The sequence below is a fragment of the Ylistrum balloti genome, unplaced genomic scaffold, assembly GCF_031769215.1.
Source record: "Ylistrum balloti isolate Yb309-2 unplaced genomic scaffold, AGI_CSIRO_Ybal_v1 Utg371942, whole genome shotgun sequence".
NCBI classification, from domain to species: Eukaryota; Metazoa; Mollusca; class Bivalvia; order Pectinida; family Pectinidae; genus Ylistrum; species Ylistrum balloti.
The window spans coordinates 1-72,089 of NW_026782952.1; the positions used below are offsets into that span (position 1 = coordinate 1).

The 72,089-nt window shown below is 34.9% G+C and overlaps 3 protein-coding genes across 3 annotated transcripts; all 3 read left to right on the forward strand.

Annotated features, from left to right (window-relative positions):
• Positions 1 to 1,457: 1,457 nt before the first annotated feature.
• On the forward strand, positions 1,458 to 4,847 carry LOC132563964 (tetranectin-like; the record flags this gene model as incomplete). The annotated part of the gene is made up of 3 exons (XM_060228719.1): positions 1,458 to 1,715; positions 2,269 to 2,436; positions 4,600 to 4,847. Coding segments are annotated over 3 exons (674 nt in total), but the record flags the coding sequence as incomplete, so codon positions are not given.
• Positions 4,848 to 5,374: 527 nt separating this feature from the next.
• On the forward strand, positions 5,375 to 38,529 carry LOC132563965 (C-type lectin galactose-binding isoform-like). The gene is made up of 5 exons (XM_060228720.1): positions 5,375 to 5,447; positions 6,056 to 6,193; positions 35,918 to 36,091; positions 36,581 to 36,748; positions 38,282 to 38,529. Exons 1-5 carry the CDS (start codon positions 5,375 to 5,377, stop codon positions 38,527 to 38,529), a joined length of 801 nt encoding a protein of 266 aa, XP_060084703.1.
• Positions 38,530 to 43,200: 4,671 nt separating this feature from the next.
• On the forward strand, positions 43,201 to 44,358 carry LOC132563966 (uncharacterized). Its single transcript, XM_060228721.1, has one exon. It carries the CDS (start codon positions 43,201 to 43,203, stop codon positions 44,356 to 44,358), a length of 1,158 nt encoding a protein of 385 aa, XP_060084704.1.
• The last annotated feature ends 27,731 nt before the right edge of the window (positions 44,359 to 72,089 follow it).

Consider the following 72,089-nt stretch of genomic DNA (forward strand, 5'->3'; position numbering starts at 1 on the left):
TTTTAAAATATAATTGGTTATTTTTTGTTTTGCTTACGAATATGTTGCTGTGGCGACGATATGAAAGTGACAGATATTTTCTATTCGTAAAATGGCATACATATTACCTTCCGATTCAATTCAGAATACAGTTGATCATACTTTCCATTTTAACATCAACAAGAATTGAATAAAGATAATTTTCATTCGCGTAAATTCTTTCAGAAGAATTAAGTTATATGGATTAGCATATTACCAAAACTGAATAACCTAACGCACGTAAATGCATATTTGTAGCCGAATAAACTGGAAGTTTGGAAAACTGAACGTTTTCTGGAAGTTCCTTTAGGTATTGATTCAAAGTAACATAAGTAAAGTAAGATAAACATCCAGCAACAACAGAAATTTGCTCACGTTAGTCACTGGCAACCGTCCTCAGCGATTTCCAAAGTGAGAGAGTACAACAAGTATACTTTCAGTTCTGGTTAAATAAACAAAAGTGTGCTAATTTATTGGTAAATATGGAACGAAATTTCCATAGAGCTGCAACGATTTTTTTTGATATTCCGAGATCTAAAATTAACTAAAAGCTTGAATTTTATACTTAGCTTAGAAAGGTGGTGTAGAAGTATGTAAAACATTTAGAGTTTTTGGCTGTGGTATCAGACAGGTTCAAACAAACGGCTGTTCCTCGAAGGCAGTTTTGAATTCCACAAGCTAAATGTTTTCCTTATTTTTGTGTATATAAACTTTGGAAAGGATCAAAACAAAGCTACATGTTAATAAAGAAGAAAAACTATAAAGGGTAGGATTAACTTTCTAATTCGTTATGGTTTTCGGGGGATCACTACAATAGTACTGTTGTTATTCAATACACACGAGTTCAGTTGTAGTTACCATATCATAACCTATAATACTTGTGTAATTTGTAGTATAGTCTCTTGAAAACCGATTAACTTTCATTTTCTGTCACTAAGAATACAAACAGACAAACCAATCAACATTCACGCACACAAACGTAAATCTGTCGGAAAGCATTGCATTCAGTAGCGTAATCGTTGACGTCATATAATATGACGTTGAGTGGACATCAAACTATAAGCAATTTGAACACACAATTCAACGAAAATTTCTACCATTTTCTGTAGCTATCACTATGGAATTGCTTAACAAAGGTTATCAAAGGTGAATTTGAAATATGTATGTGTGTGTGAAGTAAAAAACAATCTCATTTGAGTTTCGCTTTGTTTGCATCTAAATTCAGATTCCAGTGCAGCAAATACGACATGCGGTTCTGATTGGTCAGTACAAAGTTTACATCACTACTGTATAAGCAGTTAGTGTACTGTTGTACAAGTAATGAATTATTATATTTTTTTTTTCAATGAATAATTGCTTATTTTTTTCTAGGAAAATATCCATACAAATATACATAAACTATTATAGAAATATTAATTCAAATATTTTCCTTGTCTCAGGTTTGTGTGATGGAACGAGCCTTTCCGGGTACTGGAGCAGAAACTGGAATAACCATTGGTACAACACAAGTGGTGACGTTGTATACACCACCACTGCCTGCAAAGTGTTTGACTGTACTTCTATCTGTCTGGAGGATACCGATTGTCTGATGTTTGGCTATAGTAATGTCACTGGTACCTGTCATGGATTCCGGTTCCTAGAATACAGCACGGTGTCCATTCTCGACGAGTCAGAGGTCATTTACAAACACATAGAAAGTAAGATACACAGAAACATTGTTTGGACGACTTTGACTGTACAAAACACAACATATAGCCGTGTTGATATATATTTATCACAACACCACGATACGATAATGAAATGATGTCACATGCAGTCCATATTACATTGTGACATCTTGAGGAATTTTCATGTAAAATAAGCTTTCGGCAATGTTTGACAAATAATTGATCACCTGATCAAATTTTTTATATTGATTGCCATTTAATAAGTGATATATCACTATCGTTAAAATGAAAACATCTAAGAATCCCGTAGGAGAAGTGTACCTTGTGCTAGATCCTGTGTATGTCGTTGAACAATATAGAGTGTTAAATAAATATCAAATTGCACAATGTTAAATACAAAAAGTAAACAGTACATTTTTAGTGGACAGTACCGTATAGAAAGACACATATACCCAAACAATGCTTCTTTGTAGCATTCAATGTATCAAGTATAGCCACAAGACAAGGACAGGATTATAGTAAAGAACTTGCGACTCAAGATTTGATCGTCTTTAATTCGACTTCGCTCCTTTGTTTACTATAGGTTGTATTCGGGCGGGTTACGTTCTACTAAAGGATAGAGCACTTTGTTTGAAAAAACATGACAGCTCTCTGACGTGGGACGAAGCGCAGGAGCAATGTGAAAATGAATATGGCCGACTTCCCGTTATTGACAGTCTTCAAAAATATGAGGCGTTTGTCAATTACATAGGTACGTTTCAATCAAACAACGTTTTAATAAATGTCCGTTTTTCTTCGAAAATATCAAAACGTGCTCGTTATCTAAAACATTTTAATTTATAATAAATCGATATATCTATTTATATGTTATAATTTTACACAACGTTCTACCAAAAATAAAAACCGTGTTAAAGTAAATCTAGGCCTGTATAAACTCTTTCATGCCTTCGTTGTAAGCAATGTAAACCGTTAAAGCTGGGCCTGTATTACTCTTAGCATCACATAAAAGGCCTACCATCTTCACACGTAAGATGCTATACTGAACAAAATAAGTTAAGGATCATAAACTTGAAACAGTGCAGTTTTACATACAAATAATAATATGATTATATTTTAAATTTTAATGACAGAACATTCATTTTAGTCTTTAATTACACAAAACAAATTCATTTGTGGTAATTGCTACCAAGAGCAGATAACCCTGAGTAACAGCACCCTTGAAATCAAAGTGTAAGAGGAAGTAGAGCAAGTTAATCATGTAGACAAGAAAAACTCATTAAACTGCAATTGGCAGTTTAATAGGCAGTATGACCTCCGTTGACATCAATAACTGCCCTGCAACGTCTGCACATGCTCCTTATTAGTCGTCGGTGGCTGATCTGTGGGATGCGCTGCCATTCCTCTTGCAGAGCAATCATAAGCTGTTGGCGGTTCTGTGGCGGATTAGGTCGAGCTGAAACCCGGCGTTGCAAGGTGTCCCAAGCATGCTCGATAGGGTTCAGATCAGGAGAACGACTTGGCCAGTCCATGCGAACGATTGCTTCACGTTGAAGATAGTCGTTGACCACACGAGCACGGTGAGGACGAGCATTATCATCCATCAGAATAAAATCATGGCCAACAACTCCTGCAATGGGCCTTACTATAGGGTGTAGAATCTCGTCCCTGTATCGAACAGCTGTTAAAGATCCATTGTCTATGATGTAGAGGTCTGTATGGAAGTCAACACTGATGCCTGCCCAAACCATCACTGACCCACCACCAAAGCGATCATGCTGGACAACACAGCAGTCTGCATAGCGCTCTCCTAGGGTTCTCCATACCCTCCTCCTACCGTCATGGAAGTCAACACAAAACCTAGACTCATCTGTGAACATAACATTTCTCCAATGACGTAATTGCCAATTCAAATGATGAATGGCCCATTGATGTCTGGATTGTCGATGACCTCTGGATAAAATTGGTCGGACTGCTGGTCTTCTAGCTCGTAAATTAGAGGCATGGAGTCTGTTTCTGATTGTCTGGGATGAAATCCTTAGATTTGTAGCACGCTGAAACTGAAGATTCAAGACAGGAGCACTCAAAAACCGCTGACGTCGTGCCGTGATGCAAATGAATCTGTCCTGTCGGGCTGTCGTACAGCGTGGTCGTCCAGATCTGGGGCGTTGACGGACGTTATTTGTCTGTTGATAGCGATTCCATAGCCTACTAATCACGCTCTGAGAAACATGAAGCTGTGCCGCCACATTTCGTTGAGTTTGACCAGCTTGAAGGAGCCCTATAGCTCGCGCGGCTTCCATATCATTTAAATGTCTTCGCATGATTAGTTTTTCAAGTTTTCGTTACAAATTGATTAAATGTTTCCAAATTCAACTTTTTTTAGCTTAGAAGTAACAGAATCAAAACCTGCAAGATTCCTCTGTAGTAATAGACCAGTCAGTTTTTCACACCACCATAGTTAACTAGAGCGGAACGGCAAGACCTTCAGATGCACGTGCTTTCACCTTTGACATGACTTTAGGTACATATTGGAGAAACTACGAGTGCAATTACCGGCAATACATGATTTGAATTTTTAAAGATATTATGGTCACAATTTATGATCCTTAACTTATTTTGTCCAGTATATTTAAGTAACGGTATCGCGTAACATGCAAACGTGATTAAAAAATTATCTATATTCTCTTTATAAAGAAAAAAGAAAAGTTACCGGCAAGTTAAGAGTAAAAGCAGATTGGATAAGGCCTGATTTTAACATTTCATTTCGAAGAACGACATAAATTGACATTTTTCTTTACAGATGTATATCGAAACACAAAAGGTAAAGCCGTGTAAGCTCTCGAAAAAGAACTTTTACATTAAAGATGATCACACTGAAATGATATCGCCAGTTATTTCAGTCATTACTTTGCAGACAGTATTTCTGACGGAATGGTATGGTTAGGTGTCAACGACAAAGTCGAAGAAGGAACATGGGTATGGCTGGACGGGACCACTCTAGACACTTCCTACTGGTCGTATGTGCAGCTAAATGACTACAGCAGCGGGTATACACCAAACAAATTCACAGCCGAATGTGCTCGGACAAATGATGGGGGTATCGTTGATGATCATTGTTTATTAACATTCACTTATTTGTGCGAGAGACCCGACCTTGTTTAATTTATGACCATGCAATTCAATTCTTTGTAAAATAAGCATTTTGCCAATTTTGTTAATGCTATCGGTCAATAACATACTTAAATCGACGTTACTTTGTAATGTCACTGTTGATTGGCCAAAACTGGAAATCTTTCAATATAAATGTAACAAAAACTTCATTTTATTAATCCAAACTCACTCTTGGCAGAAACTGCGTCGGATTACATGGTTGTTATGAATCAATATCGTCATATTGAATTCAAGTAGTATCTTTCAAAATCATTAACAGCAAACCTGCTCTGGTCTCTTGACATGACATAAATATATTTGTAATATCAACCAGAGTAATAAGCACAGAATATTGTACACATGGTTCACTTCGCGTTATTTTTATGAATTTCAAAATCAAAAGTTCAATCGGATGAATTAAGACAGTGACCACGGCGATCTTATATGAATGGATGCTACTATTATAAACTGGTGTAGGTTTTACCAACTGTGATATTGTCAATACCGTCTATTAATGTTTATTAGAAAAGGAAAAGATCATGAAGAAGACAAAGTTTGCCAAGAAGATGCAATTAACTCATATAACGTGCTTCCGCGTCCTTGTTGATAATTGTAAGGTGCATTGACTCGGGTTCTACTACGGTGCCACGTAGTATCAAACGTAAAAAGATTTGTAACAGACGAGAACTATTTAAAAACTCTCAGTTGTGTAAGATTTTGGCCTATTGATAAGATTTTATATCTTTTACCACTACCTTTCTTTCTTTCTTCTTCTCTTTCTTCTCGGTCTGGGTTATATTACCTGTATGTATAGTTATAGAGGGTAAGCGGTAGCTCTAAGATCTCGTAATGGAGTGTATATCTATTCTTACCACTGTCAGGGTCTAGGGAATAATGTTAAAAGAAAGGACGTTTATTCTTACTTGAAATCGAAAAAGTATGGTATTTATTGTTTAAGCATTTTATGAAAGATAACAATAATTATATCAGAAATCAGTGGGGGTTAGATTGTTTTTAAAACTCTTTATATCCAACGCCAGGGGGTAGCCATTTTAATTAATAGCAATTTTGAAACAAAATTGAAAAGTGAAAAGAAAGATGATTCAGGAAATTTATTGGCTCTAGATATTATAGCAGAAGGTCACAATATTACTTTGGTCACACTGTATGGTCCAAACACTGATTCTCCTAGTTTTTTTTAAATTTTTTAACTGATGCAGTGGATTATTTTGGGAATGATAAACACATCATCTGTGGAGACTTCAACTTAGTAGCAGATCCAGATTTAGACTATGATAGCAGTTACAAAAATGTTAATAACCAGAAAGCCAGAGATAAAGTTTTGGAAATTATTGATAGTTAGTCACTGGTAGATGTATTTCGGGAACTACATCCATAAAGTAGAAGGTATACCTGGAGGAACAAAACCCCGTTAGAACAGGCTCGATTGGATTTTTTTCTTATTTCGGACAACCTTTTATCTAGTGTAAGAAAGTCATCTATTGAGTCGGGATATAGATCAGATCATTCTTTTTCCAGTGCTCTGCTTAAAATTCAATGAATTCAAGAGGGGAAGGGGGTTATGGAAATTACAATACTGTCTTCCAGTATATAATAGACAACGTATAGCTAGTATTCCAGATACAGAAATAGATTTTGTCATTGATGATCAGTTATTTCTGGAAACTTTGTTAATGGAAATCAGGGGTAAAACCATTTTTAATTCTTCATATAGAAAGAAGCAACAAAATAATACAGAAGACAACCTAAGGAAAGTAATTCAGGATATGGAACAACAGTGGCAAGTGGACATTTAGGAATTAGACAAAAAAAAAAAAAAAAAAAAAGGGGGGGGGAATTAGAAACTATTAGGTTAGAGAAGATTAAAGGTAGCATAGTAAGATCTCGTGCAAGATGGCAGGAAAAAGGGGGAAAGCCAACAAGATATTTTTTTAGTTTAGAAAATAGGAACTACACACCTTAAATCATTCCAAAGTTAGAGATAGAAAATAAAGGTACATTGACACGGCAGAAGGAAATTCTTGAAAAGGTTAGGTCATTTTATGAAAATTAATATATGAAGCATAATTTGGTATTTTATCATTAAATATTTTGGAAAATGTAATAAATTCTTTATTAATATCATTCTGTTCAATATGTCCTAAGGATATACACATGTCACACACCTAGGTTCGTGTCTAGTTGACGATCCTATGGTCATTACCTATTTATCCTTTGGTCATTATATGTCAAATTTACCTGGTCACCTGGATACTAAATATGTAATCCTTATTCAGTACTCCAATCTTATATCAGTATATCTAACATGTTGGCGTGATGCATGTTATTTCTTATGCAATGTAACATGTATTTTCCTTGTCCATCTCTATAAAAGCTGGTAATTGTATTAAACAGTCGATCTCTAGGACGTACATCCCTACGTCCGCACACCAATAAACTTCTTAAACAGACAGTCCTGGGCTCAGTCATATTTGCAACCGACACACGAAGAAAGAGAGCTAAAACATTATATATATTGATGATAACTTTCTAGATGATGTGAACTTGAATGAATTTTTAGACACTTTTAATGTTCCAAAGTTAGATAATATAGTTTCTGATAGTTTAGAGGGGGAAATTACTATAAAAGAGGCAGCAACTACTTTGAAAAAATATGTAAAATAATAAAAGCCAGGGAGTCGATTTGGGTTAGAGATTCTATCCAAAAAGAAACAAATAAAAAAATGCCCGCATTACTTCAGGGTCAAAACCAGTAAATGTTATTAACATGGAATAGCACATGTATTCAACAAGTTTGCCTCATCTTCTTTGCTATTAGTTATAAACTTCTGGCAATATAAAATTCCTTATCAACATCCTTGACGGATCAGATCGATAAAGACAGAATCGAGACCCGTCCGTGAAGAAAACTTGTCTCCACTGCCTCAGTGGAAACCGTCGTGGAGCATGTGCAGCGACCCAGGCCATACGACGCTGAAGTTTATCGGATGTGAATGTGAATGTAGATGATGATGATGATGATGATGATGATGATGATGATGATGATGATGATGGACGGGTGGATGATGGATGAATGGATGTTAGTGTTTTTGTTGATATTTGTATACTTAGATGTTTAAAATTGAGAAAAAAAATGTAAATAAAAAAACTCATTGATATCCTTATTATAAACCATCTTTAATCCACGATGCTGCTAACGTTTCTGCTCTTCAAGATATTTTGTAATTCATTAAATTGACATGGTCAAACTCAGAACATTACTACACTATTAGTGTACAGGCCTGCTCATTTGCAAAGTCTTGAAACAATAGGTATAATCATCGATACAGTTTAACCAAAATTCGCCAACAAGTGACAATAAGGAAATTCTGCTATAATGCTATGTACCGTTTCGCACATCAAATGATATGTAATTGATGATTGGTATAAACACGTGTGTCCCAAGTCTCATGTTGATATGATCTCTAAAGTTGGTTAATTTGATAAGAGTCAAATTTTCCTCGATCGCTTGAGTTACAGGTGAAGTACTGTACTGAAACAGTAAATATTGGATAGCAAACTTAAGATCATCTTCTTCAAACGATTTATCTTACAATACTGAATAGATTAGCGACATCGACAGATATGTAGTTAAATTGTTTATGGTGCATTGATACAGTCTCAATTTCATAAGTAATGATAATTTTACAAGCCAAAATCAAACGTGATTACCGATTAAATGAACTGTTCGTCGAAGAGGTCTGAATCGCACCAACAAAAATATACTAATAATGGCCATTAAAATGACGAATTTTGACGAATCCAGTTTTTTGGACGATTGAACTATACTATATAAATGCCCGTACAAGCGTTTGAATGACATTGATGTTTTTAACAATAAACATTTCGGTTATACAAACAACGACGGTTCGAAAACTCAATTTCTCGAAGTAATAAAGTTTATTAACAACGTAAACTGACTTAATATGTTTCATTTGTACCAGTGAGACGACGAACACGGCAAAAGAAATTGACTTAATAGCTCCTGCTACTGTACAGCTAATCATTAAGAAAAAAAGTCCCGTGAATCTAGACACATTGGTGTTAGCTAAATCATGAAATGATCATTTATTCTAATTTTATATATAACCAAGAAAAATCATAATTATTCAAAATAAACTAACCAAGTGATAAGCTGCATTTGAAGCCAATTTATTGAATATGTGTTGTATAATTTGTGCAATTTGCGGAGACTTCAATCTAGTTTTGAATCCAGCCTTAGACTATGATGATAATTATAGACGTATTAACAATGCTGCAGCTAGAGATAAAATGTTGGAAATTATTGAATATAATGATCTTATCGATATTTATAGAGAACGCCATCCAGACTCTAGACGCTATACCTGGCGAAGAGTTAACCCTGTCAAACAAGCAAGACTGGATTTTTTTTCTAGTTTCAGAATCTCTGCTCCCCAATGTAAACAGTTCTAGAATTGAACCAGGATATAGATCCGATCATTCCGCTCCACTTATAACTTTAACTTTTAATGAATTTAAGAGAGGGAAGGGCCTGTGGAAACTTAATAATTCTTTATTATATGACCCTGATTACCTTGATGTTGTTAAAAAAATGTATTGAAGAAGTGAAAGCAAGCTACTGTCTACCTGTATATAATATCAACTCTATAAATGACATCTCTGATAGTGACATACAATTTCTTATAAATGATCGTTTGTTCTTAGAAACTTTGCTGATGGAAATTAGAGGTATGTCTATTTCATATGCTTCTTATAAGAAGAAACAAAGCAGTCTTAGAGAAGAAGAACTTAAGGTTACAATTTCACGTATAGAAGCTGAAGAAAATCCAGATAAGTAAAGCTATATCGGAAAAAAAGGCATTAGAGTCGATTCGTTTGAAAAAAATTAGGGGAAACATGATTAGAGTTAAAGCAAAATGGATAGAGGAAGGAGAAAACCTACATCACACTTTTTGAATCTAGAAAATAGAAATTTCACCTCCAAAATAATCCCCAAAATTCAGAAAGAAAATATTTTGACTTCAAAGCATGAAGATATTTTATCCGAGCTGAGATCATTTTATGAAAATTTATATAAGTTCAGGGGGGCAATTAGTGTTGATTTAGATGTTCATCTGCAAAACTGTAGTATTAAAAAATTAAGTAGTTCAGAATCTGATAGTCTTGAAGGTCACATAACTTTTAATGAGTCAGGAAGAGCTCTAAAGGACATGAAAAATAACAAGAGTCCAGGGTCGGATGGTTTTACTACAGAATTCTTTAAAGTTTTTTGGAAATATTTAGGGATATTTGTTGTACGTTTTATTAATTATAGCTTTTTAATTGGTCAGTTTTCAGTTTCTCAAAGACATGCTGTAACTACTTGCATACCAAAGGGAGATAAACCTCGTCATTTAAAAAAAAACTGAAGACCTATTTCACTCTTAAATGTAACCTATAAAATAGCTTCTGGGGCAATTACACATAGGATTAAAACAGTGTTAGGGAATATTATTAGTGAGGATCAAACAGGTTTTTTATCGGGGAAATATATCGGTGAAAAAATTCGTACAGTGTACGATATCATGCAGTATGCAGAGGAACATAATATTCCGGGTATGTTAATGTTAATTGATTTTGAAAAAGCTTATGATTCGGTTTCTTGGAATTTTATAGATAAGGTTATGGGGTATTTTAATTTTGGTAACGATATAAGGAAATGGGTAAAAACTTTTAATACTAATGTAAATGCTTGTATTAACCAAGGTGGTAATATTTCTAAACAAAAAAGCATCCAGCGCGGATGCCGTCAACGGGACCCTATCGCCCCCTATATCTTTATTTTATTTTTTTTTTAAAGTTTTAACAGCAAGGATAAAAAGCAATGGGTATATAAGGGGGATAGATATTGAGAATACAGCAGTCTTAAATGTTCAGTATGCTGATGACACAGGGCTGATATTAGACGGGTCAGAGGGATGAGGGAGTCTATTAGTGAGTTAATCAACTATGCATCTCTATCTGGTCTCAATATTAATACAAGTTAATCACAAGTAGTTTGGATAGTGAGTAGGAGATTTAGTGATACAACATATTTACCAGAACTTAATCTGCAGTGGGGTAAACATAAATTCTCATTTTTAGGTGTAGACTTTTCCGTAGATATGAGTGAAATTCCAAAAATGAACTTTGATAAAAAAAACTTGTTAAACTTAAAGCCCTAATTAAAACATGGAGTAGACGGTATCTGACACCAATTGGTAAGGTAAATATTATAATATCCTTGTTAATTTCACAATTGAATTACATGTTTATTACTCTACCTAATCCACCAGTCAAATTTATCACTCAATTAAACTCTTTGCTTTTTGAATTTTTATGGAATGGTAAATGTCACAGGATTAAGAAAGAAGTTGTCATACAAAATTATATTCAAGGAGGACTTAAGATGGTTGATATGCAAGCATTTATGAATTCTCTCAAGTTAGGCTGGATAAGGAGAACTTTTTATTCCCGTGGGAAATGGGTTTAAATTTTAAAATCAATGATTGACATTCAAAAACTTTATAACTGTGGAAATGAGTGCATTCTCTTCTGTGCATCCAACTGCCCTAACTTCTTCTAGCGAGGTGTCTTCAAAGCTTGGGACACACTTAACAGTTCTTATTGTACAAGAACATATTATAGACAAGAATCAGTCTTAAAAACACCATTATGGTATAATAAAGACATCAAGATTAATAATAAGCATGTTTTTTACTCCAACTGGTTTGCCTGCCATTCCACTCCTCTTGGAAATTTCTTTAAAAATAAAAAAGGGTCAAAAGACTTCTATAACTGTATCATCCCAACAGCACCACAACCAACTGTAATTAGACAATGGGATCAGGAATTCAACATTAATAGTGAAAAATGGAAAAAGATATGTGAACTACCTTTCTTAGTCACAAAAAATGCTAACTGCAATGGTTTCAGGCTTGAATTTTACATCATATTTTGGCAACAGACACTTTTCTATATAAAATAAAGTTAGTTGTTAGTCCATTCTGTACATTATGTAACTTTGAACATGAGACTATTGTGCACTGTCTATGGGAATATCAAGAGGTTCAGACACTACTCCAGAAATCTGAAACTTTATTAGATGTCTTACATATTCCATTTTCTTATAACAAAGAATCTTTCCTCTTCGAATTATCACAAGATTGTAACCATATTGATATCGTTATCAAGTATTAAATTCATAAAATTCGATGTCTTAGCAACTCTCTATGCTTTAATACACTAATCATCACCTAACACAAAAATACATTTATAATAACAAAACTGAACACACTAAGCAACAGTTTGCGAATGGCTGGAGAAAATGGAAACCTATTCAAGAATTTTACTATCAGTTTGTTTTAATAAAAAAATCCTCATATTTTTATTTGTGTCTATATAACTATAGTTGTGCTTTTGGGATGTATCAATAAGATTTGATATTTGTATATGCTTATATTTTTATAACTTTTTGCTAAGACCTTGACATTACCTGCACTCGCTGTCTACCTAATGCTATGTACATTTGTGCAAAACTGAAATACCATGTGCCTCTCTCCCTCCCCTCTTTCCCTCTCTCTTTCTCTGTCGTATTCATTTTTGTCTTTCCTCTTTGGTGCGAGTGTGTGTGGTAGATATATGTGGATGATGATCTATATTTCTATATGTACAGTATGAGTAATACTGATGGTGTATGTGCATGTATGATGATAATGTATACAGGTACATTTTGTATATTAGAAACAATGGTGAGAACATCATGATGATGATGTTAATGATATGTATAAGAATGATGAGGATGATGTGTAATTATGTATGCATAGTCACAATGAATGACACTGATGATGATGCGTTTGAGGATGATATACATGTATAACGATACATTATATGTATGATAATGTATGTGCATATATGTATGTATGATGATGATATATATGTATGATGATGTAATACATGTTTAACGAGGAACTTCATGTATGTGTATCTATGTATGATGATGGTGATGATGATACATGTATGTATGTATGATGATGATATACATGTATAATGTTTATATATGAATAATGAAGTAGGTGCATCTATATAATGTATGGATGTGTGTGCATGTATGGATGACGACGACGATGACAACGATGAGGATCATGATCATGATGATGATGATGATGTATGTGATTGTATGGATGATGATGATGATGATGATGATGATGATGATGATGATGATGATGATGATGATGATGATGATGATGTATGTGCATGTATGGATGATGATGATGTTGTTGATGATGATGATGATGGTTGCATGTATGAATGATGATGATGATGATGATGATGATGATGATGATGATGATGATGATGATGATGATGATGATGATGATGATGATGATGATTCCATATGCGTGAATGTGTGTACGGTGGTTGATTTGTGTATGTATGAAAAATCTTTGAAAAATAAAAAAAAATACAAAAAATAATTTGTGAAATCAGCAATGTAATCAAATTGGTAGCCAATGTGCAAAAGTAAGTGCATCTAGTTTAGAAGGTATTTTGCCTGGATTTTTTTTACTCCTTTTTACCAATAGCCAGGTTGATAGTGGTCTACTTATTAATACGTGTGAAACGTAGACAACATACATATTCAAAGTCTCCATTACAAATAATGATCTCCTACTGTCAATGTGTTTCAAAGTGAAGGGCTTTTTGTGACTTACCTATACACACCAATTTGTTAAAGTAAAGGTAGGATTTTGAGCGCATCCTCTCAAATCAAAGGATAAAGTTAACCTGTCAGATACTGCGGGAACTAATCCATTGATATTAATACAGACTTTAAAATCTGGATCTATATTCAAGTATTATTGTCTTAATTTGATAGTAATATGACTTTGATTATGATTTACTTCTGATCATATCCTGGTAATTATCTATTTTGATAAAAGAGTGAATAGCTGCATTTGACAACTTCTGGTATCTGCAATAAAATGCTTGTGTAGAAGTTTTCAATACTAATGGTTTGAATATGAGAATGGATATCATGACATTTATTTGTTTTATTGTAGGAGTGTCGTTTAGATGAGACAATACGCACCTCAAGCACGTTAATCCTGGCATTTTCATCAACTTATCAGTTGTATTATAATCAATATTGTACCTTTTTGTTTGATATGTTCATTGTGTCGCCTTTGATGTTTTTATCGGACAATCATTGGTTAGATGTTGACTATGTTTTTCCCTTTCATCTAAATCTGAAATATCAAGATATTTGTTAGAAAGGCTTTTGAATACAGGATTTAAGCCATCCATACTCAAGGGCTAGTAGCAAATAGAACAGCTTCTTCTGAATGAGGCCTAAGCTCATTTGGCTTACAGTCTCCTGGGATGAAGCCTTACAAACTTTAAAAGAAAAAAATCTTGACTCATTATTAAAGTCACAGGAGTGAAATTAAACGCTGCAACAACGAAATTATATTTTAGAAAATTCAATTTCATTCAATGATGATATTTATATTATAACCATCATAGAATGTCATAATTTTTCATAAACTAAAATGTACTTTTTTCAATACAAATTTTTATATCTGTGTTATATGGTGCAAATATTGAAAACGTTACAATACACTTCTTGGCACTGATGAAAAAAAAATTGTACGCTTCCTAATTTAATGACATAGTTTCGGCATCTATGACTGTAAGTTAAAAAGTATTACATTTTGGACGTGATATTGAACGCTGTAAATAGTTAATTATACTTATCATGTGTAATCAGCCTTCACACAACAACAAAAGACGGTGTCATAAACCAGTTAATTACTGCGTGTTTTATTAAAAGAAATAAGGTCATGGGATTTACGAGAGCGAGCTTAAGAGATGGGCTAGGAGGGTTACGATGATGATTTTGCCAACACGAAGCGTATTTTATAAGGACAAAGCCCTCGGTCCGATTTATATATAATAGTGATAATACATATTGTATCCATTTCGGTATTGAACAATCACATTATGGAATGTACGGTTGTTATAAATGTCCGGACTTTTGCACGTACAAGGTACATATCACATTGATCGACAGCGCATAGTTGTATGATTAAATTTCCTACGTTTATGAATAGAGGTAATTAACTAAAGGGAACTATTCATTATCACCGATGCCACAAGTAAAGTGAAACAGTCGTTTCACCAGCGTCACGTCGCAGTTTTCCGTACCTACAGCTAATGATTGTGAGCTTGATATAATTCATCTCTTTATTTCTTAGTGGTCAGGTTATTTCAAGCCATTGCCATGCGGTTGAAAATATTGTGCTTTAACATTTTCTGCACATGACACATATTTTTTTTCGGAATTGTAGATGATAATCATTTGTTGTCTCTTAGTAATAATTATAAGGAAACATTAATGTATGGACAAAGAAGTAGGATATGATACCTATTTCTCAAATTGATTTGATTAAAACCATCTATATTCTAATTTTATTTAAACATACTTTATTTGTCCACAATTACAACTTGGAACAAACTTCGGTTTTCTACATGCATGGCATACTTGCATACAAAATAAATGTTATCTACTTATATTATAAGCTTGCACATGCATACCATCATATTGAAGTTAAAAAAAGTTTTCTATTCCCAAAATAATAATAGTTAGGTAATAACTCAAGTAACTAATAACTTGATAATTTCTTGTATACAAAGATAAATGGACTTGCTTGATAACGAACATTATGCTATCTTTCAAAAATATTTCGAAATACTAGGTAATCACGCTTCGGTATTATAATCATTTAGATTGACTATCAATGATAAGGATATGGACATCCCCAGTTTATAAGGGATCTCTAAACTTAATAAGAATCCATTTAAACGTTTTATACGTTTGATAGCTGGCTCATCAAACCGCTCAAACAAGCCCTTTCCTAAACTACCACTATAAGTATTGTAAAATCTAGGTTACAATCTTATTTTGATACTGTTTATTAAAGAATTGGAATTAATTATAGTTGGATTTTGAAAAAAAAAAAAAAAAAACAAACAAACAATCTTCAACACCCTCTTCTAAAAATACATTTCATCTATAGAAACCTGTTTATTTCATCATGTGCACCACACTAACCCATTCTAAGCTGAAGGATCGCCTTCGTTCTCTTGTTATGAGATTTTCTTCTCCATGAAATGTGAACGGCGGTAAAAATATACGGAAGACAACATCTTCGTCGAGTTTGGTGGTAAGATCTTCCAACAGAGTATTGGCATACCTATGGGAACCAGCCGCGCCCCTCTGATGACTGACGTGTTTTTGTTTTCATACGAGTCAGAATTTACGAAAGCGCTTATCAAAACAGGTCACAAAATCCTTGAAAGTTCGTTCCATTTTACTTTCAAATATGTTGATGACGTCTTCTCTTTAAATAACAAGAAATGTTTTTACTACGCCAATCGTGTACCTCGATCTTTTCCTACAATGAAGCCAACATGGAAAGCTTTCCATCAAGTTGTTTGACAAACGTGATACTTTCAATTTCCCTATTGTGGATTTTCCATTTTTAGATAGCAATATCCATGCATCTTTAACCCATGACATCTACAAGTCGTCAGCTGACTGTTAGATTGGAGATGCAGGAATATTGCTATCGAGAAATAGAAAATTCACAATAGCGAAATTGAAATCATCACGTTTATCGTACAGCTTGATGGTTTCGTTGTAGAAAAGATTAAGATAAGCAGATGATTTAGATGAGTCTCTCTTATCTTTGATTTCCACTTATGGTTGCTAAACAACGTGTACACTAACTTATTTGCTGTAACAGCAATAGGAGAAACTTACCACTAAGTCAGTTGAAAGATAAACATAATCATTTGATTTTTGCCTGTTGTTGAGTTGCAATTTCCGGACAGTAAATGTCCTTCTTCCCAAACCTATGGTACCTTAAGGTCCCATTTGATTCTATACTTAAGTGATTCAAAATGAAATTGCAGGAAACTCCATCTGTTTCTCACTAAGGTTTGAATTTCATTTTTAATTATTGAGAATTCTGTTTGGTTTTGAAAATAACATGGTGCAAATCATTCTATACTATCTTTTTATGAACAAAACACACGAATGTTCAATTCGTTTTATTAGTTACATATTACAATAAAGACAACTGGGTGGCTTATATTTCGATTGACAACAGTCATGTGCCAATTTGTAGAACTGGAAAGTCCGTTAGTAAATCACTACTTACACACAGTGCATAATAATACTAAGAAGATATCTTAGGGTATTTTGCCATTACTTAATCGGGATAAATGTAATAATTTCTTTTCTTTTCTGTTCCTATTTCAAAGTTATAATATCATAATTCTAGGGGTTTTCTGCCAATCCTCTTCATATTCGTTAGCAAGGAGTTACCAAAAGGCAAATACAACTACCAACCGTCGTCGTCATAAAAATGTTAATGTGTCAATTATATTTGGATTTGCGCTGCCATCCACTATATGAAGCATAACAGAACAATAATTTTAATCAGTCTATAAAACCCCCAAAAATTTGGTACAATATCTTTGCGTCAGACTATCATTCTTAGGGGAATCCCCCAACTTTCAATAGTCTTTCGTATTGCCGGGAAATGATAAAAAAAATAATGCATGATGGGATTTCTTTTCTAAGGTTTTAATAATGAAATAAATAAAAGAGGGCATTTTTGTCAGTTTATTTCATTAAAAAACAACGAGATATCGTAACTTCTGGCATGGATAAGCCCTTTGCCAATAAATTAATACAACACTAGCGAGATTCCCCACCAGTGTGTAATTGTCAAGAATGGATTTGGCGAGGGTGAACCAATGTCCATGTTATGTTATCCTGTTGGGCAATTTACACTTACGATGGACTTTTAAAGCGTTATAAGAATGTAACCTCTTCGGATAGTAGTTAATACGCACACATCAGAACCGGTTAAAGCCGGCTAGCGGTGTTGCATTACTGCAGCATTAACCGTGTTCTTGAACAGAGAAAATGATATTGACGATTGGAGCGTATTTGTAACGTATTTATTGTGTATATGTTTATTTCTAATTGTTCCCAAATGCGGGAGTACAAAATATTCAATAGAAACAAAGAAAAAAAAAAAAAAAAAAATTTTTTTCTTTGTGTGTTGTTTTGACAATCATTAAGACTCCTCGTGCATTTTCCCGCTGAAAATTGTTCGTTCTGTAATGACTTGCAACTCGGTGAGAAATGTTCCGAATCGAAAAACGCATAATAATATTTCACAATAAAACGAAAAATTATATTAGTTAGTAATAAGAATGCAATGGTATGAATTGAAACTTATATAACTTATTTTGAATTGTATACCTGCGATATCAGTAAGAGTGTAACTCACGAGTTTCGCATGCTAGACGAACACACACCCTCTTTCCGTCTATTTTGATAAATGTTGGTATAAAGACAGACATTCCGTTAATATCTGAAAATTGGATTTGTACGTTTTATCATATTCTCAAGTAAAAAGAGGACGATTCAAAGTTATCTCCCTTACATGGACGGTCCAATAATTACAATACGTTAACTAATTGGTTGCTACAACAATGGTACCAGTAGATACCTTTATATGTTTGAAAATGAAGTCTATTTTACTGTTTGGTGTTTGCTGTTTCAAATAAAGAAAATGACCGCGCAAAATCTCAACGCTGTCAAATTTTACCTTCCATATATTTCTCCTATCGGCAATGGCATTGTAATCAATATATAATCTAAGTGGATTTGTAACTTAACGCTTGTGTTTTTTTCTTAGATATATAGACATATGTTTGTAATACTGCTTAAATATTGACTAAATATTTCTGAAATGAAAAGATAAAAAGCTTCCAAAGTGTTATTTTACATGCGCCTTCGATGCTTGTTAATATCCTGGAATTCCCTTGTTATATACCCGATCCTCTCAGAACGCGCTAGTTACTTACATTGATCACAATTTATAGGATCGTCTAGTTAATCTTGTTTTATTCTATTATATCCTTGTAAGTATTTCTTTTCTTGAACCATACGTAATCGTTGTGTTGACACGCCGGAAGGCTTGGGTTTTATTTTATTTAAGGAAATAATTGCTAGATTAACTATTTACATCGACAGTAAGTTTAAAGCTGTAGAGGCTGCATGTGAAATGGCAGAGAGATATGAATAATACATACCTCCAGAAAAAGGTACAAAACAACTGCTGATATTTACTCGAACACCGCTGTCAGATTGTTTCACTGTGCTTTTCTCTGCCTAGTGAACACGGAAATGTCTCTTGTTTGGCTATAATCGTGTAACTGGTGATTGCCATGGGTTCAGGTTCCTAGATTACAACCCGAAGTCCATTCCAGAGCAGTTGGAGGCTATTTACAAACAATACCGAAGTAAGACATTTTAGAGACTTCGAAAAGCAAAATAAAGTTGTTGTAGAACAGACAAAATGCTGGGAGATGTGTTTAACCTACATGACACACTATATAACAATATGTGACTTTTAAGGATACATTGTCCAATAAAATCTACCCACAATGAATGTTGTCGTAATTGGCTGTTTAGTATAGCAGTGTTTGAGTTATTAGTACAGGGATGAAAAATAAGGCATTATGTTGGTATTTTGATACATAAGCAAAACGCGATTGATTGTAAAAAATCAAGTTGAAACAAAATGCCAACTTAAATTGATAATTGAAACCCAATGTATGGAATTGTTTGATTCGACATAGCTCTTTTTATACTAGGTCGTATTCGGGCGGGTTACATACTGCTGCAGGATGATCTATGTGTGAAGAAATTCGACAGTTTCTGAAGTGGAACGATGCACAGGTGTAGTATGAAAACGATCGTGGCCAGCTTGTGTTTATGGATAACTTACAAAAGCTTGATGTTTTTACCAAATATACAGTTTTGCTTTCCATGAAACAACGCTTAATAAAACTAGAGGTAATATGGGCCCGCATCGCGCACTTGGTTGAAGCTGACTTATGGTCGAAAAATGTTATCCGATATCTGATATCTGGTTGTCTTATACCTTTAAGAATGAAAAAAAAACATCTTCTTTGGACGAATAAAAAAAAAAAAAAAAAAAAAAACATTCCTTATATATATATATAATATACAGTAAGATTTAACATTTTACAATCTCCATGTATAGGTTAAAGGCATTGCGGAATCTTGCCAGTTATATTTATTACATACAGGTTGTAAATTTCAGATATCTTGCTGGGAATCGATATTGCAGATTTTGCTTATGGATTTGTTATAGGCAAATGCAAACTAAATTAAGAAAACAATAAGGTATGAAATTGTTTGATAGAACCATTATCGATTGATGAAAATAAAGGACTTATGAATATCTTATGACCAAAATGTATAAAACTACGTCAAAATATACTTAATATTCAGGAATTTTTTAACTTTTGTTCGTGAAATAAGCATTCTTTAATACAGTACAGTGACTATTTTCCAATAACACTATTCTTATATTTAAATTCAACAAAATGATACTTTAATAATAAGAAAAGCAACTTATTTGAAAATACTATTTAATCATAAATGTCCCAACAACTATGGCAACCAAGAAATTGAAATTTCGAAAAGTAGCTTAAATCCTATATTGACAATATTTCTGAAAATTTTGAAATGTAAAAAAAACTTGAAAGTGACTTATGTACTAATTAAAAAGAGGGACGGAAGGTTGCTGCGCTTATATTAGTTAAAAATCTTACCCAAATATCCACTCGACTAACAAACTTACCAATTTAATTTCGGGCCATTGTTGATAATTCATGCAAACTTAATTGATTTCTACCTAAGACTTCAAGAGTTATACTCAAGTAATCAACGACAAACATTGAAATCGCGGAAACTAAAAACCGAATCATGACGTCAATTACGCCGCCATAAAATGTAGTTCGCAAATGTCATATCTGCGCTTACCTTTGAGTGCGACATATATAGGTAAAACTGCAAATAACGATGTATTAAAAAGTATTAGATATTAGGCTGGAAGTTGGTCGATATGGAATTATGTCCTACTTCCACATAAAGATGAGTTTTATAGATATAATGTAACAAAGTAATGAAGTAAACTGCAAACTACACCATATAGTTGTTTGTCATTCTAATCTTTAACTCGTCAGTGATATTGGACCAATGGAGGTGGCTGGTGAAAATAAAGATTGATGGAAATAAATGTCGAAATACAGAAATACATTTTAAAACTGTTTCTTATAAGGGAAGTTATAATGACGATCATCTCACTGGAATGTCTTTACAATTTATCGTACGTTATTCCAGCTATTTGCCTGCAGATACAACAGGATGGGTAGGTCTCAAAGACAAAGTCAATGGAGGGACGTGAATATGCTAATCTAGACAGAACGTTTTCCGCTGATTGTCGCTGGATATATGGCAGGGGTCTCAATGATGGTAACTGTTTAAATCAATTGCCTCTCGTGTGTGAAACACCATATTTTATACAGAGTTATACCGCGTCGTCTTGAAACAGATCCTTAATCTTTGATTGGCTATGTAGATATTTTATTACTGACAAACGAACACTGATCAATTGGTGGAAATGTTTCGCGTATTTTTTTCGGAGATGATAAATTGATAAGGAAAGAGAAAAGACAATGTCTTGATGCTGTATTTTTGAAATAACGTATGTTCTTACGTCCAATATTCCCATTGTTGTTACTGTATTGACTTTATTTTCTTACCAGTTCTACTTAGAGATATAGTTATATATTTGTCATTTACATGCACCGCTACCTCTAACATCGCACTGTCAATAGACATGTTATTGTCACTATAGTACATACAAATAGACCGCCGGTTTTGCATTGTCATGGGTATCACCATAATGGATCCTTCCTGATTTTACAATCACTTTCGCTCTCTGCACCTCTGGAACATTTCCAGGTACAATTGAAGGCGCAAGCGGAGTTACTTGATTGGTCATGAGTGGGTTTCTATTGAGGGAAAACAACTTGACCAATCACATTATAATACGCCCCTTTGAAGATTACAAAAGGACGACGCCCATTCTCAAAGCCATTACAAAATACCATGATGCGACCTCGATATTCTTTTTGGCACATGAAAGGATCAAACTAGCACTTTTGTCTTATCCAAGAGGAGAGTTGCACATGGAACCTTCAAGTGTTCCGGGGTGGACACAGAAAGATAGTGGTTGAAAAACGCTTGGAGTATAGAGGACGGGGCCCCACTGGGTGCCAACACCGTGTGTAGAGGACGGGGCCCCACTGGGTGTCATCACCGCGTTTACGTATATATCATCCATATTATAGGACTAAAAGGTGGAGTAAAGACAAGATAGAAACATTGAGGATTATACAAGTATACAGACCGCGTAGAATGTGTAGGGTTTTCATTAATATTTCAATATCACGTAGTCAGTACAAAGTTAAAAAATTATTTGGAATGTATTTTATGATAAATAACTTTAGATTATTACGAAGCAGGCACATTCCTCCCAGGGCTGTGCAGTGGGCACAAATTGGGTTGGTGATCAGATGTATAGACAATGTTTCAAAAGCAATGTTAGCTGATCAATGCTTTCAACAGAATTCAATTTTACAAAACACAAACACATGAGTAGTGCCTTTTAATGTAATTTAAGGATAAAGTTCAGCAAATTAATGAAATTATTCTCATCATACAGATGCTAAGGACCTAAAATGTGAAACCAAGGAGGAACATCTATATCGATCGAAAACATTTCTTACCTTAGATGGGCAGGTGCACTAGATCTATAAACATATAAATGTCTAGTAATTTTCATATACCTTACCTAATAATTTCAGATTTCAGAATAGCCTTAAGTACACTTGAATTATTAATTTCTCTTCAATCGACATAACTGAACAGGACATTATCGACCAACTTAAGCTTCTTAATATTAACAAACCTGCAGGTCCTGATTCCATCCCTCCCAAATTCATAAAAGGTGTTTCTCAATCCCTTATAAAACCTCTTTCAATAATATTTAATAAATCTATCTCTGCAGGTGTACTTCCTACTTCCTGGAAAAATGCTCATGTAACACCTAAATATAAAGGAAAAGGAGGAAAAAGTGATCCATCCAACTACAGGCCAATCTCTGTTACTCCCATCTTCAGTAAAATCCTTGAGAAAATTGCCTTTAAATATTTTTATAATTATCTCTCAAGACATAACATTATCTCCAGAAATCAATCGGGGTTCTTACCTAAAGATTCCACTGTTGATCAACTATTAATTATATATGATGAAATTACTAAGCATTTGGATAAAGGTAAAGAAGCAAGAATGATATTCTGCGACATAAGCAAAGCGTTCGATAGAGTTTGGCATGATGGGTTAATTTTTAAATTGAAAAAGTATGGCATTAGTAATAACATGTTAAAGTGGTTTTCATCTTATTTAACTAACAGGAGACAGAGAGTGGTCTTGGATGGATACAAGTCCAACTGGAAAACATTACAGGCTGGGGTCCCTCAAGGTTCAGTTCTTGGTCCGTATCTGTTTTTGTTATATATTAATGATATTGGTGATGATTTACTATCTAATGTGAAATTATTTGCTGATGACACATCTTTATATGGCTTAATTGAGGGCGATAGACAAGATACAGGTAATATACTCAATAATGATCTTCAAAAAATTTCTAGGTGGGCCAATAGATGGGGTATTATTTTTGATCCTGACAAGACAGAATCCCTACTTTTTTCAAGGAAAGTTGATTCGGAGATGTTGCATCCAAATCTGTACTTTAATGATTCAGTTATTAAAAATGTTACTGTTATCGTGGAACGAGCGTCGGTCAGCGATCCGGGGAATGAACACCGAAAAGATTGATTGCAATGACAAATGTTTATTTACAATGATGACAATAAAGAGATTAAATAAAAAAACCTATAATACCCACACGTCACACTCACTAATTCACTCATTCACAAACACAATTATTACAAGTTACAGTCTGTAGCTACACACACAACGACGAATGGGATCCTGGTACAGTTCCGGTGCAAGACAGTCGCTAACCTGCAACCACGCTCAATCCAGAGCCAAGAGGTATAAACACATCAAGCAGCACCATGCTTGCTTGAAACGCCCAAAATGGCAAACTCACTAGTGTCCAAGACACGACAGGAAACCTGGGATGTACACACTAGTGTCCTTGACACGACAGCCATCCCAATAGTAGATATACTGTGACTCAGCCTCCAAGCAAGTCGCTGACCCTGGCCTACGTAACGACCCAACACATGTTTTCCATGCTGACCTTGACCCTGGCGAAGAGAACTTATCCGGTCGGTCCTGACGCTGGAGTCACAATGAGTTGGCACAGCTGACTGGTCCTGGCTTGATAGCTGAGAATCCTAGTCCGTTATGTGAAGCTACAATAATACATAGTGGAAAATAATGCTGTAGTCACACAGATTCACTCTCACCGGGCATACTAATTAACTAATAATTAATTATCAATAATATAAATATTCATTAATATATTGTAAATATACGTAAATCAATATAATAAAGATAAAGGGATAAGTGTGCGGCTCCAAATGGCTATAAAAACACGACTAAGCACAATTCATAGAAGGTGGCGTCTCACGGCTTCCATAATTTTTTACCCAGTGCGTGTACACACTCCAACTAACGCTATAGCTCTAGCTCAGAGCTTCCATAGAATTTTAAAACGGACAAGAACCCTATATTTATTGAATAATTCTACACACAACAATCTATTATGTTTATATTATCTAAATACACCAGAAATCAATAGGAAGTATGAAATAATAATGATATAGCAGAAACACACCACAAAACAAGTGTACTACATGTATCAACAATAGTTACGCATGATCGGAGCGCACCGACACCTCGATTGCTTGACCCGATAGATTTGACGGCATGGATAAAATAATGCCAGAAAAAAAAACATATGGAAACGGAAGAAAGAAACATAACTTACCACAGTCTGTCGTCTGTGCCTTGTTCACAATATCGGAAACAGCTATATTTACATATCGGCTACACGAACTCACAAAACTGTGGACCGTAAACAAGTGTCCATTCCGTGCACAACCGGTCAAGCCCGTGACGTATATCCGCCCAGTGGTGCGGACAATTAAGAGTCCTTACACCGCAAAACAAACTCAAATTAAAACTTACCATTTATAGACAAACTATACATGCTTACGTGACAGTTACCTTCCATAAGCACCTTGGTCTAACTTTTAATAGTCATGCTAATTGGTCAAACCACATAAACTCTATCTATGAGAAAGCTTATAAACGAATAAATGTACTTAGAATGTTAAAGTATAAAATTGACAGAAAGTCACTTGAATTAATATATATTACATTTATTCGTCCTATTTTAGAATATGCTGATATTGTTTGGGCTAATTGCACAGAAAGGGAATGCAACATCTTAGAATCAATTCAACTAGAGGCAATTCACATTATTACTGGCCTAAGACGGGGCACCAGTCATGCAATTCTATATAATGAGTCTGGATTAATACCCTTATCTAAAAGAAGACATTTACATCAAAATATCCATTTTTTAAGATTTTAAATAACAGATGCCCTCCTCATGTATTTGATTCTATCCAACCTTTTATAAACAATAATAATGCTCCTTATCCACTTCGACACAATAGATTGTTTGATGTGCCCCTTACAAGAACCTGTCAATATAGCACTAGCTTCTTTCCAAAACTCATGAATGAATGGAATGGCCCATCTTGTCTGTATCCCTCATTAACTTCTATTTATGCGATAAAAAAATATCTTTTATCACAGCAAGCTACCATTTCTCCTTTCCACTGTAATGATACTTTCAAATATAATGGACAAAGAAAAGCTAACATAATTTTATGTCAACTAAGAAACTCTGCAAGTAATCTGAATTTTGATTTATTCAATTCCCACCTTAAAGATAATCCTGCCTGTAACTGTGGCCACCCAGTTGAAGATTGTACCCACTTCTTTTTCCACTGTCCCTTCTTTACTAACCAGAGACAACTCCTCTTTAATTCCCTTTCTGGCCTTAGTGATTCTATACCTCCTACAATTGATACATTTCTCAAAGGTTCTCCTATACTTGATGCAAACATGAATAAATTTATTCTTGATATAGTTCAGAGATTCATAACTGACACTGGTCGCCTATTTTAGCAAATGTACATCCCATTCTATACTTCTATCTTTTCTATCTCTCATTTGTATTTGATGTCTCAAGTGTGGGTCCGCCTGTCCATTTTAGGGACTCAGCTCAGGATTATGTGCAAATGGACTGTTTGAACCTGCAGTCTGTCCCACCACAAATGGACATATTTTGACCCAGTCTTGTAATATCTTGTGATACCTAATTTGTATTTTTTAGTTTATGTTACTGTTCTGGAACTCAATAATACAAACGATGGTGATGCCTATTTTGCATTTCGGTTATATAATCACCCATTTGAATCTATCTTCTACATTCTTATTCCTAATATTATTATTATCTGTTATCTCTAATTTTGATTGATGTGTCTGTATACTTGTTTATGCACTGTAAGGAGAGGGCTTTCATAGGCTCTGCCTGTTGCCCAATTCCTACTGTCAATACCACCATGACAATAAAATATTCTGAAAGAAAGTACACTTGAACCGTGCTACTATTCGAAGGGATTAAATATGGTATGTAGGTTACGTATATTTTGTGAAATAATGCTAAGGATTTCAGTAGAACAAAAAATAAAAATGTATCCTTTTTACCATCTTGTTAGATAAAGTGTGTTAATAAAAATGCATGTACTGGTGTTCAGAGGGTGAAAGATGGATTATTTTAAGAACGTATTCGAATTTGAAATGATCATAAGGATTGTGTACAATATGTCATGTTTCTGTAAGGTTGTACAAAAGACACACAAGCGAATAGCACCTTTTAATAATTAAGAGTGAGATACCTTCGAGCCGAACATTGAACGGTGTCACACAGCTGTGTCGTCCTTCTAGGACTCACACATGATGCTAAAGGCATAATTGTAAGCCTAAGCGACGAAGACGACTGATGACTGTCATGATCGCGTGCATTCTTAATTATTATTTCCGTGTTTTGTGTTATTTCCGTGTTTGTGTCGCGTTAAGTATGGTAGTGTGGCGCCCGGGGGTGTCCGTGGAGTGGACAGGCGAGTTGGCACTGGAGGACGCACGAGCAGGAGCCATGACGGGGCTCTATCGGGCCGTGTTATCGATGTAATATATTATACAGGATTCTAATACGGGCACAGAATTTATACAGGCTGTGCATTCTAATGCGAACCAGATGATGGAGAAAGCTGCGTCGTCATACAGAGTCAGTTTCTTCATGCTGTTGTCACTCATCTAAGGCAGCTCTCATGGTGCCAGTAGGTTCGTCCGGTCATCGAGGATTGATTCCTGCGGACGATTAGCATTGACACAGCCGCAATGCATATGGTGAGGTGGACATGCAACACTTAAGTCTACCTGTTGAAGCCAGGGGTTTGTACCCAGATTTCAGCCTTGTGTTATTGGCTGTGCGGACAGTCTATAACCGGTGGTCTGTATTGTCTCCGTGTGAAGCGGAATTGCAAGTGAACCTTGAGACTGTGATGTAATTGCTGCATCTCATTCAGTGGAGGCGGTGTTTAGCAGCTGTGTCCATGTGAATTGACTTTACGGTTGTGTGGAAGTGGTGTGAAAATTGTGTGGGTGACATAATTCTAACTTGTAAATAATATCTAGTATGTGGTTTTGATTTTGTGTACATAAACTTTGAATTGTTCAGTTGTGTCTCACCAATCCCACGTTACAATGACAATACGAAGTGATCAAAAGAATAGTCAAAATTTAAACAGGGATGTGCAGCAACCCCATCGTTATACACACACACACACACACACACACACACACATATATATATATATTTACATTTATTTACATACATCATTCACACTGCTCATAATGTTAATATTGATATGAAATACATGTACACACAACTATACACACATTTTTCGTCTTACATGTTCATATTTCCAACCAGATAGTTAACTACAAGTACTTTCTCGACTAAGGCGCAAGGACAATACCAATCATTTCGTAGCACAGTAAAAACCAATGATAATATGTTTAAATACACAAACACACAAAAAAGAAACAAAAGGTAAAACATGATAAACAAAAAAAACTAAAAACAAAAAATAGTTCACGCACAATTTATAATAACATATCACAATAATAATAAAGTTCATGATTTTTTAATATATATATATATATATAACAGTTAAAAACGGAAATCTATTATCAGCTGGTTTACATTACTTTTTCCCGCGTTCGGCGGTGATGTGCTTGTCGTTGTTTCTCGGTTATTGTAATTTGAGCAGTAAATGTGTGTGGACATATGCTGCTACGAATTGGGAAAGTGTTGTTGTTTTAATACATTATGCGTCAATATGTTATTCAATTCCTGTATTTTGTCGGCTGTTTAGTTGCACGTATCTCCGCTGTCTGGGCAGTAGTATTCCAAGCTAACCTTGCAACAGTAGATGAAGCCTGAATAATTGATTATATATAAGACCATTTAAGGACGGCGTCAAGTGCATGTGTATATTCTGAAACATGCCACTATTCGAATCAATTATAACGTGGCATGCATGTTAGGAGAAACCTCAGAGAAGTAAATTCCGCCAACAGTGGATATTAAAGATGTTTTTAGATATATTACCAATTGCTTGTGTGTATATCCGAAAGGCTTCAGTGGATATATTACTTATAGTTGCAAACCAACTATCAAATTGAGCGCCAAATACATTATTTAGGAATTTTCGAAGTTTAGACAAGTTATTTTATCTTTTTATCTGTATCAATACATTGGTGCTACTGTATACTGGTAAATCACTAACATCATGCATTTAAACATTATCATGGAGTCTGTAAACATGAAAATTTTCTGTACAGCCAGAGGACAATCTAAATAAAATTCTGCCGTTGACATTAATAAAGCAAACAGACGTCGCAGTTCACATGATATTGTATAATTTATGACGGAATAATTGTATCTATTCGATATAGAAAGGTACGTGGAACAGATTATCTTAAAGACACTTCTACTGTTATCCTCATCATACAGGCAACTGCAATTCACAGTCAAGATGTCACTTTCTTCAATTAGTATTTTAGGATATTTAGTAAGGAAAGCTTCACTAGAGTGTGATACACAATGTATAGTACCTCCAGCGATCGAAAAATAACTCTTCTTTACTCAATCGATTTCATAAAAATAAACATGAAAGGTAGGAACTCGTCTGTGATGCTAAGGACGTTGATTTGAAAACCTAGGTGGCAAATCAATATCAATCGAAAACATATCAAAGTTTAGAATGGCAGGACACTAGCTCCATTATTTAAAAACATCTAGTTCAGTACATGAATTTTCATAAAAGATGAGCATTCATTTCAACAGTTTCAATATATGCCATTCCTGTAGTCATCGTTTGCCAAAGAACTTATCCAAACAGGGTGTATTTACTTTTCAGTTACACAACGTGATTTAAAATACAACTATACTAAAGGTAATACAAATCATCAATTGTGATGTTAAAACGCCTTACATTGTGGCACGGGGATACTCGACAAAACATCGGCTAATGTTTGATATTGTTATGTGGAGTGTTTGAGTGATAAAAGTAAGGGAAGTCAAATATTTACTAAATTTAGATATGTCAACAACAGTCCTTAAAAAAAGCAAAGCTTCATCATTGTTTCGCAGAGGAAGACATAATCAGATGCCTGCAAGGATATTGTATATATTGTATATAGAATAATATAAAGATAAAACAGGGGATCACAAAAATGAAAGAAGAATGATGTACCAAATAAAACAAGACTGGAATATAGATTGTTTCGTGGCGATACAGCGTCCACTAAAACATATTACAAGTATCTTAGTGAAATCATGGTATTTACGGTGGAACTTTTTAATATTCATGAATGCGCGGTATGCTATACACAACACGTTCGAAGTAACATTGTCATATTAAGAATTGCGGGTAAACTATACAAAACACATTTACAGTAGCGTTTAATATTCAGGATTGTGGGATATAAGATACAAAACACGTTCACATTAATATTGTAATTTTCAGAATTGTGCGATATACCCTACACAATACGTTCACAGCAACGTTTTAATTTTCAGGATTGTGTGGTATACCATATACAACACGTTAACAGCAACGTTTTGATATATAGAATTGTGGTTCACCATACGAAATACGTTCACCGTAAGATTGTGCGTACAGCATACACATCACGTTCATAGACATTATTCACAACACGTTCACAGTAACGTTTTAATATTCAAGACTGTGCAATTTCCGTTATATAATACGTTCCTAGTGACGTTGTGTGCAATAAACGGGATTGTGTTTTACGACATGACAGCAGGTGTGATATTTATCTTGTTCAACTCATTAATGGGTGAGTACATTTTTTTAAATGACGTGTCATATCAGCATTATATCATCATATAATATCAAAAACTAACAACAGCGAAATACCAACCCATACACTTCTTTTGCCTGCAAAAAATATTTTTTTTTAATTTTGATGTCATGAATGAAAATCACCGTTCTGATAGGCCGAGCAAAGCAATGTTATCGGCGCTTGAAAAAGCGGTATTATTGACCATAAGTTACCATATCAAAATTGTTATATAATCACTACAATTTTTACCAATTGCTTATTTTCCATAAATGTATAGTTTAATATATAGCATATCCAAAGGTCATGGTGTAAGTTCTACAATGCTTAGTCTAGTATATAACATACCTTATCATATGTTTACTTCTGTAACATCGTTTTTAGGCTAAACGTACTCAGTATGCATAGCCTGTTGCGACGGCCTTTCAGACAAAATTTACCAATCCTGGCCTTCTCATTGGCCGAAATATCGAAAAGAGTTAGAGCCCTCTAGCGGCAATTTTCTGCGTAAATAATGCCGCGATCTTTCAAATCGCTATTTAAAAGCATCCAAAATTAGTTTATATTTTAAACAACAACACGATTACTATATATTTCAAAAAGAAGCACAGTGTGGTTGAACTATTGATAAATTTTGAACAATATATTTTACGGTATTCTCGACAAGACGTAAGCGTACAGAACACTGCACGTTCGAGTTGATAAGAAGCTAGTGTGGGGGCTTGGTTTGAATTATCAACTAACAGCACTTATAAACAAACAAAACTTACAAACAGAACATCAATTTTATTTTAATCCTTGTCGTTGTGGCAGGATCGTCTTAATATATAACATCACTTTACCTCATTAGACGCCATCGAATTGGACTGTTAATCCCACGTGCACACCCGCCGATATGACACTTTTTCAGGTTTTTCACACCCACCGCCATGACACTCTTTCAAATTGTTGAAGATAAAAAGTTTGCACTTCGTAGGCAAGGTACATTTGGTGCTCATGATTTATAAATAATATATTTTTAATACTGTACTGATCATGATGTTGACTCTGTTATAACTGATATTTTTTGTCTTTTATTTTTATTTGATGAAGGTTGATTGTGCTGATTTTTCAAGGTTTGTTAATGTGTATCAAAGTTCCTTGAAAAGAAAATATTTCTTCAAACAAAGCGCGTATTAAAAAAAAATGTTTATTCATGTTTGTATTTATCAATTAACTAGAACGAAGTATTTCCATAACGTATTTATTCATTTAGCGTGTCATGGTGACATTATCTAATGCATTGGAGATCAGAAATAGTAGTAGCTATAGTGAAAATATTGTAAATTTTGTATATATATGGAAGTCTGGTTTAATCTCAAAGAACTATGTCTTTATAGACATGATTACTGGAAGAAAAATCTAACCAGATAGGCATGTAAATACATTTAATGTAATTACTTACACTTTAATCGATCTGAAATGCTGTGCACACCTTATCTACTTTCCGCAACTACAAATATAATTATAAAAAAGTAAAGACTATTACTTTGCAATACATTCAAAAGAAAGAAGTAGGTATAAAGTCCTTTCGATTTGTCTAAATCCTCATATTAATAGGATAGTAATTGCAACATCTTGGGTATTTCAAAGGTTTTATTTAGTCAACTTCATCATAGAGCTATTTATCTTTTGGCTTGTTGGCGATAGATATATGGTTGTGTGTATTTTGTTATATTTTTTTTTTACCTATTTTGATTTGTTCACATTATTGTCGTCAAATTTGAAATAAGAATTAAAGAAGATATAAAATCGCTTAAAATTAAGAAAAATAGACTCTGGTTCTCTTATTTTAGTAATTTGTTTGCGTTCCAAAGTGTAGGAGTATGGGGAAAGTAATATAGCTTTGTGGTTATCTGTGAACATTTTTCAATACGTTTAGCCTTTCAGTACTTTCAGTACTTTGATTGTATGTGTGATAAGTCTAAAATTTCCATAAGTTGATATCATCAGAACTCTTGGGTTGATAAGGGATGTGATACCAAAATGGTCATACAATAATCTCTACCTATCATTATATAATGTGTAGTCAAACAATTACCATTAGTATAATGCCAGTTGTAAAATGCGCAATACATAACACATTATAGTATATATTATATCATAAAGTATCGTATTTGTTTTCATATGGACCTCAATATATTTTTTTTCAATATCAGTTTCTGTGTTAAATATTGCTATATTATGAATCTTTATAAACATGACAACAGTATGTAATTAACCATTGAACGTCTGTCAGATTGCATTTATTGGCACCCAGATTGCATTCATATTGACAATAAATGCAATTTGACAGACGTTCAATGGTTATATTTACATTTTTGTCATTTTTTTTCAAATTTACCGCTCAATCGTTAGTTGTTGCGATGTTGATGGAACAGCCATATTGACGACGACAAAAAAAAGTGCGTGGAAAAACAACAGTAAAACAATGACAGATTGATAAAACAATAAAGTTTGAAACTTTATTAGCTGACGAAATGAATATGTTTAACACTTTCAATAATTACTATTTAATATCAGTACTTAAATCCAGAGAATTCAAATTTCACTACGCAGGTGTAAACCGTAGGCCTACCGTGCCGGTCCATTCATTCAGAAAAATTGGCGGCGTCACGTCAGTTCGAGTTAAACGTGAACGAAGAGCCTGAAAATGATGAGCCGGCGAAGAAACTTGGTGTAGCCGTATTGGTTTGGACATTTACATTCATGTTTTGTCTGAGTGAGTTTAAAGGAAGAGGATTATCGCTTGCAGAAAGGGACTCCGATTAAACACATGCTACGGTTTGTGAGGAAACTGCTTGTGGGGATCTCGAAACTGTCGCTGCGTGATCGGTAACTGGGGATCGTGAAACTCTCGCTGTGTGATCGGTAACTGGAAGTGTCAGGGTAGACAACGATGCACTGTGTGACTTTTTCTGTGTTGTCCAAACTGTGCGGTTATTGGACCGAAGCGAACTTTCAGATTTATGGGAGCTCATGAACATACTGTGTCTAGCCTACCACAGAAAACATATTAATGCGCACTCTCTGAACTGCATCTACAATACTGTGAATGCAGTCCAGATTAATATAGACATAATGGGTGACCACAGAGCAAAATGTTAACATTAGTTTGTAATTACAAGCAGAAATATTATACCAACAATTGTTTATTATTTGAATACAGAACATGGCCTTGCCAATACACAAGTTGAAAAAAGTTATATATTACAGACATACATGAACACATCGTCACAGATATGTTCACTACAACACTGAAGAATCAACAAATTTATTCGTCTCAACTTTTTACTACGGAACACATCGAGTAAAAGATGAATTCCTTTGATGCTTGACAGGAGGTAAATAAAAAATTACATAAAATGAATTCCAACATATTTTCTGGGACTTTTGTGTTCTTACAATGTTATCTATAGTTGTACTTATCTATTTAAAAAGGCGAATTTTTTGTAAATTGTGTTTGTGGACTACTTTTTGATGGTGTAGTCGACAATGCTATTCGGTTAATATCGTCAACAATATTAACGTTTTCCTGGTTCCTGAGTTATCACCACAAACAACAATGTCAATTTTTGAATTACGACTTGGTGGACCACATTCCCGGATAATTAGAACCGGAAAATAAATATCTGAGCTTGTTTCTTGATGTTCGAAAACCGACTATTTGAGTGAAAATTGCAAAATTAAAGCACAATGACCCCATTTTGTCAATCATGAAAAATATCCTCGAAAATACTAAAAGATGGTCATATATCGGATTTAGTTAATTCTAAAACATTTTTTCGTTGCTCTGCAGATTACAGATCGTGAAATTAGATGAAAAGTTTGTTTTTAATTTTTCTTGATATCCAAATATTATATCCTTACCTTCTAATGAAAGAAGAAAAAATTAAAGCTGGTTCCACGCAATAAACAGGGAATGTCTGTTTTTCTTGAATAAAAAATAAGAACAATATGTGAAAATAAAAATGTACGGCACACATTGTTCGTTTGCGTTTAAACCCACTTTCTTAAGTTAGTTGTTTTAAAAATCATCATAAGAAAAATGTTTTTCTACTGGAATGTTCTTTACTTCTCCGAGGAGGACACCATAAATACACTGTCAATAATGGTCATTATACTAAGCTGCATGGCGCGTGAGAGTAGAAGAGAGAGGTATCCAACAGTGAACATATTCTTTTCGATATTGATAATTTTGCTCAAATACCAGTTTCCAAAACATGACAGGTAAGCAGCGTAACGCTACTCAAAAATTCGTTGATTCCAAAAAAGTTAGACACTGTATGTATTTTTTCCAGGAACGCATTTAGATATTTAATACTAATACTTATATACTTAGATGGGTATCTAGACTTACTATCCTAAACATGTGACTAAGTTTATGGTGTTGATTTTACGCCGTTAGATGGATCCTATACTGAGGATTAACAAAAAAAAAAAAAGAAAAAACATTGAGGTTGCTTTATACAGTACCCAAATGTCATCAGAATAAAGGAAATGACATCCTAAACAATTATATTTGTTGAGACCCAGGTTGGCAGTCATGGGAATCCATATTTAGAATTATACAAAATGATTAATTATTTTGGACTCCAAATGTCAAGGTAATAATCGGTAATCTGTTAAACTGCAGACACCTTCTGTTTTCGAAGAGAAATCTAATTAAATACGATGTGTTAACATAAAGGGTTGAAACGTAAATTTTGTAAAATAAGGAAGAAAATATCGGATCTTTGTTATTTCAAATTCTGATGGGTATATACATGTTCGATGTCTGATGGGTATATACATGTTCGATGTCTGATGGGTATATACATGTTCGATGTCTGATGGGTATATACATGTTCGATGTCTGATGGGTATATACATGTTCGATGTCTGATGGGTATATACATGTTCGATGTCTGATGGGTATACACATGTTCGATGTCTGATGGGTATATGCATGTTCGATGTCTGATGGGTATATACATGTTCGATGTCTGATGGGTATATACATGTTCGATGTCTGATGGGTATACACATGTTCGATGTCTGATGGGTATATGCATGTTCGATGTCTGATGGGTATATACATGTTCGATGTCTGATGGGTATATGCCTGTTCGATGTCTGATGGGTATATACATGTTCGATGGACGTGATAAATAATCTCGTATTATTTAGATAAAATATATCACCGATATGCGAAATTAAAGGACTTGGCAATGTCTCGGTGACCTGTTTGGATAATCTCTTCAATAAAGTCAGCGTTGCATAAAAACAAGAAATCAGCCAAGAGAGGGGATGCCAATAGCATGGTAAAACATCGTGTTTTAGATGTATGTTTTCACGCAATACGTGTTAGCGTAATTCAAAACCATATATATTGAAAATAACATGCATTTGGCATATTATATATCTAATTAACTTGGTTTATCCACTGTGCTGTAGGAAACTTTACGGTTATTTCTATATTTCTTTTATATATGTGTACCCACAGGCTGTGTGTTGTGTACCTCTGTGTCCGAGTATTGGTGGAATGATTTCAACGTTCCTGGACAAACAACGGCAGGAACTGTCGTATTTACAACACAAGCCAATCGTCCGCTTGACTGTGCATCCCTCTGTTCGTCCGTTATAGATTGTTTGGTATTTGGATTCAATGATGTCACTGGTACGTGCCAAGGATACAGCCAATTACAAAATTCCATCGGAGGGATTCCTTTCACTGGTTTTGGGTTTACTAAAATCTACAAAAACAACCAAAGTTAGTAGTTTTTATTTATCGTGTTACTTTCTCGTGTTTGCCTCCTCAACACATTCTATTATGACGTTCATCCCGACTCCGGTTGTGTATACTACGGTTCTGAATTTTCTGGGGACAAAGCTTTCCTGGAGCTTATCGGAAAAAGATTGAAGTGTTGTATAGAACTGATTAATCTCTTAAAATTACAGGACAACTGCTTTGCCTCACTGCCCACCTTCTAACCGTTTTGATGTTTCCTTGGCATAGCCTGAAACATAACACCATTTAGATCTGAACTTTTACTGCCTTGTATCATACCGCTCGACTGGGGATGACACCTGGATTCAAAAGTGAGTTTGATAACACCATTTATTCTTTAATTGATCTTCTTACTGATGTCTGGTTTTCTTTTTGAAGGTTGTTCCCGGGCTGGATATGATTTCATACACGAGGGACACATCTGTGTGAAAGTATTTACCGACTCCGTTGATTGGGACGAAGCCAAGAGCCGTTGCGAAAAAAGTTATGGTCGACTCCTCGTCATTGACACAAAAGAAAAATTAGATGCATTTTCTGACTATCTAGGTATGTCATGTGTTCAGATAGACATAAAGTAAGTCCTGTCCCAGTTTATCGAGGTATATCTGTATAACAATAATATATGTGAATGATATTACCGTATAGACAGTTACTTTAGCCTTTTCATGGCACCTGTTTTCCTTCTCCTACTGTTGACAGACATATCTCTTTTGAATGAGAAATATGACAATAAGTTGACGGTTTTGATGGTCCTTTTCACTACAATCAAACGAGCATAAATCATGTATCATATAAACTCAACATGGATGCATGGGCGTGGCTTTCGACGGTCCACCTGCTTTTCATTCTTGAAATGATATTTTTAATATGGCTGGCGCAATAACGCGAGGAAACGGCACAACTTCTCTTCGTGTTGTCTCATCGGAATTGAGTTCATTACGTATATACGTATATAAGTATATGGTATTTATTCTAAATATCAAATTCGGTAGAAAAATAATTTGGACCGTGATGACTCGAATGATCTTTGCTCGCATTTCACTTTTCCATTACAACTCTTGACGCCGAAATTATATATGAATCATATGTAGTCACGTGCCTTTAACTCTCGCTTCACTTTTACATGTATTAACCTATATACCGGACACATCTAGCACTGTTCACAATCATCGATTACACGTGACAATGATAAATTAATTTTAAGTTACGTGATGCGAGACTTATATTGTATTATATCATATGCTGTTCACATCAGACCCTTTGATGGCTTGTATTTCTGTAAGTCCATCATTCTACGAACTAAAATGATAAAAGGACAACATTCACTGCCGAGCTTTAATATAGGTTTTATTCTATTTTGTAAATGTGAATGTTTGTCAAATGGAAAACAATTTCTCGAATATAATTATTCCTCAGACTAACGATGTCAAAGAAACGTTGATCTTGTGTATTGTATACAGAAAATATCATAAAGTCATGAAAAGTTCCATATAATGCAAAAGAGTAAAATGTTGTCCGCCAAGATAAATATTGATCGTGTAGGATATAGATCATCAAGATAAATATTGACCATGTGTGATGTTAACCTTGGAAATAAGTATTGACCACGTGAGATGTTGACCACCGTAATATATATTGACCGCGTGAGATGTTGACCACCGAAATATATATTGACCATGTGAGATGTTGACCAGCGATATAGATATTGACCACGTGAGATGTTTACTACCGAGATAGATATTAACTATGTGAGATGTTGACCACCGAGTTAGATATTAACCGTGTGTTATTTATATAAAGAAAAGTGGTTAGGAAATCGTTGCCTCTATAAAATCAAGCTAATGAAATGAAATTGAAATCCAGAAGGATATAGATCTAAAAACCGGGTAATGTAATACACACTTTAGGTTGATAGAGATTATGGGGAAGTTTAATGGTTTTAATGATGATCTGATTGGGAAATATTAGAAGAATATAACAAGTTGGGCATGTTTGATGCTCATTAGTATAGCTGATGATTCCGTTGTTGATAATCTTGTTCTAATTGTTGAACTTGACACTACTTATTTGGATTTACAGATTCTAACGGGTATGAAAATGAGCGAATGTGGATTGGTATCACAGACTCAGCCAACGAAGGCACCTGGGTATGGCTGAACGGGGAGACGGTCGACCGAACCTTCTGGGACGGAGTAACATTAAATGACGTCTGCATGCCATGCGTCTCCTTCTCCGCTGATTGTGGTAGCATTGAATACAGAAACCTTGGTGATGATGCCTGTGATTATTCACAAACATATGTCTGTGAGAGACTGGACATTATTTAGTATCAGATTATAGTATCCGGATGGATAATGAACGTTTACCTTACTTTCACTGTTCATTTTTATATAGCGGCAACCTTATGACACATCTAATTTTATTTTAATTATATATAGCAAAATTGCTTACATAATAGATTTCCGCAATAATTCCAATCACCTGTTACAATTTAGAACAATATGTTCAATTTCCATCAAAGCGTCAGTTACTACTTGACTGGTGATGTCAGTGGAATTCGCAAGTTTATAAATTGGCTTTTCTTATAAAGGCTTTAAGCCTAAATTGGAATACAATAAACGTTGGAATGCGTTTGATTAATCACGTGATGATTAAAAGACTTTACAATAGGATATTGTATTTTATCATTTTTAGCGTGTGTGGTAGTTGCCACAGAAGTTATAAAGAAAGATTAATGTTTCGCATTACCATGCAAAAGTGTACCGTTACCGGTGTGCTAGATTACGTGCATAGTGTGCAGACTTTCAACTTAATATGAAGTTGTCATTTCATATCTAGGAATTGTATACAAGGTGTTGATAGTTGAAATATTTATACATTAATTTAAAGTCATAAATCTTATAAAATGGTATATCTGTGACCAAGGTATGAAGGTTATGCCATACCTTTCCACGTTCGATCAGGGAATTGAACTTTGGTCGTCATGTGATTTTACAAGGCGAGTACGTTTCCACTCCGCAGCACACAAATCTAGAATATGTAGCCATGCGTGTTAATGAAAATGAAGATATTTAAGGTACTGGGGAACGGTTATAATATGTACCCACTATTGTAAAACGGTTACAGGATGTACCCACCATTGTAAAACGGTTACAAGATGTACGAATTATCACCCTCTTTTTGTTTAGCGAGCAAGGGATTCTGGGTAGTATGGGAAGAAGATGGCGGACAATACGAAATAGCAAGAATGACTGTGTTGGTAATGAGCCATTTATGGCCAAGCTATACACTGTGTTTTCTACGTATACTCAGGATATTTGTACCTGAGGGCTGAGATGTATGGAAATAATTGTAAGTAATTTACAAGTACAGTCAGGCTTAGCGAACAAGCTGTTAAAACAATACGTATGTAGAATACTCTATACCACGTGCTTTGTATTGTTACTTGTTAGTCTACTGTACATGTATACTTGTAATAAACATGAAGTGCTTAGCTCTTATGACGAGGATTTTAAATCGCAAAACACTAGTGTTGAGCCCAGTCAGGCCAGTGATAAGGATACACTTCCCAGTAAAATGAATTATGAGCCCCAGAGTTATAAACGAGAACAGTAATTGAAACCCTATCATACTCGTGGAGGTCTCGCGGGTGCCGTTACTAAGGTGTTGAAGGAACTGCATGAATTAATAGATCAAAATGCTGAGCATGAAAACATTAGTCGGTGCCTCGATAATATGTTTGGGATGTACAATAGGTTTGAAGCTGCTCATCAGGAATTTGTAAAATTAGCTCATGGTATTGAAGATTCAAAGCTCGCGCACAGTACTGACCACTCTGAAAGGGTCACAGATGAGGTGCACACTGCTGAAATAGATATGACAATTATGTTCAGAAACAACCAACTGATTTTCATGTACATCCTGAAGACAGTGTTTCGCATGTTTCCCGCAGTTCTACCACGTCGTCTACATCAAGTGCATTAGCTAAGGAGGCAGCTAGAAAGGCTATGTTAAAAAACCAAGGCTATATATTTGAAACAGCAAATCGGTATTAAACAGAGACAGTTTGAAATGGAACAGGAATTAAAGCTTTTGAAATTGAATGCAGAAATTGAGGCTACAGATGCTGAGGATCATGACAATAATATTTATACTCCGTTAAGGAAAATCAACGAACCGACTGCAAATACTCAGATTCCTGAAATAGAATCTGAAGCCCTTCAGGCAAATTTCTCAGAAATTGAAGGGTCAACACTTAATCCATACGCTACGGAATGGACAAGGTCACAGAGCGCACATTATTATTCCGGACAACCCACTATGCAAGTTAACACATGGCAACCAAATATGTCAGGCTACACTTTGACTCCAGCTAGTATTTCAAAACCTGTTCAGTCAGAACTCTCAGTGCAAAGACAATTATTAGACATAATTAATATTCCCAAAACATTTCTAATGACTTTCGATGGAAATCCCATGGATTATTGAATGTTTATGAACGCTTTTGATAGTGCAGTTGGACAGTCCTCGTTGAGTGATGGTGTGAAATTAAACAGATTGTTACAATATTGTACTGGCAAGGCTGCTCAGGTTGTTAAACTGTGCGTAAAAATGGATGCTACAGAAGGATATGCGCGTGCCAGAGCATTAATGAAAGAACGGAAATAATTATATGATTTCTGAGGTATGGGTGAAGAGGCTCACCGATGGGCAACCCATAAAGTCGAATGATGGTCAAGCTTTGCGTGATTTAGCAGATGATGTAAGAGCATGTTTGGAAGCCCTGAAGGCAATGGATATGCTTGAGGAAGTAGCCTCGCGTACACGGATGGTAAGGATCATAAGTAGGTTACAGCTTTACATCCAATCAAGATGGCGCAAGGACGCTTTGCAGGTTTTCAACAAAACTTGGAAATATCCCAATATAACAGTGTTTGTGTCATTTTTGGAAACTGTTACCAAGGAAGTGTTAGATCCTGTATTTGGAGCTTCAGCTGTTGCTATTGGAGACAAGGAAAAAAGAACAAATACTAAATCTAATTCAGACAAGATGATGTTGCTAGCTTTATTGTATACACCGCTGAAAATTCTGACAAGCAACAGCAAAGTAGTACTAACACACTAACAGAAAAATATCAAGTGTTTTCTTTGCGGCGGAACACATTCAATGAGTAGCTGTAAGAAATTTCTTGGATGAAACCGTCTCAATGACTCAAAGTAGTCAACGAACATAAACTGTGCTACAACAGCTTAACATTCAGAAACCACGCAGCTCAAAAATGCAAAATTTCCAATATTTTATGGCATTGACAATTGTAAGCAGAAACATTCAAAGTTGTTACATTCTGCATTACGACAAAATACGAACTGTAACACATTAACACTCCAAAAAGGTGTTGGTGTATCGGATCCTTCAGAACTTGTAAACAAAGTGGAAACACACAGTTCAGGGGCCTGTGGAGATGCACATGCTGAGACTTCGAAAGTTTCCCTGCCTATGGTGACCGTAATGGTGCGTGGTAAAGGTCAGACTGAATTTATTCGGACAAATGCATTGTTGGACCCAGGAAGCAGTAAGACATTCTGCTCAGTTGAATTGAATAAACAACATGGTTTGAAGGGTAAACACACTACTTTGAATCTGAAAACGCTGAATGACGGTAAGGAATCTGTAGTCGAACAAACATCGCTCGAAAGTACGGTCGGCAAAAGAAAGAACCACAAGCTTATTGATCTACCGAGAGTTCATGCTTTAACAGAATACCTTACTTTGAACGGAAGTATTGCATCATCAGCGGATGTACAATCATGAACTCACATGAAAGACGTTATAGTTCCGCACAGCCAAAATGTAACAATGCTGATTGGTCAAGATCTCTTCTGCCTTTGAAAATCCGTCAAGGAAGGAATTATGAGCCGTACGCAGTTAAAACAGCATTAGGCTGGACTATTTATTGTCCATTGGGAGGAGTATGTGATGAGTTACATGTTGCAGGAAACTCGCATTTTGTACATGTTAACTCTGGAGTAGATATCAACATTGAAACACAGCTTGAACGGTTCTGGTGTATAGATATTGGTCATGTGTTGGCTGGGAGTACGCCACAACACTCTGTGGACGACAAATGAGTTCTGGATATTTGGAATGATTCGTGCACACAATCTGAAGGACACTATCAGTTGTATATTCCGTTTAAGTCGGATACAAGGATTTAGCTTTGAAAAGGCTTCAGTATTTGCAGAAGAAATTTGTGAAGGACCCAAAGCTGCATTGTAAATATCAGCCAGAAATTGATAAGCTTGTAAGTCAGTGATTCGCTGAGATTGTCGAAGATGATTGTATGGAAAGCGATACACGAAAAACTTGGTACTTACCACCCATGCAGTTGTAAATCCGAATAAGCCAGACAAATTACGCATTTTCTTTGATTGCGCAGCAGAGTACAAGGGTACATCGCTAAACAAGAATGTTTCTGAGGGACCTGATATGACAAACAAGTTACTTAGAGTGTTGTTAAGATTCTGTGAAGGTCCTATAGCATTAATAGCTGACATTAAAGCTATGTTCTGCCAAGTGAAAGTAACTCCTAAGGACCGTAATGTATTGAGATTCCTGTGGTGGAATGATGGAGATATTGCACAGGAACCAATCACATATCGCATAACCTTACATCCATTCGGTAGGGTATGGAGCCCCGGGTGCGCAAAACGTTTGCCTAAAAAAGGCACCGTGGAGGATAGCGTTACTGCGTTTGATGCTGAAACGGTAGATATTGTACAGAAGAACTTTTACGTTGATGACTGCTTGAAATCTGTGAGCAATGAAGAAACTGCTATGAAATAGGTGAGTGAATTGCGGCAACTTATTTCCCTTGAAGGATTACGTCTTACAAAAGGGGTCTCGAATAACGTATCTGTTATAGAAAGTATTCTTGTCGTAGAAAGAACTCAGGAGATAAAAGAACTTGAAATAAATTGTGGATTTTTGTGAATCTAAGATGAATAAAGGCTGGGATGATGACATGGAGGCGAGGAATAAACATTCTTGGCTAAAATGGTTACAGGAACTGCCAAAACTTCAGGAACTGAAGGTAGATCGATGTATTTTGCCAGTGAACTTTGGTTGCAATGTGAAGCTGGAGTTACATCATTTTTATGATGCGTCACAGGTGGCTTACGGAGCTGTATCGTTCATCAGAGCTTTGAATGAGGATGGCGAAATTCATTGCACATTTGTTACTGGAAAGTCTAAATTGGCGCCGATAAAACAAATGTATATTCCTGGACTAGAACTATCAGCCGCAGTGATAGCAGTGAAACCTAGTAGCATTCTGAACGAGGAGTTGAATCTTGACATCTCCAGAAATGTATTGTGGACAGAAAGCATGATAGTATTACAATATATCAAGAACAAGGACAAGAGATTCCATACTTTTGTCACGAACCGTATCGCTATTATACATGATGGATCTACTGATTACTGGAGATATATCAATACAAAATTGAATACTGCGGATGATGCTTCTAGGGGATTACACGTATTGGAGATGGTTTCTCGACAACGTTGGTTACAGGGACTGGAATCTTTACGTGATAGTGAGGACGATTGGCCGAAATCGCCTACAGATTATCCAGATTCTTTGACTGATGACAAGAAAGTTAAAGCAACTGTACAATTATACACTGCTGAATCCGAATCTGAAAATGAATTGGTCAACAATCTATTGGCTTACCACTCATCTTGGTATCGGTTAAAAGGGGCAATCGCCTGGCTACTTAAGTACAAGGACTGGGTTAGGAAGCGTACTGTATCGATAACACTTGATTCGGATGACATGATCAGATCAGAGAAAGCAATTATTGCGTACGTTCAAAGGACTGATTTTGGAAATGAAATGGAGGCTCTGAAAGTGCATCAAGGAAAAGTTAGCAAGAAAAGCGTGCTTTACAATTTGGAACCAGTTATTGATGACGACAGTTTTCTCCATGTTGGAGGAAGATTGCTTAATGCACCAATTTCTGAGGAAGCGAAACATCCACTTATACTTCCTAAGTATCATCATATTTCTGAACTGATCGTTCGCAACATTTATGAAATTGAAACTAGGCATTCTGGAAGGGAATATGTCCTTTCAGTTATCAGACAGAAATACTAGATTGCGAATTGTCATACATTGATCAACGAAATACTAAAAAAGTACAAAGAGAATATTACCAGTTGAGCAAGGTATACAACAACGGAACCAACAGGCAAACTCACGAACATCAAATACGTATAGCTTCATGTCACTGACAAAAATATAATATTTCTCAATGAGAGCACTATAGCGATCATAAAACTTCCCCATATTTTCATCAACTTGCATCTTTTGAACCCATGTGTTACGAGTTTGTCAGTCAGTTGATGACTTCTTGCACGGTAATGGGAACATGCTCTTCGGTATAAAATCAACTGTGATATGTAAATATCATCAAATGGAGATGCAGGAATATTACTATCAAGAACAAGAAAATTCACAATAGGGAAATTGAAAGCTGTCCATGTTGTTTTTTTAGTAAGAAAGATGGAGAAAAGCAAATAATGTAGAAGAGTCTGTCTGTGGATATACAACGTAGACTTCGGGGGAAAACAGTTGCTAACCACTAACTGTATTTGTTGTAACGAAGTAACATGAGCAACTTACCACTTAGTCAGTTAAATGATCAACATGATTATTTGCCTTTTGCCTGTTGTTGAATTGCCATTTCTAGACAATGTTCTTCTTCTCAAACATATTGTGCTTAAGGGTTCCATTTGATTCTGTACTGAAGTGATTCAAGTTGAAATTGCACGAAACTTTTTGTCTCCCTAAGGTTTGTATGTCACTTCAACTCATGATTCGAAATGATGAAATCATTTTATACTATATTTTAATCAACAAAACAAAAATGTTCAATTTGTTTCTTATAGCTACATATTACAATAAAGACAACGGGGTGGCTTATATTTCGAATGACAACAGCCATATACCACTTTAGAGGACTGGAATGTCTTTAAGTTAATCATTAATTATACACAGTGCGTATACATTCTAATGATACTAAAGAAATATCTTCGGGAGGTTGCCATTTCTTAAAGGAGATGAATATAATTATTTCTTTTCTATTCCTATTTCAAAGTTTAATAACATAAATTTAGGGATTTTCTGCCAATCCTCTATATCTATCTATATTGCAAATGAAAAGAAGAAGTCAAATCACTAAATCTATATATATAAAACAAAAAAACAAAAAAAAAAACTTTTGGGAACCATCACTAGTCTATATTGATCGGGAATTGATTTGCCGAGAACGAAGCAAGTTCATATTATGTTGTACTGTTGGGCAGTTAACACTGACGTGTTTTATTCATAACACCTTCACTTCGGATCGTAGTTAATACACACACATCCGAACCGGTTAAAGCCTGCTAGCGGTGTTGCATTACTGCAGTGTTAACCGTGTCATTTAGCAGAGAGAATGATATTGACGATTGAAGCTTATTTGCAACTTTTCTATTGTGTATATGTCTCTCTATAAAATATTCAACAAAAAACAACGCAAAAAGGTGCATATTAAAATGTTCTTATCATGACAACATTTCTTATTGTTGTGTGTTGTTTGGACAATCACCAAGAGTCCTCGAGCATTTTCCCGCCGGATACTATTTCTGTAATGATTGTTAATACAACTAGAGGTAAATAGGTCCTCATCGCTCATAATGATATAAAAGTAAAAGCGTTATTTGTTACATAACGGTGATCTTTTGACAACAAAGTATATTTATATTCACATGCAAAAAAATGTTACTTCTATAACAAGAAAAACAACTGATTTGAAAATACTATTTAATTTGATTCAAAAGGCCCAATCAATCAGGCGACCAAGAAATATCAATTTCGAAAAAAACCCATTAAATCCTATATCTGACAATGGTTCTGAATTTAACTTTTTAAAAACCGTAATAGTTAATTAAGTAGAAAAATGTTGATTATTAAACTAATTATAAAGAGGAACGGGATTTTTTAGAACTTTTACCCAAATATTCATTTTTTGTTTTGAGAACTCGAGAAACAAACTTAACCAATTTAATTTTGGCAAAAAAAGAAAAAAGAAAAAAACCCACAAAAAGGGATCAAAAACAAACAATAAAAAACCATATGGAATTTCTGGTCAATGATTTGTGTTGATAATACATGCAAATTTTTGTTGAATTCTTTTGAAGACTTCAGGAGTTATTATCTAGCGAAAACTCAAGCCAGTAACATTAAAAATCATGGGTGTATAGGTAAAACTGCAAATAACAATATCGTTTAAAAGAAACAAAAGTTTAAGATATTACGTTCGAATTCGGTTCATGTGGAATGATGTTCTACTCCTGAAAACAAAATAACAGACGCCAATATATCTTTCCTGGCGATAATCCTCTCTCCAAAGATGACAATCTCGTATTGTCAGTAGGTTATAACAGTTTACAATATATTCCATTTGCCATAAATTAAACCTAAGTATAATAAAATAATGAAAAATAAAATTATGTATCTCCAATTCAAACTGTGTTACGGTGGATCACATTCACTGATATTTGTTATTCGATCGCTACTGGTAGATAGATGCTGATTTATAAGCCATCTATGAAATATCTACATGTGAACAAAATCATAATTCAAAGTCAGAATAATAAAATCTAGGACAACATACATAATAAAAGCGGTTTTTAGGAGACACAAGGTATTACGGAAGAGTAAGCGACTTGTTTTTCACAGACGACACCTACCGTATAAATCTAAACTCAATTCAAGTAAGCCATGCCACGTTGCCAATTGAGAATAAGATTAAAAAATTGTAACCACCCATTAAACTTGTGAGTATCATACACGTCCAACTTCATAGAAATAGAGTACTTCTCGATGATATCACTATGAAGACCATAAATCATGCCAATAAAAACTATTCATCAACAATCAACTCCCGTTTACAATATCTAGTGAAGTTTTAGTTTGTGCAAATTACTATCATTATCTCATCACACTCACATCACAGTTGACAAACGATAAATCAACTAGTGATAGTTATACAAATCATCACGCTTATTACAGGACTGTTCTCATGCCATATTGTAATTATATATAATTATATACCTTGCGACCGTGTTGCAATAGTGGATATATCATATAGAGGGCATACGTTGTAGCTGAGCTGGGTTCCCCTTAAAGAAGGTTAGCATAATGGGTTAGTTATAATCGTGGCTGGAGCAGCAACTAAGGGAACATCTTTGTAACATGTTTCAAAAGGGTGACTGTTTTACAATATTGTTGTTATTATAGCGGGTATACCTTATAACCGTGTTACAATAGTTGGTGGGGGTAAAAGCATGGTTCTGATAACAGTAATTGCTACATCTTGTAACCGTTTTACAATGATGGATTCATATTGTAACCGTTTTACAATAGTGGGTTCATATTGTAAAGTTTTACAATAGTGGGTACATATTCTAACCATTTTACAATAGTGGGTTCATATTGTAAACGTTTTACAATAGTGGGTTCATACAATAACCGTTTTACAATAGTGGGTTCATACTGTAACCGTTTTACAATAGTGGGTTCATACTGTAACCATTTTACAATAGTAGGTTCATACAATAACCGTTTTACAATAGTGGGTTCATATTGTAACTGTTTTACAATAGTGGGTTCATATTGTAACCATTTTACGATAGTGGGTTCATACAATAACCGTTTTACAATAGTTGGTTCATATTGTAACCGTTTTACAATAGTGGGTTCAGATTGTAATCGTTTTACAATAGTGGGTTCATATCGTAACCGTTTAACAATATTGGGTTCATACTGTAACCGTTTTACAATAGTGGGTAACCGTTTCCTAATATTTTACATAGCCTTATTGTCATTAACACACATGGCTGCATCTTCTGAATTTTCGTGTTGCGCAGTGGAAAAGTAATCGCCTTGTCAAATCACACGATGTTCGATTCCCTGATGGAACGTGGAAATTAATGGAATAACCTTCCCACCTTGGTTAAAGAGCAATTTTTCTCCATTACCATCTTTACTTTTTCTGTGTACGATTAAAATAAAATCAGATGTGTGATAAGGTTGCCGCTATATACAAACGAACAGTGGAACTAAGATCAAGAGTTATTCCTCATCCGGATACTATATTGTAATATTTAATGATGTCCGATCTCTCACAGACATAGCTTTGTAAATAATCACAAGCATCATCACCAAGGTTTCTGTATTCAATGCAACCACAATCAGCAGAGAAAGCGAAGCATGGCATGCAGACGTCATTTAGTGTTACTTGGTCCCAGTAGGTTCGTTCGACCGTCTCCACATTCAACCACATCCAGGTACATTCGTTCTGTCTGTGATACCAATCCACATTCGCTATTTGTCATACCCATTAGAATATGTAGTGTCTAGGACACGATTAACAACAACGGAACCATTAACTATACTAATAAGCATCAAACACGCCAAACTTGGTATCTACTTCCAATATCTCCCAATCAGATCATCATTAAAACCATTTAACTTCCCGATAATCTCTATCAACCTAAAGTATGTATTACATTACCCGGTTGTTACATCTATACTCTTCTAGATTTCATTTCATTAGCTTGATTGTATAGGGGCAACGATTACCTAACCACTTTACTTTATATAAATAACACATTCGGTAGTCAACATCTCACATGATCAATATTAATCTCGGTGGTCAACATCTCACATGATCAGTATTTATCTCGGTGGTCAACATCTCATATGATTAGTATTTATCTCGGTGGTCAACATCTCACATGGTCAATATCTATCTCGTTGGTCAACATCTCATATGATTAGTATTTATCTCGGTGGTCAACATCTCACATGGTCAATATCTATCTCGGTGGTCAACATCTCACATGATTAGTATTTATCTCGGTGGTCAACATCTCACCTTGCCAATACTTTTCTCCATGGTCAACACATAGTCAATATCTTTCGTGGTGGTCAGCATCTCTCATGGTCAGTATTTATCTCGGTGGTCAACATTTCACGTAGTCAATATCTATCTCGGTGGTCAACATCTCACGTGGTCAATATCTTGGTGATCAACATGTTTCTTTTTCATTTTATTGAAAAATTTCATGACTTCATGACAACGCGTTGACATCATTCTGTATAAAATACACAAGATCAACGTTTCTTTGACATCGTTAGTCAGAGAAATATCTCTATTCGAGAAATTGTTTTCCGTTTGACAAATACTCCCATTTACAAAATATAAGAAAAACTAAGCTCGGCAGTGAGTATTGTCCTATTATCTTCTTAGTTCTTAGAATGTTGGACTTACAGGAACACAAGCCATCAAAATGTCAAGTGATATTTGTCCTGACGTGAACAGTATTACCTATAATATAAGTCTCGTATCACGCAACTTAAAATAAATTTATCATTGTCACGTGTCATCGATGTTTTTGAACAGTGTCGGGTGTATCCGTTATGTAGGACAATAGAGATAAAACTGAAGCGAGAGTGGAGGTCATATGACTGCATGTGAGTGTGATTCATGTATAATTTGCGCGATAAGAGTTGTAATGGAAAAGTGAAATGCTAGCAGAGATCATTCTAGTCATCATGGTTAAAATCATTTCATCGTTTTTTCCTATTTTGATATTAAGATTGAATACCAAATACTTTCTTAGTTTAGGTTACAATACAAACGTAACGGACACAATTTCACAAGACCACATGGAGAGAATTTATTCCTTTTTCTCGCGTTATTATGCGAGTCATATTAAACATATATTTCAAGAATAAAAACAGGTGGCCATACATCCGTGTTGTGTTCATATAATGAATATTTTATGCTGGTTTGAACGTAGTAAATAAGAAAATAAAAACTGTCAACTTCTTGTTATATTCCTCATTCTCATACCATTTAAATTGAATATTTTAATGATGTCATTCCAGGAAATATCTACCAGAACACATGACATACCTAGATTGTCAGAAACTGCATCTAAGTTTTCTTTTGTGTCGATGAGTCGACCATAATTCATTTCGCAACGGCTTCGTTCCAATCAGCTGAGTCGGTAAAATGCTTTCATACAGATAAGTCCCTCGTGTATGAAATCAGACCAGACATCGGTAAGAAGATCAATTTAACAGTAAATCGTGTTATCAAACGAACTTTTGAATGCAGGTGTCATCCCCAGTCGAACGGTATTTTACAAGGTGGTGAACGTTCAGATCTAAAAGGTGTTATGTTTTAAGCTATGCAAAGGAAACATCAAAACGGTAAGAAGTGAGGAAAAGCAGTTGTCCTTTGATTATAAGAGATTAATCAGTTATATGCAACATAAGCCCTGAATCGAAGCTCCAGGAAAGCTCTGTCCCCCAAAATTTCAGAACCGTGCGTAGGTCTAAAAGCGCCCTGGGTCGGGATGAACGTTATAATAGGATGTGTTGAGAACGCAAATACAAGAAAGTAACATCATCAAAAAGGTACTAACATTGGTTGTTCTTGTAGATCTCAGTAAACCCAAAACCAATGAGCGGAATTACTCCAATGGAATTTTGTAATTGGCTGTATCTTTGGCACGTACCAGTGACATCACTGAATCCGAATGCCAAACAATTCATGCACAGTCAAGCGGACGATTAACTTGTGTTGTAAATACGATAGTTCCTGTCGTTGTTTGTCCGGGAGCATCGGGATCAACCGAATAACGCTGTCGACTACGCCGTCAAAAATGTAGTCCACAAACAAAATTTACAAAACTTTATAGAATTCACAATTTTAAATTTATAAGTACAACAATAGATAACAAAGTGCGTAAGAACGCAAAAGTATGTTGAAAAGAATTCATCCTTTACTCGGTGTGTTCCATAGTAAAACGTTGAATCGAAAAAAATGAGAACACTCTAACCGAACCTCATACAAATACCTCGTGTTGATTAGGAATAAGGTTTTCTAACGATGGAACATTTCCACCTGAATACTGTCGATTATTGCCATCAATCTTCATTAAAAGGAAACACTGTAAAATTCGAAATATAGGCAAATCAGACGACTAACAGTGTGGGAAAGCTTGTTTAGATTTTTAATATTATGAGCAACCTGCAATATTAGTACGCATATACCTCACTAATGCTTGTCGTTCCGACTTTTGATACTTCAGTGGTGTAATGAACATATTTGTGATGATATGTTCATGCATGGCTGTAAAATTTCACTTTCTTCACTTTCACCTTGTGTATTGGCAAGTATTTATACAGATAAAAACCAAAACCACACAAAATTTGACTGCACAAAATTTTAACATGCATGCCACGTTATAATTGTTTTTGTTATATTCACAGCTGGCGGATTTAATTCCCTGAGGTTTTCGCTAGCATGCATACGTAAACTAGGCCCTTAGCATCACCGATTCAAAGAAGGAACGACTAGTTGTATGGGGCAGTTTACTTCAATGTTCGGCTCAACTGTATCTAACTCTAAATCATTAAAGGTGCTATTCACTTGTGAATCTTTTGTACAATGTTGCAGAAACTTGAAATATTTATGTACATAATTCTTATGATTCACATTCAAATAGGTTCTTAAAATAATCCATCTGGCACCATCTGCACACCAGTATATCGTCGGTCGGCTTCTAAAACCTCGGAAAACCACCAAAATTTGACTGACAAAATTTTATGAAACAATGAAATGAACTGTTTTCGGTATTTTGAAAAATTCAAATTGTTTTTGTAAAATTTATACAGTTAAACATGTATTTTACGAAATTTTGGAGTCACATATTGTTTGCAAATTGATACTTTACGAGGTTTTTGTAGAATTTGTTTTTTTCTATCTTTATTTGAACAAGGATACACTATTGCATATGGAAAGTTGTCAAAATGTTTTACATAAAAAGTTCAAACACCAATACATTTAATGAATGTTTAATTCATACAACAAAAAGGATCAAACAATAAACATCAACAGAATTAAAAACCACCCTACCAGGAGGTATAGTCACAAAAATGTTCGAATACAAAAATGTCAGTATTTATGAAATGACTAGATGTTCTGAATTGCATAAAGTTGCATCATTTAATCAGGAACACACTACGAGGTTGTTCATTGGTGTGGTAATGCATCATAGAATAGGTGAAAATCCCTAGGAATGACAGATTTCAATTGCTGCAAATGATTGTACTTTTATTGGCAGACGAGCAACATGTAATTGCTGGACAGTATCCTCCTTTGCAGGTGTTTGTGTCCGAGCCCTTCGTGGGAGCTCCGCATATTCATCATCAAAAGATACCTTGTACTTGATTTCTCCTGTTGGAAGGTATATCAGTGCTCTGATATCTGTTACTACATTTTCACCTGCACGGATCCCAGGACGGATAGATCCCTGAAGAAATCATGAGAGACGTATTTTACCTCATAAGGTTGACCTCGTCGAGCTTCCGATATAAGATCAACGTAATTTTAAGGACAGTAGATAGGCTTGTTTCTTATTGTGCGTTCAATTACACTGTGAATCGAATCACACTCCATTTGAGTGTGTCCGCGCTCAAGGTATTTCTGACATATTGTTAGGTTCTTCTGAACAGCTAACTTCAGCAAGGCATTTGATATGACCGAGTTTCTATTTTGATATGTGCATCCGTCGCTAAAGAGGACGACTTCACTGACATTTTCGGGCAAATGTTCGATGTAGTCCGAGATGAAAGATGCAAAGGAGTTTGCCGTTAAGTCACCCTCTGTCTCGTTCCAAAAGTAACATGTGACATCTTTTTTTGCCAAGTCATCAATTGTAAAGTTATGGCAAGATAACTTTGTTTTATAATACATCGAACTTGCTTGCAGTTTCGGCGACAGGAGAAGTGACTGGAGGTCCATAGTAACTACTTTGATGTTGTTATTACTTTCTTTGTCAGAAGCTTTTTCGGCCCTTGCAGCATCCTTTCTTATTGATGTGCTCTTGATATTCTGCACCTGATAAATTACCAGTCTCATGCATGCAACACTTATCACATTGGTCCTTCTTGGGTTGAAATAGAGAAAGGTTCTCTTCACGTAGTACTGTTTGAAATAATTTCTGACCAGCAACATTATTTCTTTCTTCAACTTGATCAGAGTATAACTCAGCGAAGGACGTAAATGTTGGTTCAAGGTATGTTTTGGATGAGGATGCCCTGCAGTAGTGCGATGGCATTTCGGGGAGAGAGTCTGTTTTCCAGACCTGTGTTTGGCGGTGATTTTGCATTAGGAGTTGGTATTCCGTTAGAGGATGTTTCTACCCATGCTTAAACATTTTTTTTCTCCAATTCCTAGTGTCGACAAAAACATGTTTTTGAACACTCTAATACGCGTTTCATTTTTCTTCAAGTAATACTGGTAGGAGAACATTTTTCTGCTGACATTATCTGTATTGTTCTTTGTACGTGTTAGTTCCTTTTTATCCACTAAACTTGTAACATAAACCTTTCTGTTTTGTTATTACGTCATGTGCTCCCAAAACATATAAAAAATACCGCGTCTGTCATCCTCAGTAAGCCTCGAACACTGCCTCCAAGTTCTAACCTTATAGCATGCCTTTGCACAGCCACGCGGAGCAAGTAATCTGGCTCCTCTCTCACAGCAATACTTCAGTTTGCCTTCTTCATTTTTTTCACGCCTAGGTACATCTTACCCCTCATTCTGTTCTGTTTTTGTATACTTTTGTTCCAATTTGATCGTTTCTGTCGCTTTTCTAATGGTTCATCATCATTGAGATCTTCATGGTCAACATTGTATACAGCAAAATCTAAGTCTGTATCCTCATCAGATGGTGGATGCCAATCAAGATCTCTATCGTCATCAAGTTCCTCGTCTTGACTGCTATCATCTAATAGATCATTTTCCTCCAGATGTTAATCTGATTTTGATTGTGAATCGGGTACAAGTTGGATACTTTCAAAATCATTAGGGTCTTCATTGCAGTAAAGACGTCCTTCACAATCAGCTGGTTCATTGTCTTGGGTCCTGTCCTCTGATAGTTTGCCATCAGATGTTTCATTTACATTAGTATCGGAAACACTGATTTCCATACCTTCAGCATCATTTGAGCCCTCACTGCAGTTTTGGAAACAATTTGGAATTTCGCTTATGTCTGTACCTTGAATTTTCAAATGAAATACATCACCCCCAGTTAGCGCAACCAAATCTTTCTCTGGATGGATTTTTTCGACTTGTGAGCTGTTCAAATTTTTTAAGGCCTTTTCAACCATTTGCTGGCCTCTTGAAAGATAGCGGCAATTTCGCTCAGCATCCATTTTTACAGCTAGGGTGGAATTTGTATTCAGTCCAATCGTAATTTTCTTTCTGTTTGTTGAGCACTATATATCGTGGGGTTGTCTCTGGAAAACTTAATAATAATAATACTCCTGAATGAAATTGAACTGCTTGGCACGAGATGAGAAGTGTCCTCTTTCTCTTGCTTGAACTAAATGCAACACCGATGGCTGTAGATTCAATATCCTTTTCTTTTCGATATCATCCGCACTTCTCTGCCATTTATAGGAATCATGGAAGAACGTTTCCTGTCTAGAGAAAAATGTCAATTAATGATAGATCAATCAACTGATTGAATGAAGAGACTGAATGAGTGCTATCATAAGTGAATGAAGAGAGAGACTGAAAGTGATATTAAACTGATTGAACGAATTAGTAGACTGAATGAATGAAGAGTAATGAATTAAATGAAGAGGGGTTAACTTAATGAAATGATTGATAAAGTAAATGAATACATTCAGGGGTAATTGAATAAAATGATGATTGAAGGACATGATAACATGATTGAATGAAATGATAGAAAATTGTATGAAATGATAGACAAATTGAAAGAAATAAAATGATAGACTAATTGAATGAAATGATAGACTAATTGAATGAAATGATAGACTAATTGAATAAAATGCTTGAATGGAATGGAATAACAAACCTATTGGAGTACATGCATGATTTATTTTGTATTTATTTGATATAAATGATCCTGAATAAAATTGATAAACAATTAAGCTGGTTATATAATACTGATGATTTATTCAATAGGTATGTTGAACGTATCTATCATTTACCTTCAACAGTGAATTGATATCATAATACAACATAAATGGACAGAAAATAACGTTATCTCAAAACCTCGTAAAATGCATTATGGAGAACAAAATGTTCCAAACCCTCGTAAAATCCGATTACAATGAATAAATGTATATATTCTCTGTATAAATAAGAAATTTCGCACACATATTGGTAAATCTATGGCAATAACATGACTCAAGAAGTATTTAAATCACCAACACATCATATTTTTAAAAATCTAGTTAGGTAACACAAATACAGTGGTGATTTTGTTTGAAGCTAATCGTTTTACGTTATACTCAATTCAATGAATCATTTGTTGAAAACAGTCACTATGATAGAACAAAAAATAAATTATGTGCAAAAAATACTTACTAAGCATTATTTTCAGTCATCCATCACACCACAAGTCAGCTGGTCAACGTGCGTTTATTTTACGATATTTTAGATTGGTGGAAAGAATTGCCAAAACCTCGTAAATACTTTTACGACTTCTTAGAATACACAATTTTTACCCTATCAAGATTCGAGATTTTGTCACATGTCAACTATAGCAAAATTCATTGGATTAGGTTTACGAGATTTTTACACAATGTGCACAATGATTTATTGGCGTCAAAACCGCGAAAAAGTGATTTTGCGAAAAAAATGGTATTACGAGGTTTTAGAAGAGGACGAGTCCTTAAATGGCGAAACATCTGCATGATGAAGTTTTATTAATTATTTTGCTTAAATCTATATCTAAATTTGAATGGAAAGGCACTACTCATGTGTTTGTGTTTTGTAAAATTAGATTCTGTTAAAAGCATCGATCAATTAAAATTGCATTTAAAAATTGTCGTAAAATACATTCTAGATAGTTTGTTAAACTATGTACTGACTACGTGATATTGAAATATTAAAGAAAATCCTACACATTCTTCGCGGTCTGTATACTACTTGTATAATCCTCAATGTTTCTATCTTGTCTGTGCTCCACCTTTTCGTCCTATAATTTCGCTGCTGTATGCGTAATTGATCTTCTGGGCCCCATTTTCAATAATCCAGGGGTTTCATTTACTATCTTTTAGTTTATACCCCCTGGCATTTGAAAGTTCCATGTGCAACATTTTGTGGATATGACAAGAATGCTAGTTTGGTCCTTTCATGTGTCGAGATCGTATTACGGTATTTTGTACTGGTTTTGAAAATGGGTGTCGCTCCTTTATAATCTTCAAAGGAGCGTATCATGCTGCGATTGGTCAGTTTTGGCCTACAAAAACCCCACTCTTGACCTTTCAAGAAACTCCTCTTTCGCCTTCAATTGTGCATGGAAATGTTCCAGGGGTGCAGAGAGCGAAAGTGATTGTAAAGACTTTGAGGATCGATTATGATGATCCAAATCACAATGCAAAACCGACTGCCGATTAATGTGCACTTTAGTGACAATAACACATGTAGACAGAGTGTGTGGTGTTAGAGGTAGCGGTGCATATAAACGACAAATATACATTGATATATCTAAGAAGAACCGACACAAAAAATAAAATCAATACTGTAACACCAATTGGAATATTGGACGTTAGAGCATATTTTATTTCAAAAATACAACATCAACACATTGTCATTTGCTTTTTTCTTGTTATGTTATACTCGGGCTTTCGTGGTTTAATTTCCTAATTCAACATTTTAATAAGATGATACTCCATTCAATATTTGTTTTATAAAATACAATATCACTAGTATCTAGAACGACAAAAGCTTATCATTTCACGTTATTCGTCAGCTTTCGGCGATTTAACCTTCTTGTTCTTATCAGTTTCCGTTAGGAATATTTTGAAACAGTTTACTACTTTATGGTATGCGTAATATCTTGAACGTTCTTGTTTCGAAATTCTTACCGCTCTCCTTGTCATATACATCGTAACATCATTTCCTCATCTCAAGTAGTAGACGACAAATATTTTTACGCTGTCACTTAACAAATTCACTAACAATGCCAACAGTAAAATGCTGATAATGATAACGTAGCCAGTAAAGATAAAAGGTCTGTTCCATGACGACTTGGTATAATTCTATATAAGGTATGGTATTTCACACACGAAGGGTACTTGCATTAAACAGTTATCATCATTGAGTTTCCTGTCATATATCCAGCCACAGTCAGCGGAAAACTTGTCAGCTTTAAACGCTCTACTGTAGTTGTTGAGGTTAATGACTGACCAGTATGTTCTGTCTAGATTTGCTCCATTCAGCCATACCCACGTCCCTTCATTGGCTATGTCGTTGACACCTACCCATACTGCTGTATCTGCTGTATCTGCTGTAATAACATACGATACACTGCAAAGATATTCCATTCCCTTTAAAAACACTTTCGAAATGTATCCTGGGAATTATATATGAACTGAATACGAACGTAATATTTTATACTTTTGCCTTTTTTTAAAAAATATATTGTTATTTGCAGTTGTACCTATACATGTCGAAGAACAAGGTTTGGCATTTGCGAACTACATTTCATGGCGGCGTGATTCGGGTTTTTAGTTTCCACAATTTTAACGTTTTTCGTAGCTGGCTTGATTTTCGCTTACGTATAAGTCTTGGGTAAAATTCAACAAATTTGCTTGAATTATCAACACATATCATTGACCAGAATTTTCATTTGATGCTTTTTTATTGTTTGCTTTTGATCACTTTTTGTGTGTTTTTTTTTTTTTTTTTTTTGTCAAAATTAAATTGGTTCAGTTTGTTTCTTAAGTTTTCCTAAAAAAATGAATATTTGGGTAAAAATTTAGGCACAGCAACCTCACATTTCTCTTTATCATTAGGACAGTAATTCACATTTTTCTATTTAAGTAACTAGTAAGTTTGTAAAGTTTATTTGCAGAACAATTGTCAAATATATGATTTAAGGTTTTTTCGAAATTTATATTTCTCGGTTGCCATAGTGGTTGGGCCCTTTAAATAAAGTTTAATAATATTTTCAAATAAGTTGTTTTTCTTATTATAGAACTATCATTTTGTTGCATTTTAATATAAGAATACTTTATTGCAAAAAGATCACTGTAATGTATCAAAGAATGTTTTTACATTTTACATCGTAATGTTTTTCTGACAAAAAGCTCCAAAGTAATTTTAACATTCATCCAAAGAAGATAATTGTTCATTCTTAAAGGTATAAAGGAACCAGATATCGGATAACATTTTTCGACCAAAAGTCCGCTTTAATCAAGTGAGCGATGAAGACCCATATTATCTCTAGTTATATTAAGATTTATTTGATGGAAACTAACCTATATATTTGTCAAAAGCATCAAGCTTTTGCAAGTTATCAATTACGACAAGACGGCCATGGTCGTTTTCGCACTGCGCCTGCGCATCTTTCCACGTCAGACGCTTGTTGTATCTCTTCATACAAAGGTGAACATTCTCCAGTAGTATGTAACCCGCCCGAACACAACCTAGTAACAAAAGAGCTATGTCGAATCAACATTTACATACGTATGGTTTCCATTAGCAACTTTAGTTGGCATTTTGTTTCAAATTAATATTTTACAATCAATCTCGATCTGTTATGTATCCTTATACTAAAAACATTGCTATACTAAACGGTCAATTACGAAAATACTCATTATGGGTGTTTTTATCGGGCAATGTATCCTTAACAGTCACATATTGTTATGTATTGTGTCATGTTAGTAAAACACATCTCCCAGCATTTTGTCTGTTCTACACCAACTTTGTTTTGCTTTTCGAAATCTCTAAAATGTCTTACTTTGGTTATGTTTGTAAATGACCTCCGACTTCTCGGGAATGGACATCGGGCTGTAATCTAGGAACCTGAACCCATGGCAATCACCAGTTACACGATTATAGCCAAACATGAGACATTCTGTGTTCACTAGGCAGAGATAAGCACAGTGAATCAACCTGACAGTGGTGGTAGAGTAAATATCAGCAGTTGTGTTGTACCAATGGTCATTCCAATCCCTGATCCAGTATCCTGTGGTATTTAAACCATCACACAAACCTGTGAAACATAAATAGAAGCAAACCAATGCTGGCAAATAATGGACTCTTCAGCATCAGTTGCTTAAGTCAATATTTACCTACAAAGCTACCGTCAAGGACATGTTTCCACAAAGCTTTATAAGCATCCTTATATCAACTTTCCTATTTTCGTTTTCGCTTCAGTGATCCCATTGGAAAATACAATATATGCTTTTATTACATTTTTAGCAGTGACATATAGGGATATCTCAAACTGATAAAAGTGATATTTTTCACTAGTGAAAAATATCACTTTGAGGATTGCCCAATCAGAGAGCCGATACAAATCTGTTCGAGGTTTGTCCACTGGGAACACAACCTTCAACTCCATCGTAAATTTCCATTTTCATGGCAGTCAGCAGACGATGAAAGCCAGTAACTATAGCTATGTTACCAGTGGTCAAAGCCATCCCCGTTCTGAGAGTCTTGAGTGTGCACCAGGGCATTTTAAAAGAACCCGTGTCATTGATGGTGACAGCAACTAAACAGAATATTTAATAGTGTCTTCAGTAATAACAAATATATTTCACTCGTGTGGCTAATATGTTTGGTATCTTTCACTCGTGCTTTGCCACACCAGTGAAATGTATTTGTTATTACTGAAGACACTTAAATATCTTATATATCATTGGGGTAAGAAAATCAATTACTTGTAGTCAAGAAATTGCTTGCGGATGGCTATTTAGTTTGCGGTCATATTCTCTTTAAATCAATGTTGATTCTGCTGAAATGTTTCTGAATTTCATTATTAATGTAAAAGTGCATACATTTGGCACTAATGTGATTGTTATGTATGACCTACAAAGGTTTAGTATGAGACATCAAAACCAGTTGCTGTTTTGGTCAACAAGGTGTTCAGCCTGATCCTTTTCATTATTGAACATGTTGGTTTACGACCTATAATGTGCATAACAGTAATAAGGATTATACATGGCGATTAGGTAAAAGCTAATATATGTAATCTGGCTACATCAGACCATGAACATTCTCGTTGAATCTGACAAGCCAATTTAGGTAGAAATTTGCAACTCTCCTACACCTTTTTAAAAGGTATATTCGATTCATATTGCTCTGCCATTTCACCTGCAGACTCTACAGCTTTAAAATTACTGTCGATGTGAATCAGTAATTGAGCAATAATTTCCTCTATTGATTGACTTGGAATAATACCCAAGCATTTCGGCATGTCAACACAACGATTACGTGTGCCAAAATGCATCGAGGACAAACATGAAGAAATGAATGAAAGAAAACAAGACTGATAAGACGCGCACTATATATCGTGGTCAATCTAAGTTAACTGGCGGGTTCCTAGACGAGGATCGGGTATATAACAAAGGAAAGCCAAGGGAAGAGTGTGGTCATCCATGTGAGAATGCTCATCACTTCTATTTAAATTGCACAAGGTTTAGACAGCAGAGGCGAATACTATTTCAAAGCCTAAATATACTGAATGCTAAGAAAGACTATGCGCTCAATATTCTTCTTAGCGGAAACTGAAGTTTTCCCATGGACCTTAACGTGGGAATATTTAGAAATGTAAATGTATTCATCAAAAGCAGCAATACATTATGATTTATTTCAAAATAAGAGTACAGGTCGACTTCTACCTCCAGGAATAAGGGGAATAATCTTAAAACGAAACCGGAACGAAACATATTTGTGTTTCCTCATTTTAGTTTTTCGCCATTATGTTTGTTATAATTTGTGGAGAGGGCTAAAATAATGTTTTAATAAATTTTGTCCAAGCCGTTTGCTTTTTTTTTCTTGGCAAAGGCTTATGTTGAAATCAATCCCTGGAATACTAGCAAGCATCGAAGGCGCATGCAAAGTAACACTATTAATTTTCTTTCTATTCATTTAAGATTTTTTGTATTCAATATGTATGCAATGCAAACATATATACATTATATTTAAGAAAGAAACCCAAGCTTTAAGTAACACAAGTCCATTTTCATTTAGAAGAAATGCTGAAAAAATTGCCTAAATTTTTACCATTTACGATATGAGATATATTTTGAATGTAAAATTAGACAGCGTTTGGATTTTGCTTAGCCAAAACAATTTTGATTTGAAAGAGCAAACACTAAACAATAAAAATAAACTTTTTTTTTCAAATATATAAAAACATCTGGCACTATGGTTGTATTAACTAGTTATTTAACTAAAATGTGTTATAATTATTGGACCGTCAAAACACGGGAGATAACTTTATTGAATCATTGCATTGTTTCTCAATCTCTAAAATTAGAACAAGAGATGAATTGCTGATTTTAAATCGTCCTCTCCCTAACTGCGAATATGTAAAAAAGTACTTATCCAATTTTTAGATGATAAAGAAATGCTTGTCGATACCAACAGTTATTCAGATAGACGGAGAGAAGCGGTGCTTTCGCTTAGCACGTAGCACTCGTAAGTTACACCCTTTCTGAAACTGCAGATATATGTTTGACAATTTTTAAATAAGTTACACAAGTTTCAATCCATATAATTCTATCTTTATGACTAACTAATCTTAATTTTGGTTTTATTTTAAAATGTTATGATGTGCATTGCGCACCAAAAAAATCACCGAGTTGAAAATCATTACAGAAATAACGATGTTTGTCGGAAAAATGCTTGAGGACTCTTGGTAATTGGCAATAAGAATTGTTGTCCTGATGAGAACATTTTATTGTGCACCTTTTTGCTTTGTTTCTGTTGAATATTTTGAACTTTATCAGTGGGAACAATTAAAGATGGAAATATACACAATAAAACCGTTAAAAATAAACTCCAATCGTCAGTATCATTTTCCTGCTCAATGACACGGTTATCGCTGCAGTAATGCAACACCGCTGTCAGGCTTTCACCGATTTGGGTGGGTGTGTATCAACTACGATCCGAAGTGAAGGTTTTATAAATAAAACACGTCAGTGCTAATTGCCCAACAGTACAACATAATATGAACTTACTTCGTCCTCGGCAAATCCATTCCTGACCATTATAAACCAGTGATGGTTCCCGAAAGTGTCGTAGTCGTTTTTTTGTTTTTGTTTTTTTGTTTTTTAATTATAAGATTAACTGACAAAAACGATTCCTTTCATTTATTGCATTTTATAAACAATTTTAAAGAAATGTTATCTTGCATTATTAATTTTTACATCATTTCCCGGCAATGCGACAGACAAGTGAAAGTTGGGCATTCCCCTCAGAATGTTAGCCTGAATCACTACGCAACCAAAAATATTGTACCAAATTGCGCGGGTTTCATAGACGTATTAAAGCATTTTTCTGGTATGCTTCATACAGTGGATGGCAGCACTTATGTAAATATGATAATATATGGAATATTATGGTTGACTTCTCAACTGTTCAATTTCCTTTAATAGTATTTTTTCAATTGCAATATAAATAACACATTAGCATTTTTATGACGATGACCGTTGGTTGTTGAATTGGCCTTCCCATAACTCTTGGGTAACGTATATGTAGACGATTGGCATAAAATCCGTAGAATTATGCTATTATAGCTTTGGAATAGGAATAGGAAAGAAATAATTACATCTGTCTCGTTTAAGTAATGGAAAAATACCCTACGATACTGTCTTAGTATTATTAGAATGTATATGCACTGTGTGTAATAATGATTAACTTAAAGACATTTGAGTCCTCTTAAGTGGTATACGATTGATGTCATTCGAAATATAAGGCACTCAGTTATCTTTATTGCAATATGTAACACTGGTGCCTTTTGTTGTAGGTTGATGAAAATATGGGGAAGTTTTATGGTCGCTATAGTGATCTTATCAATATTTTTTTTGTGTGAGTTTGCCTGTTGGTTCCGTTGTTGTATACCTTGTTCTATTTGAGAACATGGCATTACTTATTTGAATTGAAGGTTTACATGTCGGGTGTCGTCGATGAACAATAGACGATATTCTTCCGGAACACCTGATCTTATTCCTTTTGTACTTTTTTCAGGAGTCTCATGCAAATCTTTTTTTTTTTGCCCTAGTCATATGGAATTTGAGTTTTATTATTTTGCCATGTTAATATTTTCTTGATGTTTAATACAATACATCATTAAGACAGCTTAAAATGAATTGTCATGGAAATGCTCCGTGCTCTGTTGAGTTGTTCGATAGATTTACGTCAGAAAGGAGATGAGCACAGGCATAGTTTATTCACATTTGTATGCCAATAGACTGTTTGAAAATTTAGTCTTGCCCTGAGTCATATTAGTTTTAAAACGTCCAGAACGGCATGTTTATTTTGCCGTCGCCTTTTTTTAAAAATGACAAGTAAATAGATTTTTTATAAATAATCATTTAACTCTTACCAATTCATTCTTTATCAACATATCAAATACTTTTATATGGACATGTATTCTGTTTGTAAAACAATACAATAAGAAAGCATATTTTACTTACCGTTAAACGAAATTAAATGATAATTATTTATCAAATCATCATCATCATCATATCACGTGCTTTTCTATATACGTGACTACGATTGTTAAAAAATACAAATAAATATTTTACTTACCGGTAATGGAAAATAAATACAGGAACAGCGAAATGTAGAAGGAATGTTTCATAACTAACTACTACTACTGATAAGGAAATACGTCCTCAGTTTGTTCCATAAGGAAGTGTTTATGATTTGTGAATCGGGTAACAAGGTATTCGCAGTTGTGTTCACAAATTGTCAGATACCTATAGACTGACTGAAGCCTTTGTTAACATGTTATATATACACATATTAGAAGAGATAAAACAACAATTTCTGCACCATTAATTGTACAGTGCCTTTAAGCGTGAAGATGCGTATCAATATATTTATATGGAGATCAATATTAACAGCAGGTTTCATTTCAATCGGATCGACAACTTTTTGAGGTGAAGCCTGCAACATTTAACCAATCAATTACATCAGTATTTATATAATAATTACAGTCGTATTTTATTGACCATAGCTATTATACAACAACTGATCGGAGTATATATTGACTTAATTAGATTATCTGACCAAACGAGAACATTGTTCAAGATTTACTTACCGAAACATTTGTTATGAAATTTGATAACCTCTTTCTGTTTAGACTGCCAGTTTTCGTAAAATGCTACATTTACATCATGCAATACATCATATGTGCGTTTGAAACAGTCCGCATTACATAACTTCTATGCGACTCGGAAGTGGCTTCAGAAACGTATTGGCTGCGTTTTTTTCTTAAATAACAATCTGCTACTAGATTATTAATTGGTTATATGATTATGTACCGTGTGTACATTGATTTTGCACGTTTTACTCAAATAGTCGATTTTCTGGTCCTAAATAGCCAAGTTCCTACAAGTCATAATTTACAAATTTAACATAATGATTTGTGATGATAACTCATGCAAATGAAGTTGAAACCTGCCCAAGAAATACCCTAGTAGCCAGCAATCGTTGAAATTGTTAACGCTTTAAACGAAATAAAGGTGACAAATACGCCATCATAATGGTAGTCAACAAACAAAATTTACAAAACGTTATAAAATTCGCCGTTTTAAATGGGTAAGTATAACTATAGATACCAAAGTGTGTAAGAACACAAAAGTCCCAGAAAATATGTTGGAATTCTTTATATATGACTTTTGACCTACCTCAGGTCAAATATCAAAGGAATTCATCCTTTAATCGACCATTTCCAATGGAAAAGTAAAAACGTTGAAACGAATAGAACTGAGAACAATCTAACTAAATCTTATACAATCACCTGGTGTTGATTAGGCATAAAGTTTTGGTAACGATGGAACCGTTTCCATCCGAATAATATCGATTGTTGCTATTAATATTTATTACAAGTCATCACGGTAAAATTCCAAATATATGTAACTCAGACGACTACCATAGACGGAGTTCTTGTTTAGATTTTAAATACTTATGAGCAAACGATTGTACTCTTCAATTTTCGATACGCAAATCGCTCAATAATGCTTGTCGTCCCGACTATTGATTTTTCAGTGTTGTAGTATATCTGTGATGATGTGTTCATGTATGTATGTAATATGTCACTTTCTTCACTTTCAACTTGTACATTGGCAAGTCCTTGTTCTATATTCTAGTAATACAGCATTGTTGGTTGCTTAATTCTGTTTGTAATCACAAATTACGATACTGCCATCGCGGTTATAATAATTAACACTTTTAGCAACATTTCACACAGAAAATGATATTGAAAAAATATGTCGTAGTCCATATGAAAACAAATAGGACACTTAATGTGTTATGTATTAAACTGTACATTATACATTTGACATTATGCTAATTTTAAGTGTTGGCCTACACATTGTAACACTGACATTACACTGTGGACAACTGAAACCATGTATGTGATATATTAGACTACTCATTGTTAATGTTGATATTTTGACTACGCGTTGTGTAACGATATTTAGAGATTTTACTATGACCACTTTCATATCACACCATTGAAAATGGTCATTTGATAGATTTTTTATCATATTTTTGTACTTGCCTCGCTATCGTTAGTCCTAGTCGCCTTGCTTAGCTGTCCACGTTCGTAGACGACAGCTGGCTGCAGGTGTACCATATATACGGGATCAACTGGTCTGATATTATCTTGTGGAAATTATAGACTTATCACACACACAAATACGGTGTTATCAGCAGTAATCATCTGATATAATATGTTATATACTAGACTTAACATTGTAGAACTAATGACATGACATGTTATTTTTTTTGACTTCACAATGTATAATAATGTATTACGTTATATTACCAGACTAAACCTAGTAGAACTGATATCAAGATATATCATACTTTTGACTACACAAAGTATAAGGATATGATATGCTGTAAACTAGACTAAACATTGTAGAATTGATATTATAATATATAATACATCTGGCTGCACATTAATATGTTAAATATTATACTAAACACTGTTTATCTGATAGAGTCATATGTCAAATATTAAACTATGCATCTATATTTCATAACGTTTACTTGTATCTACATTGAATATATTTCAACCAATAGAAAAATAAGCAATTAGTAAAAACTGTTATTTTCACTGTAGCGATAATATAAGCATTTTGATACTTTATCTTTAGGTCTATGATAGCGGTTTTTCAAGCGACGATAACATTGTTATGTTCGACCTATTTGAAACATTTGAATTTTTTATGCTTCGATGCCAATGAAGTGTATGGCGTGATCTTTCACGTTAGATAGAGGTGGTATTTTTAGGCATACCTAAAGGGTTTGTCTGATGTACCGCACAAGCATGGTTATTGCAACGTTATATGAACGTGTGGTAGATGGTACACCGCACTATACTAAAACGTCAGTATGAACGTGTTGTGTATCGTATACCGAACAATCCTGAATATTAAAACGTCACTATGAACGTGTTGTGTATCGTATACGGCACACTCCTGAAAATTACAATATTGAGGTGCAGGTGTTGTGTATCGTATACCGTACAATCCTGAAAATTACTATGTTAATTTAAACGTTCTGTGTATCGTATACCGCACAATACTGAAAATTACAATGTTAGTGTGAACGTGTTGTGTATAGTATACCACACCAGTCTGAAAATGACATTGTTACTGTGAACATGTTTTGTATCGTACACCGCACAATTATGAAAATACTGGGAATGTGCTGTGTATCGTATACCGCAGGATCCTGAAAATTACAATGTGAAGATGAAGGTGTTGTGTATCGTATAACGCACAATTTTGAAAATGATAATGTTAGTGTGAACTTGTTGTGTATTGTATACAACACAAGCCTGAAAATGACAATGTTAGTGTGAACGTGTTGTGTATCGTATACCGCAAAATTCAGAAAATACTGTGAATGTGTTGTGTATCGTATACCGCACAATCCTGAAAATTACTATGTTAGCGTAAACGTGTTGTGTATCGTATACCGCACAATCCTGAAAATTACTATGTTACTTTGAACGTGTTGTGTATCGTATTCCACACAATCCTGAAAATTACAATGTTACTGTGAACGTGTTTTGTATCGTATACCACACAATCCTGAATACCACAATGTTACTCTGATCGTGTTGTGTATCGTATACCACATACCATACATTCCTGAAAATTACAATGTTACTGTGAGTGTGTTGTGTATCGTGAACCGGACAATCCTGAAAATTACAATGTTACTGTGAACGTGCTGTGTATCGTATACCACACAATCCTGAGAATGACAATGTACAATCTACACAATAAATACCCTAGTAACCAGTAATCGTTGAAATTGTTGACGTTATAACCGCATGACGCTGACAACTTCGCCAACAAAATGGAGGTCAACAAACAAAATTCACAAAACGTTATAAAAATCGCCGTTTTAAATTGATAAGTATAACTATAGATAATTAAGTATGTTAGAACACAAAAGTCCCAGATAATATGTTGGAATTCTTAATATATGGCTTTTTGACCTACACCCCTGTCAAACATCACAGGAATTCATCCTTTAATCGATGTGTTCCAAACTAAAACGTTTAGGCAAATAAAACAGACAACAATGTAACTTAACCTTATACAGACGCCTCGTGTTGATTAAGAATAAGGTTTTGTAACGATGGAACATTTCTACCTGAATACCATTGGTTGTTGCTATCAACCTTCATTACATTACACGTAAACACCGTAAAATTCCAAATACAAGTAATTCAGACAACTACCGATGAGGGAGTTCATGTTTAGATTTTGATTATTTATGAGCAAACGATTGTGATCTGCAATTGTAGTACGCATATAGCACACTAGTGTATGTCGTTCCGACTTTTGATATTTCAGTGTTGTAATGGACATATCTGTGAAGATGTGTCCATGTATGTCTGCAACATGTGACTTTCTTCACTTTCAACCTGTGTATTAGCAAGGCCTTGTTCTGTATTCTAGTCATACACCATTGTTGGTATACTTAATTCTGTTTGTAATCACAAATAGCAATATTGCCATCGCTTTTACCCTGTTTATTCTACTTATGATATTATCATTAAGCTAACCATTAATAAGTATTTACAAATAAGTGCATATAGAATGCAGCTGTGTGGAAGAAATTATATTTTCATAGCATCATGAATTTGACCAAGGGATCGGATGACACATGACACGGTGATCGAGGTGGGAACACATTTGGAAAACGATATTTTAAATATATTTGGTACTCACCAGTTCAATAGTAAGATTATTACACTACCGGATAGAATGAGTGAATCAAAAGACAAAATGAAATGAATAAATAAATACAAAATGTCACAGATGAGCTTTGAACCCCAACCATAAACCAGTTACTTGTTTTCACCACAGTCCATATCTGTATAACCTATAAATAATCTGGTAGCAGCTTGCTATTGAAGGGAAACGCAGCCGATTTGCATAAAAGCTTTCAATGCTGACTTTTGCAAACGCACATATAATGTATTGAATGATGTAGAAATAGCATTTTACACAAAATGTCAGTCTAGACACAAAGATGATACTCAAATTTCATAACAAATGTTTCGGTAAGTAAAATGTTCTCGTTTGGTCCGATAATCGAATTTAGTCAAACTATACATCGATCAGTTGTTGTATAATATCTATGATTACTTACATTAACATTACTATATAAATACATATGTAATTGTTTCATTATTTTGCTCCACCGCACTTTGTCTGAAACAATCCTTCAAAACCGTCTGATTTAAGCGAAACTTTGCATGACTGTAGCCATTTACGCGGAGTTGTTTTGGCTAGTCTTTTTTCGACCCTGACATCACAAATGACGGTTTGAGTCTATGATTTGCTAAATGTTGCAGGCTTAGAAAGCTGTCGGTCTGATTGACACACATCTTCACGCTGAAAGGCTCTGTACAATTAATGGTACAAAGCATGTTGTTTTGTCTCTTCTATTATGTGTATATACAACATGTTAACAACGGTTTCAGTAAGTCTATAGGTGTCGGACAGTTTGCGAATACCTTGGTACTCGTTTTACAAATCATTCCACACTTCCTTAAGAAACAAACTGAGGACGTCTTTGCTAATCAATAGTAGTGTTTAGTTATGAAACATTCCTTCTACATCTCGCTGTTGCTGTATTGATTTTCCTTTACTAGTAAGTAAAATGTGCTTTGATATTGTATTCTTTACAATAAGAGTTCACGTATATAGCAAAGCACCTGATATGATGATATCGATTTGATAAATAATTATCACTTATGTTCCTTTACTGTTGTCGATAATTGTATATGTATAATAGGGTAGTTATGTTCAAGTAATGCGATTACTGTTTACGGAGTAAGGGAGGTAACTCCCGCTGATTTTTTGTTTAACGAGCAAGGTATTCTGGGTAGTTTGGGAAGAAGATGGCGGACAGTACGAAATAGCAAGAATGACTGTGTTGGTAATTTGTCATTTTTGGGCAAGTTATACACTGTGTTTTCTACATCCACTCAGGATATTTGTATCTGAGGGCTGAGATGTATGGAAATAACTTACAAGTAACTTACAAGTACCGTCGGGCTTAGCGAACGGGCTGTTGAAACAATACGTATGTAGAATACTGTATACCACGTGCTTTGTATTGTGACTTGTTAGCCTACTGTACATGTATAATTGTAATAGACATGAAGTGCTTAGCTCTCGCGACGCGGATTTTAAATCACAAAACGCTAGCGTTGAGCCCAGGCAGGATACACTTCCCAGTAAAATGAATTATGCGCCCGAGAGTTATAAACGAGAACAGTTATTGAAACTCTATCATACTCGTGGAGGTCTCGCGGGTGCCGTTACTAAGGAACTGCATGAATTAATAAATCAAAATGCTGAGCATGAAAATATTAGTCGGTGCCCCGATAATATGTTCGAGATGTACAATAGGTTTGAAGCTGCTCATCAGGAATTTGTAAAATTAGCTCATGGTATTGAAGATTCTAAGCTCGCGCACAGTACTGGTCACTTTGAAAGGGTCACAGATGAGGTACATACTGCTAAAATAGATATGACAATTATGTTCAGAAACAACCAACTGATATTCATGTACATCCTGAAGACAGTGTTTCGCATGTTTCCCGCAGTTCTACCGCGTCGTCTACATCAAGTGCATAAGCTAAGGCAGCAGCTAGAAAGGCTATGTTAAAAAAACAAGGCTATATATTTGAAACAGCAAATCGGTATTGAACAGAGACAGTGTGAAATGGAACAGGAATTAAAACTTTTGCAATTGAATGCAGAAATTGAGGCTACAGATGTTGAGGAAAAGGTATTATCACAGTATGTAAATGAAAAACAAAACAACAGTAGAGTTTCTCGTGCTTCTGATCATGGCGTAAACATTTATACCCTGTTAATGAAAATCAACGAACCGACTGCAAATACTCAGATTCCTGTAATAAAATCTTAATCACATCAGACAAATTTCTCAGAAATTAAAGGGTCTACACTTAATCCCTACGCTACTGACTGGACAAGGTAACAGAGCGCATATTATTATTCCGGACAACCCACCATGCAAATTAACACATGGTAACCAAATATGTCAGGCTACCTTCCACTCCAGCTAATATTTCAAAACCTATTCAGCAGGAAATCGCAGTGCAAAGACAATTATTAGACGAAATTAGTCTTCCCAAAACATGTCTAAAGACTTTCGATGGAAATCCCACGGATTATTGGGTGTTTATGAACGCATTTGATAGTACAGTTGGACAGTCTTTGGTGAGTGATGCTGTGAAATTAAACAGATTGTTACAATACTGTACTGTCAAGGGTGGTCAGGTTGTTAAACCGTGCGTAATAATTAATGCTACAGAAGGATAAACGCGTGCCAGAGCGTTATTAAAAGAAAAACAAATAATTATATGATCTCTGAGGCATGGGTGAAGAGACTCACCGATGGGCAACCCATAAAGTCGAATGATGGTCAAGCTTTGCGTGATTTAGCAGATGATGTAAGAGCATGTTTGGAAGCCCTGAAGGCAATGGATATGCTTGAGGAAGTAGACTCGCGTACACGTATGGTAAGGATCATAAATAGGTTACAGCTTTACATCCAATCAAGATGGCGCAAGGACGCTTTGCAGGTTTTCAACAAAACTGAGAAATATCCCAATATAACAGTGTTTGTGTCATTTTTGGAATCTGTTACCAAGGAAGTATTGTATCCTGTATTTTGAGCTGCAGCTGTTGCTATTGGAGACAAGGAAAAAAAAGAACAAATGCTAAATCTAATTCCCACAAAGGTGGTGTTGCTAGCTTTATTGTAGAAACCGCTGAGAATTCTGACAAGCAACAGCAAAGTAGTAGTAACACAGGAAAACAGCAAAACATCAAGTGTTTTCTTTGCGGCGGAACACATTCAATGAGTAGCTGTAAGAAATTTCTTAGATGACACCGTCTCAATGACTCAAAGTAGTCAACGAACATAAGCTGTGCTACAACAGCTTAATATTCAGAAACCACGCAGCTCAAAAATGCACAATTTCCAATATTGTATGGCATTGATAATTGTAAGCAGAAACATTCAAAGTTGTTACATTCTGCATTACGACAAAATACGAACTGTAACACATTAACACTCCAAAAAGGTGTTGGTGTATCGGATCCTTCTAAACTTGTAAACAAAGTGGAAACACACAGTTCAGGGGCCTGTGGAATGCACATGCTGAGACTTCGAAAGCTTCACTGACTATAGT

Bases quoted from the DNA above. Each gene is read 5' to 3' on its own strand.
- LOC132563965 (XM_060228720.1), top strand. From the start codon at position 5,375: ATGAAGAAGACAAAGTTTGCCAAGAAGATGCAATTAACTCATATAACG. The intron at 6,194-35,917 runs GTTAGTCACTGG...GTGTACCCACAG, and splicing joins AGTTTTGGAAATTATTGATA to GCTGTGTGTTGTGTACCTCT. The intron at 36,092-36,580 runs GTACGTGCCAAG...TTCTTTTTGAAG, and splicing joins TGGATTCAATGATGTCACTG to GTTGTTCCCGGGCTGGATAT.
- LOC132563966 (XM_060228721.1), top strand. From the start codon at position 43,201: ATGAATAAAGGCTGGGATGATGACATGGAGGCGAGGAATAAACATTCT.